The 72,089-nt window shown below is 38.9% G+C and overlaps 2 protein-coding genes and 1 non-coding gene across 4 annotated transcripts in view; 1 reads left to right on the forward strand and 2 right to left on the reverse strand.

Moving 5' to 3' along the window:
- Positions 1 to 36,847: 36,847 nt before the first annotated feature.
- TRNAQ-CUG (transfer RNA glutamine (anticodon CUG)) lies at positions 36,848 to 36,919 on the reverse strand. Its single transcript has one exon. It is a non-coding gene; the product is annotated as a tRNA-Gln (tRNA).
- A 444-nt stretch (positions 36,920 to 37,363) lies between these two features.
- RAB11A (RAB11A, member RAS oncogene family) lies at positions 37,364 to 55,883 on the forward strand. The gene is made up of 5 exons (XM_020983068.2): positions 37,364 to 37,540; positions 45,467 to 45,662; positions 45,901 to 46,094; positions 47,553 to 47,633; positions 54,040 to 55,883. Exons 1-5 carry the CDS (start codon positions 37,501 to 37,503, stop codon positions 54,177 to 54,179), a joined length of 651 nt encoding a protein of 216 aa, XP_020838727.1. The 5' UTR covers positions 37,364 to 37,500; the 3' UTR covers positions 54,180 to 55,883.
- A 10,546-nt stretch (positions 55,884 to 66,429) lies between these two features.
- MEGF11 (multiple EGF like domains 11) overlaps positions 66,430 to 72,089 on the reverse strand; it is a 298,924-nt gene continuing 293,264 nt past the window's right edge. For both annotated transcript variants that reach the window (XM_020983023.2, XM_020983009.2), the window contains 2 exons: positions 67,681 to 67,887; positions 66,430 to 66,954 (listed from right to left, as the gene is read on the reverse strand). In XM_020983023.2, coding sequence (XP_020838682.1) covers positions 66,794 to 66,954; positions 67,681 to 67,887 — 368 coding nt within the window. In that variant the 3' untranslated portion in view covers positions 66,430 to 66,793. The remainder of the gene's footprint in view (positions 66,955 to 67,680; positions 67,888 to 72,089) is intronic.

The following is a 72,089-nucleotide window of genomic DNA, read 5'->3' on the forward strand; positions in this document are numbered from 1 at the left end:
CATAGTTCCAAATTGTTCTATCAAATGGTTGAATCAGTTCACAACTTCACCAACAGTGCATTAGTGCCTCAGTTTTCCCACACCCCCCTCAAACATTTGTGATTTTCCTTTTTTGTCATATTAGCCAATCTGATAGGTGTGAGGTGGTACCTCCGAGTTGTTCTAATTTGCGTTTCTCTGATTGATAGCAATTTAGAGTATTTTTTCATATGACCCTAGATAGCTCTGAAAACTGCCTGTTCATATCTTTTGACCATTTATCAATTGGAGAATGACTTGCATTTGTGCAAATTTGATTTAGTCCTCTATATATTTGAGAAATGATACTTTATTCTGAGAAACTTGCTATACACTTTTTTCACAGTTATGATTACTGTGTCTTTCCATCCAACCTATTTCTCCCTCTCTCTCTCTCTCTCTCTCTCTGTCTCCCCTTTCATCCTGTCCATCCTCAAAAGTATTTTGGTTCCGACTATCACCTCCCTCAATCTGCCCTCCATTCTATCAGCCCCCTCCTACTTTCCTGTAGGGTAAGATAGATTTCTATACCCATCTGAGTGTGTATGTTATTCCCTCTTTGAGCCAATTCCAATGAGAGTAAGGTTCAAACACTGCTCCCCCCCAACTCCCCCATCTTCCCTTCTACTGTAAAAGTTCTTTTGCACCTCTTTTATGTGAAATAATTTACCCCATTCTACCTCTCCCTTCCCCCTTTTGCCAGTGCATCTTTCTTTCCCTTCATTTTTTAAGATAACATCTTGGGGCAGCTAGGTGGGTATAGTAGATTGAGCACTGGCCCTAAAGTCAGGAGGACCTGAGTTCAAATCCAGCCTCAGACCAAACACTTGACACTTACTAGCTGTGTGACCCTGGGGAAGTCACTTAACCCCAATTATTGGCCTAAAAAAAGAAAGAGAGAGAGAGAGAGAGAGAGAGAGAGAGAGAAAACATCTTATCATATTCGACTTCTACCTCCGTCTATGTGGACTCCTTATAATTGCCCTAATAATAATAAAGTTTTCAGGAGTTACAAGTATCAGCTTCCTAAGTAGGAATATGAACAGTTTAACCTTACTGAATCCCTTATAATTTCTCTTTCCTGTTTACCTTTTTATGGTTCTCTTGAGTCTTGTATTTGAAAGCTGAATTTTCTATTCAGCTCTGATCTTTTCATTAGGAATGCTTGAAAGTCCTCTATTTCATTAAGTTTCCATTTTTTCTTTTCTTCAATGAATTTTTGTACATCTTTTTCCCCAATTCTTCTTTTTAAGGTGTTCTCTTCAGTGGATTTTTTTTTGGCCTCTTATACCATTTGGTCTATTCTGTTTTTAAGGTGTTATTTTCTTCAAGTTTTTTTTTAATGCCTTCTTTACCAAGCTGTTGACTCTTTTTTCATGATTTTCTTGCATCACTCTCATTTCTTTTCCCAATTTTCCCTCTACCTCTCCTATTTGGTTTTAAAAATCCTTTTTGAACTCTTCCAGGAATTCTGGGAGGGGGGGTAAGACTGATTCACATTTTTCTTTGAGGCTTCAGATGTAGCAGTTTTGACTTTGTTGGCTTCTTCTGAGTTTGTGCTTTGGTCTTCCTTGTCACCCTAGTAACTTTCTGTGGTTAGGTTATTTTGTTATTATTGTTTGCTCATTTTTTCAGCCTAGTTCTTGACTTTTATCTTTATGTCAAAGTTGGGCTCTGCTCCCAGGGTGGAGGGGGGCACTCTCTAAAGCTTTAGGTTTTTTTGTGCAGCCGTTTTCAGAGCTAGTTCTAGGAGTCTATATGTTTTCAGTTCTTCCAAGGTGGCATGATCTAAGGAGAGGTGTGTTTGCTACTCTCCAGGCCTGCGCTCTGGTCTGTGAGCCACCAAAAGCACTCTTTCCCATCCTGGAACTATGACTCCATTTCCCTGTAGCAGCAGGAGTAGCTCCTCCTTGCCCTGGGACTACAGTGCAGGACTATGACCTGGATCCATGTATGGGCAATGCAACATAGTCTTGCACCTATTGTCAGCAGAGGGACCCCCACAATCTCCTACCTTACCATCTGTGGGCTGAGAGATCTGGAAGCTGCTGCTGCTTATGCAGTTACCCCCAAGGCCTGATGCTGGCTTGCCTGGGGCATTGCCTGAACTGCCCTCCACTCTCATCCCTGTATGACAGAGCTTTCCTACCAACCTTCTAAGTCGTCTTGGGATGGAAAATTGCTTTTGTTGGTTCTGTGACTCCAGAATTAGTTTTGAGGCATTATTTTAAAGTTGTTTGGAAGAGAATGTGGGAGAACTCAGGCAAGTCCCTGCCTTTTCTCTGCTATCTTGGCTCTGTCACCTATTAAAAATATTATTGCTATTATTCCCTTTTCCCCTGAATCTCTTGCTGGCTCTAAGCCTTTTAGGGTAAACGAAGTGCAGAGCACTCAATTCCATCACAAAAATAGTATTTGCATTTTCTTCTAGATCTTCATATCTCAAACAACCATATATATATGCGGTTTTGATTACTTATACTTCACAAGATATCTTGAGGTTTAAGGGGCTAGATATTTTTCTCCTCTCTATATATTCTTCTTTTTCTATACACACACACACACACACACACACACACACACACAGACATTTTGTGTGTGTGTGCCTTTAATTGCTCGATTGCAAATTTTAAAAGCATGTGCATTAAAGGCTTGATCTGAGAAGAAAAATGGAAAAAGAACAGCTACATCGAGCAACCACAAAGCCAATAATCAAGAATGGAAAATCTTCCCTTTTCATGGTCAGCAGCAGCAGCTATTTTTCCTAGACAATGCCAGACCAACATCAACCCTGAGACAAGGCACTGTTTTGTTTCATTGTTGGACAGTCTTGATCCTCAATAATTACTGGTTGATGACCATGAACAGTACAATAAAAACAATAGTATTAGGTAACTCTACCAATCTCATTGTATTAATGTAGGCGTCTCTCATGACCTCTGCCTCCTATGAAGTGAATGACATTTTGGATTTGAGCCAGTCTCCCACAATTCAGGAAATTTAACTCAATAGACATTGATTCAGAGCTTATATGTGCAAAGCACTGTGTTAAGCCTGGGGCCATCACCAGTTGTCCTGACCTGTGTCTTGCCACTAGACTATGATGACTCTGGAGGAGAGAGTGAAGCTGATAACTTTGTATAGCCCTGCCTCACTTAAATCCAATTCACCTGCAAGTCAATACATCCTCCTCCTTCCCACAAACAACAATCTGTGAGTAATAGCTGCCTCTTGGGGACCCAACTGGTCTGTTCCAGTTGGGCAATGCTGCTATTCCATCCTCCCCCCCTCTACATGGGGAGTCATATCTGTACATGTAGTTTTGATCACTTATACTTCACAAGATATCTTGGGGTTTAGGGGCTAGATATTTTTCTTCTCTGTGCATTTACTCTATCATTTTTTCCCCATTAAACTGAGACAATTAACTCTTTTTTCATGTGTAGTTTTCATTCACAGTTTCTAGAAATATAGCTCTAACAAATCAGGCTTTGGTAAAGCTCATTGGGATTCAAATGGAGCTACTTGACTATGCCTTTCAACCCAAATCACTCTGGCTCTCACTGATTGGCCAATAATAGGTCCCAGCCCAAGCCTCACTTGCTCATTGTTTAGGCTTTGATGGCTCAAAGTGAATGTAAATAATAATTGTTTCTGTCCAGGTCAGAAACTCTGAGAGTGTTCCCCTCCCAGACTGATTCTTTTGGGAAGTCAAACCAGACCAGAGGTGGGGAACCTGTGGCCTTGAGGCCACATGTGGCCCTCTAGGTCCTCAAGTGAGACCCTTTGACTGAATCCAAACTCCACAGAACAAATGCCCTTAATAAAAGAATTTGTTCTGTAAAACTTGGACTAAGAACTAGACTGTCTTGCCTCAGTTTTCACCTAGCCTCTAATTACTGAATGGGTGTTGCCTCAGACAAACTGAGACCTGGGAAAGACCTTAGCTTAAAAAGGCCAGGGTCTCCACTGCATCCAGGACCATCATCAGTCATCCGGACCTATGTCTTGCCGCTGGACTCCAATGACTCTGGAGGAGAGAGTGAGACTATTGACTTGCACAGCCCTGCTTCATTTAAATCCAATTCATTTGCAAATCAAGACATCACCCTCCTGATGTCATTGGTCCTATTTGAGAATGAAGGACAAACAACAACAACGACAACAACAACCAACCACCACCTTTAGGCTCTGAGGTAGGCATTGAGGTCAGACATGAGTTCTGGTTTTGTGGAGTTTGTAGTCCAATTGCAAGGAAATGACGCATCCATATATAACAATAATATACACTGTTATCTGTACCTAAGAGAAGTACAAAGAGGTCTAAGGCGTGGGTGTGGCGGAGATTGTTACCAGTCTGGGAGTTTCAGCAAGAGCTGACTGGATGAAATGGCTTTTTAATTGGGTTTTAAAAGATGGAGAATTCAGGAGAATAAAATAGGGGAGGAGGGCTTTCCAGATCTAGAGAAAAATGTGAACAAAGGCACAGAAGCAGAAAAGTATGGGATGTTTATGGAGCTCAGTGAGTGGTCCTGTTTGGCTGGAGCATAGACTAGCACTAGAGTACAGTACAGTATATGGGCAGCTAGGCGCCATAGTGGATAATGCCAGACACAGAGTCAGGAAGACATCTTCCTGAGTTCAAACCTCACCTCGGACACTTACTAGCTGTGTGATCCTGGGCAAGTCACTTAATGTTGTTTGCCTCAGTTTTCTCAATTGTAAAATGAGCCAGAGAAGGAAATGGTAAACCACTCTAGTATTTTTGCTAAGAAAACCCTGAATGAGGTTGCAAAGAATCTGACACAACTGAAAAACAACTAAACAAAACAATATAGGACAGCAGAGCATTATAGAGCACAGGAGATCTGAAAGAGGAATAGTATAAAACAAAGTTGTAAAGGTAAAATGGCACCAGATTGTGAAAGGCTTCAAATGGCAAGTAACAAATTCTGAACTTATTCACTAGGCAATAGAATGTCAATGAAGGGTTTTTAATCAATAACCAGATCTGTCCTTTGTCTGTTCTCTGGGGATCAATAGCTCCTGAAAGAAAAAGTGCTTTCCAATTCTACTCTGGGAACTCCCTCTTGAAGATCAATGGGTGTGATTTTTCATCTTCAGTGATTTCAGAACCACTCACATCTTAGGCAAAAAGATGATAAACTGAAAGGAGGCAGTGCAATATAATAGAAAAAACATCACATTTAGAGTCACAGTATTTGTCTTCAAAACCTTTTTCTGCTACTTATTACCTGAGTGATTGTGGGCAAATCTTTGAGGCTCAGTTAGCTCACACATATCATGAAGAGATCAGATGAGATGATTGCTACAGTCCCCTCTTCTAAGGTCCTTCACAAGCTTTGTTATTGTTATTCAATTGTTTTTCAGTTGGGTCTGACCCCATTTGGAGTTTTCTTGACAAAGATACTGGAGTGGTTTGCCATTTCCTTCTCCAGTTCATTTTACAGATGAAGAAACTGAGGCAAACAGGGTTAAGTGACTTACCCAGTGTTGCACAGCTAGTAAGTGAATGAGACAGGATTTGAACTTAGGTACAGCAATACTCTATCCTTTGTGCCGTGTAGTTGTCCCCCACCCCTTCACAAGTTACCCAAATCTTAACTTTTAGAGGACTCAAGGAAACAGAGTGAACAATCATACTCAAATGCCTAGGGGGTTAGCATAATCTATTAATTTTCTTTTTTTATATAATGTGTGATAAAAGTCCTTAAAGTATTCCGTGTGAGTCCTATCACCTCAGTTTTCATGTCAGCTTCCCGAGAAGAAGATTTAGTCTTTTCATTGATATCCATCCACCCCTGTCTCCCTTCACTTTACTAGGTGGGTATTTATGCAACTGGTGCTGTTTAAGTAATTGACAGATAGTAAATATAACTATAATACTCACTCCCATGCAGGCAAGTTAGGTGGTTTTCCTGATGGACAGGCTCATGAGCTGCACTATGTACCTTTCAGAGGATGTGAATTTTGATTGGGAGAAAGCTGGGCTCAACTTTGTGTATCTGTAAAGGACTTACTTCAGTGGGTCGGATAGAGATTTCGACAGAGGACTTCTACTTTGACAGAGACTAGACAAGGCAGGGACTGTTGAATGAAAGACTAGAGTTCCTGGGCCACTTCTCTGTGAGGAAGCTGGCCCCTATTTTGTCCTTGACTTCCTGTGTTTGTACCCCCACAGAGGACATTCCCCATGGTGAGATTTCTCCCTCTGGCCTTGCTTTAGCTGAGACCTTGTCTCATTCCCAGTTGAAGAGCTCTTTTACCTTCATGGATTCTTTGTATAGTCTTATCTGTATAATTTCTCCAATTGGCTGCTTTCTTTGATAAAGAGGTTTGCTAACTATTCATGATGGATTTTTGTGTAACCAACATTTGATGGGAGTGAAACTTGCGAGTATAAGTGAGGGGCTACCCTGCCCCAGTGAAAGCTATCCAGGGCTGGCAGCTTTTATTCTAAACCCAGGCTCATACCCCCAAACTATATGAGTAGTAGCAGATATCACTCTAGCTTGTAGTTGTTTGCACTTCATCTTTGAAGAGGACCAAAGACTAATATCACTAGGGCTTGATATGCCTCTCACAGATAGAAGAAATCACCCAGGCTCAATGATCCTGTATGGCACCTGCTCCTCCCCCCAAGCTAGGCTGCAGGCAGTACAGGCACAGCCTCCTTTCTGCAAAGGTGAGCCAGACTCCATGTATCTACCTATGTCAACTGTATATTTATATATTAGACATCTCCCCAATATATGTCTTATATAATCAAAATGGGAAAAAAATCCAATCTAACTCAACTCAAACCAGAAAACATAAAGTTCAGGCAACATTGTACAGTGGTACCTGCCTCTGGAGTTAAGTCTGATCTCAAGTCCTATCTCTGATACTTACTACTTGTAACTGCCTGTGTTTCTTTGAATAGGTCACTTGACTTTCCTGGGCCTCAATTTCTTTACCTGCAAAATGAGGGGGTGGGACTAGATTATCTCTGAAGACCCTTCCTGTTAACCTGTCTTAGACTCTAAGTTCTCAGAGCATGGCTATAAAACATTTTCCTATAAAAGGTCATGGATACGCATGGGAAAAAAAATCCATTAAGGACCATAAACAAAATTTGTTTTAAGTGTAAAACAAGTTTATTTGAGACAATTTGACTGCTCTTTTTTTTAAATCATTTTTTCTCTCTAATTACATGTAAAAACAATGTTTAACATTTGGTTTTTTTTAAGTTTTGAGTTCCAAATTCTATCTCTTTCTTCCTCCTTTCCCCTCTCCCCCCTCCCTGAGATGGTAAGCAATCTGAAATAGGTTATACATGTTCAATTATGTAAAACATTTCCACATTAGTCATTTCGTACAGGAAGATTCGAACAAAAAAGAAAAAGAAAAGAAAGAAAGAAAGTGAAAATAGTCTGCTTCAATCTGTATTCAGACTCCATAGTTCTCTCTCTGGAACTAGATAGCATTTTTCATCATTAATCCTTTGGAATTGTCTTCATTGTTGTATTACTGAGAAGAGCTAAGTCATTCACGGTTGTCACACACAGTATTGCTGTTACTGTGTACAGTGTTTTCCTGGTTCTGCTCACTTCACTCAGTATCAGTTCATATGAATTTCTCCAGGATTTTCTGAAATCATCCTGCTTGTCATTTCTTATAACACAATAATATTCCATGACAATCATATACTATAACTTGTTCAGCCATTCCCCAATCAATGGATATCTTAGTTTCCAATTCTTTGCCACCACAAAAAAGAGCAGCTATAAATATTTTTGGATAGATAGGTCCTTTTCCATGTTTTATCTCTTTGGGATACAGACCTAGCAGTGGCATTAAGATTTGTAGCCCTTTGGAAATAGCTCTAAATTGCTCTCCAGAATGGCTGTATCAGTTCACAACCCCATCAACAACACATTAGTTTGACTACTCTTTTTTAAAAATTCAAAATAGGAAATATAAAGCTCTATCTAACATAAAATAAAAATATGCTTCAATTCTATGTTATGTCCAATTAAGGAAGAAAAAGGGAGGGGAAAAGGAATGAGAGAAAAAGAAAAAACAGGAAGAAGACATAGAAAAAGAAACATAAGCAGAAATATATAAAACCAAAGAGATAAATGGAGAGACACAGAGACAGAGGCATATAGACATATAGACAACATCACAGAAGTTCTAGTTGAAAAATAACTCAGTGGCCATTTAGTCCAACCCATATCTGAAAAAGAATCCCTACTATGATGAACCCAACAAATGGCCTTTGTTGGAAAACTTTCAGGGGGTGGGGGTGGAGCTCATTCTACTTTGAGGCAGTTTTCATTCTTTTTCCCCCAAGGTAATTAGGGTTAAGTGACTTGCCCAGGGTCACACAGCTAGTAAGTGTCTGAATCCATATTTGAACTTAGGTCTTCCTAGCTCCAAAGTGTTGCTGGATAGAGATCCACTGTGCCACTTAGCTGCCGCAGCTTTCTTTCTTAGGAAATTTTTCTTGATATCAAGCTTAAATTTGCCTCTACATCCTCCACCAGTAGCTCCTAGCTCAGTCCTCTGAGGCCAAGCAGAATAAATCTAATTCATTTTCCACATAACTTTTCAAACACTTAAAGAGAGTTTCTTTTATGTAGGCTAATCATCCCCCATTTCCTTCAACAAATCTAAATATGGCATGATCAGGAAACTTTGCCTTCTCAATTATTCTCCCCTGGACATTCTCTAGCTTATCAATGTCCTTTCTAAAATGTGCCACCTGGAATCAAATGCGATAATCTAGACGTAGTCAGACCAGGCAGAGTAGAGAGGGACTGTTACCTCCTTACTCTCCAGAGTTATGTCTTCCAATGCAGCCCCAGATCACACGAGCTTTTGTGGCTGCCATGTCATATTGGTCATATTGCTGACTCATGTTGAACTTGCAGTCTACTAAAACCCCTTGTCTTTGCTGGATGAACAGCAATCTAACCAGCCTTCCACTTTCTTGAACACTGTTGAAGAGTTTACATTTTATCCCTATTAAATTTAACCTTATTAGATTCAACCCAATTTTAGAGCCTGTTAAGATCCTAACTCTATCATCCAGAGAGTTAGCTATACCTCCTAGCTTTGTGTTAAGACATAAAGTCAAATATAGCTAAATATACACAAAGACTGCCCTTTAAAGAAATACCAAGCAGCAGTAGTAAACAAAAACAGCTATTTGTATTAGAAACACAGAAAAATACATTGCTAGAATGTGTTATTACAAGGTTTTTAAATTTCTACACTAAATTTGGAAACATAAGTGTTCTTGAAATTATTTTTTAATTTTCTTTTTTTTCAAAACAGATGTTTATCGACATCTTTTGTTTTCACATTGTCTAAATTACCTCCTGTATTTCTCTTTTCTCTGTTAGCCCACTTCATAACAAAGACTTTGCTTGTGGTACAGAGAATAGAGAGGTAGGCCTGAAATAAGGAAGACCTGGGTTCAAATTCGGCCCCAGTGATTTAGTAGCTGTATGACTGAACCTCTTTGCCTCAGTTTCCTTGACGGTTAAAATGGGGAAAATAGCACCTATCTTACAGAGTTGTTCTGAGGGTCAAATATTTATCTTAAAAGTGTTTAGCATAGTGCCTGACACATAGTACTACATGAATGCTTATTCCCTTTCTCCTTCCCTCATTCTTTTCAGGGTAAAAAACCCACTCCTTTTTAGCCTTTAAAAAAAGTAAGGAGTATGATAAATCTATTTTCATGGAGCAGTACTGTCCCCTTGTGGCATTTTGGGGCATTACAGCAAGAATTTTGAAGCCATGTTGGGCTTTTGCAACTATGAGCACAAATGACAGACTATCTGAGGTCTTGCTTCAGAGAATAATTAATTTATTCATATAATATAGTAATGAAATGGAAACAAATGAAATTAAGTCCAAGGAATATGGTTGGAAGGCTGTAGAAGGTAAGGATTATGTCTAGTTGACTTGCTATGTGATTGAATATGACGCATTTTTAAGTTAGTATTTCTGATTGTCTGTACATCAGGTTAGCACGGTGACTGACTAGGCTGAAGCCACAGGCACTGGGGATCAGAACCATTTCCTGTCCACTACTTGCCGTCGTGGCTTGCTCTGGGTTCACCTGACTTTTCAATAGGAGAAGTAGATTCAGTAATTCCCAAGCTGGCTCTTTGCCCACACTCCAGCTACTCTGGAGAAAGTTGCTACTTGCAGAGTGACTAATTATAAAACTGGCTTGTGGTCAGAGTCTAAGGGGTCTCCCCTGCAAGGGGAAGGAGATTTCTTAAAAGGTAACCAATGTGCAAGTGTGAATCAGGCATAGAACAAATAGTTTACTGCCACCCGAAACAGAATGATTTGAACATAATCTAATAATTTGTTACTTCTAGAACAACCAACTAGAAGTTTGATACTCAAGCCTCGGGCAGCTAGGTGACACAGTGGATAGACCTCTGGGCCTGGAGTCAGGAAAACTCCTCTTCCAGAGTTCAAATATGGCCTCAGACACTTACTAGTTGTATGACCCTGGGCAAATCACTTAACCCTGTTTGCTTCCATTGCCCCATCTGTAAAATGACCTGGAGAAGGAAATGGCAAACCACTCCAGTATCTTTGCCAAGAAAACCCTAAAAGGGGTCACGAAAAGTCGGACGAGACTGAAAGCACCAGCTTTCTCTTCTTGAAAGTGCGGCACTTATGTCAACAGGTTTTCCAGTTCAGCAACCGATTCAAGTGAATCAACCCAGAAATAAGTCATACACAGGCAGAAGCAGGCAGAAGAAATCTGCACAGTCAAATTTTAATGAGGCCCCCCTGAAGGCAAGCAGAGAATATCTACACGTGCTCAAAGGTGGGGGCCTTTTCCATTAACAACATGTATAGAAACAAAAGAACACAAATGGGTTGAAAACTGGGGATTGGCTCTGGGGGTTCTATGTATATCTGGCTTAACAATGATATTATAAGAATTAGCATTATAATATATAACTTTGTAATTATTTTGATTAATTTATGATAATTAATAATAACCATGATAGTAGGGATGTAATGGAGAGCTGATCAGGTCAGTAAGAGCTGGGTTCAAGTTCCACCTCTGATAAGTCCTGGCTGCAAGACCCCAGGCAAATCACTTAGTCTCCCAGTGTCCCCAGGCAACTGTCTAAGACTGTTGATTGCATGGAAATAATGGTGCAACAAGTTGTGGTACTTGATTGTGATGGAATACTACTGTTCTATAAGAAATGACTCAGGGGATGGTTTCAGAAAAACATGGGAAAGTTTATATGAACTGATGCAAAGTGAAGTGAGCAAAACTAGGAGAATATTGTACACAGTAACAGTAATATTGTTGTTTTTAGCTGTGCCTGGCTCTTCATGACCTAATTTAGGCTTTTCTTGGCAGAGATATTGGAGTGGTTTGCCATTTCCTTCTCCAGCTTATTCTACAGATGAGGAAGTTGAGGCAAACAGGCTTAAGAGACTTACCCAGAGTCACATAACTAGTAAGTATCAGAGGCCGGATTTGAACGCGAAGATAAGTTTTCCTGACTCCAGGCCTGGCACTCTATCCACTGCATCATCTAGCTGCGTAACAGCAATATTGCAATGATGTTCAATTGTGAAAGACTTAACCACTCTAATCAATACAATGATCTATAATGATTCTAAATGACTCACAAAGCAAAATGCTATCTACATCTACAGAGAGGACCGATGAACTCTGAATGCAGATTGAAGCATATTTTTTTTCACTTACTTTACTTTTGCTTTTTTTTCTTTTTGCAACATAACTAATATGCAAATATATTTTGCATGACTTCACATGTCTAATGACTATCATTTTGCTTGCCTTCTCAGTATGTGGGGGAGGAGCTGGAGGGAAGAAGAGAATTGGGAACTCAAAAACTTTTAAAATGAATGTGAAAATAAATAAATTATAATTTTTAAAGCCTATCATTTGCAGAACAATAACTTCAATCCAAAATCAAACTAATGATAGCAATAGGTAACATTTATATACTTTCAGAGCTGCAATCAGCTTTGGCATAAGATTGTCAACAATGACCCTCATCCTTTGGGACATTCATGCCAGAGTGTGTAACAAAGTGCAGAGCTAGTAATAATATATCCTTTGAGATTTGCAAAGCACTTTACACATGCAGTCTTACTTGATCCTCACAATAATCCCCAAAGATAAGTGTTATTATTATGTCACTTTACAGATGAAGAAACTGAGGCAGAAAGAGGTTTAAGTGACTTGCCTGCCACACAGCTAATAAGTGCCTGAGGCCAGATTTGAACTCGGGTATCTTGACTGAAGGCCAGTACTTTATCTACAATGCCATTTAGATACCTAGGGATGAATGGCCAGATGCCATTCTGGAGAGCTTTCAACAGCTCAACTGAGATGGTCCCTTCTCATTGTTTCTTCTTTTGTTTGTTCCTTATGGGGCTGACCACTGGGAAAGACAGCCCACAGCCGGTACAACATTTCTGTGTTCCTCTGTGTGTTCACAATATTAGTCCACAGCCATACACTGCACTGCACTTGGGAATTAGGACAGAGACAACATAAAAGATGGCATCTGAGATATGATAATACAAACCTCAAATCTGCCCTTGAGCCAGACAAGCATTTCCAGTTCCTTTAAACCATCCTCATTTGGCACAAACCCAAAGCTTTTTATTACCTTGATTTTTTTCCTCTCTCCAGCTTAGCAGTGTCCATCCTCAAATGTAGTATCTGGATTTAATCACCATATTTATTCTGTGGTGTGACCAGGACAGAGTATATGGAACATCATCTCCCTAGTCCTAGACACTACGTCTCTTTTAATGTGGCCTAAGACTGCATTAGCTTTTCTGCCTGACATATTATGTTATTGACTAACACTGAACTTGAGGCCCACTATACCTACCAGATCTTTTTCAAGTGAACCACTATCTAGTCATACTTGCCCCATCTTCTACTTGTGAAATTGATTTTTTGAACCACATTCAGCCCAACATTTTAGCCTATTAAGATATTCTTTGATTCTAACAGTGTAATACAACATGTTCACTATCTCCCTGAATCCCTCAGCTTTATGCCTTTTGCACATTTGATAAGTGTGTACGGTGTATTATCTAATCGTTGATAAAAATGCTAAATAGCAAAGGGTCAAGGGCAGATTCCCAAGGTCAGATCACTGGATACCTCCTGCCAAGTTAACAGCAAATTATCAATGACTACTTTTTGGGTCTAGTTCATACAACTGGTTTCAAATCCTCCCAGTGGTACCTTCATATAACCTACGCAGGCAACTAGATGACACAGTGAATAGAGGGATGGACCTGGAGTCTAGAGGACATGAGTTTATATCCAGCCTCAGATACTTACTATTTGTGACCTGGGCAAGTCATTTCATTTCTGCGTATATTAACTGTGGATCACAACGGCACCTACCTTCCAGGGTTGTGAGGGTCAAATGCAATAAAATTTGTAAAGCACTGAGTACAGTACCTGGCATATAGCAGATACCTAATAAATGCTTATTCCCTTCCTCTTGCACAAAAATATTGTGAGGGACACCATCAAATGTTTTGCTAAAATCTAGGCAAACTGTACCTACATTAACTTGATGTATTAATCTAGTAATCTTGTCAAAAAGGACATGAGGTTAGTCTAGGTGTCTTGTCCTTGGGAAAATCATGCTGGTTCTTTGCAATCATTATTTTCTTTTCTAGACATTAACTAGCCTTCCCTTCAATAATACCTGCTAGAATTTCATCAAGAATATCAAATGGCAGAAGGTGAAGCACCAATCCCTTGGGCACTCGACTAGAGACCTCTTTTCAAGTGGACATCAATGCATTAATGATTGCCTTTGGGGTCCAGTCAATCAACCAGTTTTGAATCCCCAACTACAATATTATCAGCTGACTAATATCTCACCATTTCCCCCACAAAAATAACACTTAAATGCTTTGTTGAAATCTAGGTATATTTTTATTTAATATTCCCCTGACATAAGGTTCTAGCAATTCTATCAAAGAAACAAAAAAGGAAATTAAGTTTGCATAGCATGATCTGTTCTTTTTTTATGCTATTCTTATTCGATCTTTTATCAATTATACATGCAAACAAAAAATTTTAACATTCTTTTTTTTTTAAATTTTGAGTTCTATATTATCTCCCCCTCTTCTTTCCTCTCTGCTTGAGAGGGCAAGCAATTTGATATAGGTTATACATGTGCAGTCAGGTAAAACATTTCCATATTAGCCATGTTGCAAAACAAAACACAGATCAAAAAAAAACAACCCAAGAATAATAAAAAGAGTAAAAAAAGTGTGCTTCACTGCAACTCTTAGCGATCACCATATTCCTTTGCAGATGATGTTGTCAAGCTATCTCTTTAGTAATATATTGCAGAATGGTTTGGGGAATGGAAATTGAGCTCACTTGCCTGTGGTTTCAGATTCCATTCTCCAGGGACATTTGGCCTTCTTCATTTCTGCAAGTCCTCCCCCAGAGATCACTGACAGTGGCTCAGCTATCACATTTTCCAGTTCTTTCAGTAACCAAGATGTTGTTCGCTTGAACCAGGGGAGTTGAACGCATCAAGGGCAATTAAGTGCTCTCTTCTCAGCACCTGACTAATTTTGAATAGTAACTCACTATTTAGATAGTTTTGTTCTCTCCTTTCCTATCCAAAGTTCATTCTCCGTTGGCAGAGAAGACAGGAGGAAAACAGGAGTTAAGCAGCCTAGTTTTCTTTCTGTCGTCAGCCAATCAGTCAATGTCAACAAGCATATATTTAGTGCCTACTGTGTGCCATGCAGTGTGATAGTGATAGATGCTGGGGATATAAATGCAAAGAATGAAATGGTTTCTGCTTTCAAGGAATTGTTTTCATTCTAGAGGGGGACAGAACAAGTATGCTTATGAGTAAATACAAAACAACTACACCAACTATTTTCATCATTCCATTTACCTGGAGCAGTTTTCCTGATCCCTTCTTTTATCTTTCTTCTTTTTCTTTTTTTTAACTTAATTTAGTTTAAGATAAATTTCTTTTGTCTTCAACTTTCTTTGCTGACCTTAGCTCATTCTAAACCTGAGTATTTCTGACATTATTCTTATAAGACCAAACCATGAAAATGACAAATGTTGGGAGGACTTTGGGAAAAGAGGACAATTAATGTGTTGTTGGTGGAGTTGTGAATTTGTCCTGCCAGTGACCCTAGTCACTAAACTGTGTATTCCCTTTGACTGAGTGACAAAACTACTACACTCCTCTTCCAAAAAGATTAAAGAGAGAGAGAGAGAGAGAGAGAGAGAGAGAGAGAGAGAGAGAGAGAGAAGAATGACCCATATACTCAAAAATGGGGCAGCTAAGTGGTACAGTGGATAGAGTGCTGAGTGTGGAGTCAGGAAGACTCATCTTCCTGAGTTCAAATCTGGCCTCAGACACTTACTAGCTGTGTGACTCTGGGCAAGTCACCTGCCTCAGTATCCTCATCTGTCAAATGAGCTGGAGATGGAAATGGCAAACCACTCCAGGGTTTTTGCCAAGAAAACCCCAAAAGAGGTCACAAAGAGTTGGATACAAACTAAAAAAAACCAAAAACAACAGCAACGAAAATGTTCAAAAATACGGCAGCTCTTTTTGTGGTGGTAAAGAACTGGAAGCCAAAGTTCAAGGCTGAATACATTCTGGTATATTAATATAATCAGTATTAGTGTATAGAAATGACAAAAGGGACAGTTTCAGAGAAACCTGGGAAGATCTGTAGGCACTGATGCAGAATGAAGTGAATAGAATCATGAGAACAATGTATGCAATAATAACATCGTAAATACAAATGACTTTGAAAGACTGAAGAATACTGATCAACACAATGAGTAACCATGATTCCAGAGTACCAACTGTGAAACATGCTATCCACTTTCTAACAGAGAGGTGATAGAGTCAGGCTACAGAATGAGACAAACATTTTTTAATGTGTCCAATTTGGAAATTTATTTTGTTTGACTTTACATATTTGTTACAAGGATCTTCCCCCCACACACCCCTTTTCTTTTCTTCCTTCCTTCCTTCCTTTCTTTTTTTTTAACATAAATTTACTTATTTTTAGTTTTCAACATTTACTTCCACAACATTTTGAGTTCCAAATTTTCACCCCATCTTGCCCCTCCCCCCACCCCAAGGTGGCATGCATTCTGAATACCCCTTCCCCTAGTCTGCCCTCTCTTCTATTTCCCCCCCCCCTTTTCTTATCCTTTTCCCTTCTATTTTCCTGTAGGGCAGGATAGATTTCTGTACCCCATTTCCTGTATTTCTTATTTCCCAGTAGCATGTGAAAACATTTTTTTAAACATGTGTTTTTAAAACTTTGGTTCCAAATTTTCTCCCTTCCTCCCTCCCCACCACCCTCATTGAAAAGGCAAGCAACTCAATATAGGTTATACATGTGCAGTTATGCAAAACACTTCCATAGTAGACATGTTGTGAAAAACTAACTCTATTTCCCTTAATCCTATCCTGCCCCCCATTTATTCTATTCTTTCTTTTGACCCTGTCCCTCCTCAGAAGTATTTGCTTCTGATTACCCCCTTTCCCAATCTGCCCTCCTCTCTATCATCCCCCTGCTCTCTTGTCCCCTTCCCCCCTATTTTCCTGTAGGGTAAGACAGATTTCCATACCCAATTGAATGTGTATGTTATTCCCTCCTTAAGCCAAATCCTATGAGAATAAGATTCCTCATTCCCTCTCACCTTCCCCTTTTCCCTCCACTGTAAGAACTTTTCTGTTTTTTTTGTGAGATAATTTACCCCATTCTACCTCTCCCTTTCTTCTTCTCCAGTATAATCCTCTCTCATCCCTTAATTTTATTCTCCAGATATGACCCCTTTCTTCAGCTCACCCTGTGCCCTCTATCTATCTACATATACATACATATAATTTTTTCCTCCAACTACCCTAATACTGACAAAGGTCTCATGAGTTATAAATATCATCTTTCCATGCAGGAATGTAAACAGTTCAACCTTAATAAGTCTCTTATGATTTCTCTTTCCTGTTTACCTCTTCATGTTCCACTTGAGTTGTATTTGAAAGTCAAATTTTCTATTCAGCTCTGGTCTTTTCATCAAGAATGCTTGAAAGTCCTCTATTTCACTGAATGACCATTTTTTCCCCAGAAGTATTATACTCAGTTTTGCTAGGTAGGTGATTCTTGTTTGTAAACCTATCTCCTTTGCTATCCAGAATATCAAATTCCATGCCCTGCGGTCCTTTAATGTAGAAGCTGCTAAATCTTGTGTTATCCTGATTGTGTTTCCAGTACTTGAATTGTTTCTTTCTGGCAGCTTGTAATATTTTCTCCTTGACCTGGGAACTCTGGAATTTGGCTACAATATTCCTAGGAGTTTTCCTTTGGGGATCTCTTTCAGGAGGAGATCGTGGATTCTTTCAATTTCTATTTTGCCCTCTGGTTCTAAATATCAGGGCAGTTTTCCTTGATAATTTCTTGAAAGATGATGTCTAGGCTCTTTTTTGATCATGGCTTTCAGATAGTCCAATAATTTTTAAATTCTCTCTCCTGGATCTATTTTCCAGGTCAGTTGTTTTTCCAAGATATTTCACATTGTTTCTATTTTTCATTCTTTTGGATTTGTTTTACAGTGTCTTGATTTCTCATAAAGTCACTAGCTTCCAATTGCTCTATTCTAATTTTAAGGAAGTATTTTCTTCAGTAATCTTTTGGACTTCCTTTTCCATTTGGCCAATTTTCTTTTTAGGGCATTCTTCTCTCATTGGCTTTTTGGACCTCTTTTGCCATTTGGGTTAGGCTATTTTTTAAGGTGTTATTTTCTTCAGTATTTTTTTGGGTCTCCTTTAGCAAGCTGTTGACTTTTTTTCATGATTTTCTTGCATCACTCTCATTTCTCTTCCCAGTTTTTCCTCTACTTCTCTTACTAGCTTCTCATAATCCCTCTTGAGCTCTTCCAAAGCCTGGGACTGATTCATATTTTTCTTGGAGGCTTTGGATGTAGGAGCTTTGACTTTGTTGTCTTCTTCTGGTTGTATGTTTTCATCTTCTTTGTCACCAAAGGAAGATAATATAGTCTGACTCTTTTTGCACTGCTTGCTCATGATCTCAGTCAATTACTTGAGTTTTAAACTCTTTGTTAAGGTAAGAGTCTGTTTCCAATGTGGAGAATGTACTGTCCCAAGCTTTGGGGGTTTGTACAGCTGTTTTCAGAGATACTCATAAGGACCTGTAAATTTTCAGTTCTTCCAAGGTGGTATGATAAGGGGTGAGGTGTTTACTCCTTTCCTGGCCTGTGCTCTGGTCTATTAGCGACCACGAGCACTCCTTTCTGTCCGGAACTGTGAGGAGGGTTTCCTCTTTACTGCCACTACAAGCTCTACCATGCCAGCACTCCTCCTCGCCCCAGGACCACTGCCCAGAACTGTGGCCCACATCCAAACACGGGCAAAGCAAGAGATTCCTGCCTCAGCACTGGCAAAGAGATCCCTGCAATCCCTCTCTGATCAGCTATTGCAATTCTCCCTCAGTCTGTGGGCTGGAAGCTCAGGAAGCAGTCCCTGCCCTTGGCTGTTTGGGGAATGGAGCTGAGACCACCTCACTTCTCTCTCAGCACTGCAGAAACAGACTTTTCCCACTGACCTTCTAAGTTGTCTTTGGCATTCATGGGTTGAGAAGTCTGGAAACCATTACAGCTGCCTGCAATTCAGTCCTCTGAGGCCTGCTCCAGGTTCAGACTGCAGGTTCCTCTACCCACCCAGCGCGATATACCTTTCCAGTCAACCATCCAGGTTGTCTTGGGCTGGAAATGTGTTTCACTCTGTCTTTTTGTGGGTTCTGCTGCTTCAGAATTTGTTTAGAGCCATTTTTTATAGGTATTTGGAGGAGTTTGGGGGAGAGCTCAAGCAAGTCACTGCTTTCACTCTGCCATCTTGGCTGCGCTCTCTTTCTTTCTTTCTTTCTTTCTTTCTTTCTTTCTTTCTTTCTTTCTTTCTTTCTTCTTTCTTTCTTTCTTTCTTTCTTTCTTTCTTTCTTTCTCTCTTTCTCTCTTCTCTCTTTCTCTCTTCTCTCTTTCTCTCTTTCTTTCTTTCTTTCTTTTTCTTTCTTTCTTTCTTTCTTTTTGTAAATAGTACTTTATTTTTCCCAATTACATGTGAAGATAGTTTTTAACGTTCATTTTTTATAAGATTTTGTGTTTCAAATTTTTTCTCCCTCTCATCCCCCCTCCCCAAGACAACAAGCAATCTGACATAGGTTATATCTGTACAATCATGTAAACATATTTCCACATTAGTTAGGTTGTGAAAGAAGAAACAGAACAAAAGGGAAAAGCCACAACCACCCCCTCAAAAAAAGTGAAAATAGTATGCTTCAATATGCATTGAGACTTGATAGCTCTTTCTCTGGATATAAATAGTATTTTCCATCATAAGTCTTTTGGAATTGTCTTAGGTCATTGTGTTGGTGAGAAGAGCTACGTCTATCAAGTTGATCATCACACGATGTTGCTGTTATTACTTACAACGTTCTCCCAGCTCTGCTTGCTCACTTCAGTCAACATGTCCTTTTCTGAGTTTGTGTTTTGATCTTCCCTGTCACCGTAGTAGCTTTCTGTGGTCAGAGCTCTTTTTTGGGGTTTTTGCTCATTATTAAAAGTTGAGCTCTGAGGGGCTGCTAGGTGGCGCAGTGGATAGAGAACCGAACCTGGAGTCAGGAGGACCTGAGTTCAGATCTGGCCTCAGATACATAATATTTCCTAGCTGTGTGACTCTGGGCAAGTCACTTAACCCCAATTGCCTCACACAAAAAATAAATAAAGAAAAAAAAAAGTTGAGCTCTGCTCCTGGAGTACGGGGGCATTGTCCCAAGCTTCTTGCACGGGGAGCCAAGGGCCTGGTCACTGACTTTCTGTACTGAGGCCTCTGGGGCTGGCAGCTTGACCACTGTGCTATGGTGGTCTGACTAAGTCATGCCTGTTGTGCCCTGGGTTCCAGGGCTGGCAGTTTACCTGCTGTGCTGGGGCTGGAAGCCTTACCAATGGCCTGCTGTGCCACTGGCCTGCTGAGCCTAGACCAAGGGGCCATGGGTGCTGATCTGTGTTGTGACTAAGAGCCTCTCCTGTTGGCTTGTCTGGACACCACCTGCACTGGGCTGTGCTCACCTTTTACCCAAGTGAGACAGACCTTTCCTAAAGTCCTCCCAAGTTATCTGGGGCTAGAAAATTGTTTCACTCTGTCTTTTTGTGGGTTCTGCCACTCCAGAATTCTTTTGGAGGCTTGAGTTAATGTTGTTTCCAAGGGAAACTGGGGAGAGCTCAGGCAACTTCCTGGCTTCTCTCTTCCATCTTGGTTCTGCCCTTCTCCCCCTTTTTTTCAACAGGAGAAAGTGAGGGGAAAGAGAAAATAAGTGCTTATTAACTGAATAAAAGTAAAATAAATAAAAGTTACATTAAAAGTAATCTATGAGGCATTGAACTGAAACCATGCTTTTGTATCTATCCTTTATTTACTGGCCTTGCTTTTATATTGCTTGTGTCCTTTATCTCTTTTATTTTGTTTTTGATAATTTTTGTTTTATATCACAATTCTTAATATATCTCTCCATCTTCCCTGCTCAGGAAGCTATCCCTTATACTAAAGAATAAAATAGAAAATGGAAAAAAATCAGTTCAGAAAAAATAATTTATTAATTGAGTTTGAAAGTATATGCCGTATTCCATAATATAGTCCTAGACCTCAACAAAGAAAGGAGGGAGTATGTCCTCATATTTCTTTTTTTGGGGGCCATTCTTGGTGGTTATAATTATACAGCATTATCCATGGCCTATATACAATTAACAAAAGGAGGTTTAATTGATAAGATAGCAAAGCAAGGACCTTCAAAGCAAGGAAAGGACATTCAGCTGAGAACACAGATCTGTTGAGGAAACTGGGGTCAAGTCTCTTTCTTGCCCACAGTGGTCCACTTGTGAAATCTGTGTACTCCTTTAGAGTTCGTCACGGATTTTTGTGCTCAAGTGACTAGTAAGCCTTAGTATCCTAAGACAATTAAGTCTCAAAGGCACTGTCAATATGGATTTTTAAGAAAAAGAAGCAACCCAGATTATCTGATGGGAGCATTGCTAGATTTTTTTCTCCTACTGCAAAGATCTCTTTTTTGAGGCCAAGCTTGAGTGCTATATTTATGGAGCATTCTGTTTTGATTATTTTTGGTTCTTTCTATTTACATTATTGTTGCCATGTGGTATATATTGCTTTCCTGATTCTACTTACCACATTTTGTATCAGGTAGGGGTTTTTTTCCCCCTCCCTCTTCCCTTTCAGTTCATTCCCCCCCATTCTTCTCTCTTACAAATGTCTGAAAAATCCAAGCTGATTAATCAGTTTATTTTGCATCTACATTGGTCTATTTAAATTACTCCCATTTTTCCATATCACTGGAATTATTTCTCTTTGTGTCCTCAAGAATATAAATCTTAAGAGCATCCAATTCATCCTGACCTAACTTACTCCATAAAATTTTAGTTCATGAAGTCCTGCCTATCTTTTCTCTGGGTATATCCTCCCAACACTCAGTGATATCTCTGAGGTCAAATTTGCCTACTCATATTCAGATTTGTATTTACTCAAGTTTGTGCATTTATATATATTCATCTGAGACCACAGGTTTTATTGATGTCTCCTTTCTTGGAATTTGTTTCCTATAAATTTCTGAGTATCTCTCTTTTACTATTCTTCTTTCTACATTGGTGGTGCTTTCTGTGTCATCTGCCATAGTTGATAAAGATAGGGTTTTTTCCCCCCTCCTTCTTCCCTTTCAGTTTAAAGCCCTTCGGATTAGATTTGCAAGACTCCATGTAGATAAATCATAACTAGCTCTTATTGGTTACAGTCCATCCCTGGCCAAGAGCCAGTCAGTTTTCTATTCAAAGCTGGAAAGGCCAGGGAGGGGGAAGCATCAGAGATGACTCTTAATTTTGAAGCCCGGAGGTCAAGCACTTTGAATATCTAGATAATGTTTTTACAACACAAAATGGAGAACTGAAATAAATTATTTAGCTAATTTAGTTGGTTTTTTTTTAAAGATTCACAACCTTAACTATATAGGTCAAGGATTCTTAACTTAAGGTCTGTGAACTTTTTTAAAAAAATCATTTTGAAAACCACACTTTAATATAGTTTTTTTTTTCCCTTAGAGGCAGTTGGTAGTGTAGATAGAGCACTGGCCTTGGAATTAGGAGGACTTGAGTTCAAATCTGCCTTCAGGCACTTACTAGCTATATGACCCTGGGCAGGTCACTTAACCTCTGTTTGCCTTAGTTTCCTCAACTGTAAAATGGGGATAATAATACCACTTGCCTCAAGTGAGATGTTTGTAAAAAGCACATAGCACACTGAGTACCTGGCTCATGTTGTTGTCGTTCAGTTGTGTTTAACTCTTTGTGACTCATTTTGGGGTTTTCTTGGCAAAGATACTGGAGTGGTTTGCCATTTTCTTCTCCAGCTCATTTTACAGAGGAGGAAACTGAGGCAAACAGGTCATACAGCTAGTAAGTGTCTAAGGCCAGATTTGAACTCAGGAGGATGAATCTTCATGACTCCAGGCCTGGCACTCTATCCATTGCACAACCTAGCTGCCTTACCTGGCTCATAGTAAATGCTATATTAATGCTTGTTCCTTTCCTCCTTTGTAATTCTATATATTTTGTTTTGTGCGCTTAAAAACTGTATTCACAGAGGGAGTCCATAGGCTTCACCAGATAGCCAAAGGGGTCCCTCTCACACACATACACACACACACACACACACACACACACACACACACACACACACACAAGGGCTCCCGATTGGCGCAGAAGCAACAATATGGATTTGGAGGATTTGGAGTTGCTTGCTTACATAATCTAAGTAAGACAGTCTTCCATTTAATGTTGTATAGCCTCAGCCTCAGTTGAATGTAACTTTGTCTCACTGTTCTGAGCCATGAATTTTCAGTATGTAAGGAACTAAACTCTCATTCTCATCTCTTCATGTTGTTGGAAAAGATGAATTCTCTCTATTATCTTAAATTAAGCTATCAATTTTGTTCCCAGGTTCTTTTCTTTTTCTCCTATGCTTCCCTTTAGATGCTGTCAGTTTTCTCCAAGATAATGGAACACTTTGGTGCTTAGAAAATCACCTCCTGTACATTTTATAGACTTGATTGGAAAGTTCAGTGAATTATCTTTGCAAAACCATAATGATTCCCTGCTTGTAAGGGAACTGAAAAGTATTGACTGTTGTTCCTCCCTGGGGAGACATTTCTCCTCTCCACCAGACAGGCCTTACAAGGTTTGTTTTTGGGCCCTGCTCAGACAACTCAAACAACAGAACGTTGTTTCCTTCTTTGATCAAGGAAAGTTGAGTCTATAGGTTAGTTCTGTAGGCCAACTTCAGGGCTGGATTTCTCAATTGTTCCACATTATTCCTTGACATATTATCCTCACTGTATCTCACCTCACAGATCTTGGTCATTGGTGACACCTATGGTCTGGAAGAGGGGTGTCAAACTCAAATAGAAATGACAGCCCCTATACTCAGTGTGGTTTTCAAATCAACCTAGAAAACCACATATTATTATCTGTGTTCTACTGGGGCAGTGGATAGAATGCCAGGTCTGGAGCCAGGAAGACTTGAGCTCAAATCAGGCCTCAGCCACTGAACCTGGGCAAGTCATTTAACCCTGTTTGTCTCAGTTTCCTCATCTGTAAAATGAGCTGGAGAAGGAAATGGCAAGCCACTCCAGTATCTTTGCTAAGAAAATCTCAAATGGGGTCAAGAAGAATTGGACATAGCTGAATAGCAATGTTCTGTTTTATTTTTATTTATTGTGTTAAATATTTTCCAATTACATTTTAACCTGGTTTAGGCACTGGGAGCCATGTGTTGGACAATTCTGGACTAGAAATATGTTTAACTAGGGATATCTACAAATAGCAATAATAGTTCAGTTTACCTGTGTAGCAGGTACCTCTGCCCTTCCTTTTTTCATCTCTATAACCATACCCCATTCTATAACTTTACCCCTTTCTATAACCAGCCAGGATCCAAGACTCCAACAGCCCCTGCCTTGACATTTGGGGAAAACCAAAGATTCTTCTCTGCACACCTCCCTCTTCACAGGGTCCCCAGGCCACAACCAAAGAACCTCCATCTTCTTTCCCCTAAATCCCTCATCACCAAGACAATTAGTCAACATCAAAATAAGCCATGAGCCCTAGGGCACAGCTGACTAAGGACTGGAGACTGAGGAACAGGGCACAGAACTCACCAACCACAGACTTGAACATCAAGCAGGACCAGGAACTCATCATTTGCCCTACTTGTGTTTGGGTACTACCAACTTTCAACCTCTTGCTCAGAGGTTGATAATTAAATCAATAACACCATTGCTGATGTGAAGGCCATCATAATCAGCTACCTTGTGGCTCCATTCAGAACCCTCTCCCCAGATAGAACCCCTATGATTGTATGCTGTAGACTGTCTGGGCCAGGGGTGGGGAACCTGCAGCCTTGAGGTTACAGGTGGCCCTCTAGGTCCTCAAGTGTGGCCCTTTGACTGAATCCAAACTTCACAGAACAAATCACCTTAATAAAAGGATTTGTTCTGTAAAACTTGGACTCAGTTAAAAGGCTGCACCCAAGGACCTAGAAGGCCACATGTGGCCTCAAGGCCAAAGGTTTCCCACCCCGCTTTGGGCTGCTCCCTGACTGCAATTCTCTACTCCCTCATACTTATCTACGGCAATCTCATCTCTCCCATGTCCCTGTCTACCTATCTTTCCACTGCACTTTCTGGAACCCCTGTTCTTTGGCTAATGTACTCTCAATCATATTAGATGTATATCCTTTTCTTTTACTATATGAAATAAACTCATATATACTTATATTTAATTTTCTATACATAATTTCTTTCCCTTTCTCCTCCTCCCCATCCCCCAGCCCTCAGTAGAAGTTCCCCAAGGGCAAACACATGGTTTTGTTTCTGTGTCTCTAGTCTGTCACATAATAAGTGCTGAATTAAAACTTCTTGGAGAGCCTAAGGCCTAGGAAATCTTTCATAGAGGGAGACAGTGCAAAATTGTTGAGACACAATGTCTGTAATGAGATTGCCTCCACTCTTTGTAGGTCAGAGAGAGAACCATTTGTTTTCCTGTCCCTAGACTAGAGCCTCAGGGGCAGGAAACTACTCAATAGGCTAGAGGACCACTATCTATGTATTAAGACATCCTCTTTTCATCTCTGGTCTTCTTCTTTTTTTTTTTTCACCTTTGGGTTTGGAGTTTTAGGAGAGGAGACAGAGGGAAGCTGTAAGGGTGAACAGGAACCAGATGGAAAGACACAGATACCACAACCAGTGCCAGCCAAAAGACGCTGAAGCAGAAGGAGTGTTTCTGAGCCTAGAGCAGAGACTGCAACCCCGGGGAAGTCTTGGGGTGGGTGGGTAAAAGGGGGAGGAAATGCAGAATTGCTAAGAATAACAGCTACTATGAAAACTGCTTGGTGACCTGAGGAAGCTTATTTCCCTTTTAGTCCAAGACTGTAAAAGTGGAGTGCCTACCTCTTCTACCCATTCCTTTTCTTTTCTTTAAAAAAAAAAAAAAGGAACTTGACAAACTTAAGTAAGTATGAAAATTTCTATATACAGAGAACAGAAAAAGAGGATTATATACAAAACTATGAATTTCTATTAGGTATAGCACTGTTTCGGAACATATATAAATATATAGAATGTTTATATTTATTTATTTATTTTTAACAATCAAAATATTTTTTAATCAAACCACAAGGAATATATGACATAGCCTCGAAACTCTGAACAGGAAGACTATGTTAATTGCATTCAGTAAGAAGTTGATATAAAGAGAACAAGATCTTTTCCACCACAATGCCTGGTACTAACATGTTGCTCAAAGTTTTAACCAACAGTGATAACTGGAAAATTGGTGCTAGCTGTCTCCTGTACCCTGGGGTAGAAGAAAGCTCTCCCTTGCAACCTACTTAGAAGTTTAAGTTGTCTTCCTACCCTTTCCTATCCTAAGAGGGTTCTCTCAACAAGTTGTTTCTGTTGAAGAGGGCAAATGAGCAGGACCATGGTAAGGTATCATGCCTTTTTCTGCTTTGGGGAAAACTAACTTTCCCCCAAACCAATCATCTAGCATTCCATTAAGCAAGAGGCTTAAATTGTTCTGCAAGCAAAAAGAGGCTTTCTTTGGCCTTAACTCAAGACTGCTTCATGTTAGTCTCAAAAAACACTTTAACTGAAGTGTTGTCCCTGTAGCATCTTCCAGAAGGGCAAGAAAAAGTAACCTCAGCAGCAGTCCTATATATATTTATTTAGAATATATATGTTTTAGATTATATAAAAGTATGTGGTACATACATAATTACATATATAATTTAATATGGTAGTATTTTTCAGGTCCCCTTTTCAACTTCCTTCTTTATTCTTCCACGTATTTAAATTTTTTTCCATTAACGCTTTGTTTTGTCTTCATTTTTTTTAAATCACCATTAACCCTTTTCTCTCCAAATCTTTGCCCCTTCTTACCAAAATAAGAGCCCTCCTTTGTAACAAACATAACCAAGCAAAACAAATTCACACTTTGGTTGTATCAGAGAATATATGTCTTTTTCTGCATCTACAATCTATTACATCTCTGCTAAGACATGGAAAGCAGGCTTCATTATCAGTCTTCTGTAATTGAGAGAGATTGGTCATTGCAATGATCAGAGCTCTTGTCTTTCAAAGTTGTATTCTTTTATAATGCTGTAGCCATATTATTTATTCTGAATATTATGTTATTAAATTTGATTACTTTTGGGTATATGTGCTTATTCTCTTCACTGATAAACTTTTTTTTAAACTAGTATCAAACTGCTTTGATGTGTGTGTGTGTGTGTGTGTGTGTGTGTGTGTGTGTGTTTTGTTTGTTTTATAGTGTAGTTTGAAATCTAGTGCTGCCAGGCCTCCTTCCTTCCTACTTTTTTTTTCATTATTTCCCTTAACATTCTTAACCTTTTGGTCCTCCAAATGAATTTTGTCTAGTGCTATAAAATAATTCCTTGGTAGTTGGATTACTGTGGCACTGTCTGCAAATTAACTTAGATAGTATCACCACATTTATTACATCATCGCAGTCCAGCCCTGAGCAACTGATATCTCTCTTCATTTTTAAGTCTTCTATGTAGAAGACTGGCCAATGAGCTCTGACCCTATGATCATGTGAAGAGTGACATTGGTGCAGGGGGACGTGGATGCAATTCCTCATGTGGAAGAAGGTCTTATTTCCACATTGTTAGTAGACCAGAACCTTTTACAAAATACTGCAAAGTCTCTTCCAGGCATTTTCCATTACGTGTTATCACAGCTCTTCCAGAAGCAGGTTCCCCAAGATCATCATATCAGTAGCACTTTGCACATGTTCTTAGGAACTGGGCCAGTCTCCTGTTATGCTTCTGTAAGGAGTGTTTTGTAGTTATATTCATATACTTCCTGTATGTCTTGGCAAATGGATTCCCAGATATTTTATGTACTCGGTAACAATTTTGAATGGTTTCATCAAGCTTAATATACTATAGAATAAGATTAATAACTAACTACTCAAAAATTTGGTTTAACCATATATGTAGGAAAAACTAAGTGGATGAAAAGTGCCTATTTTCCATGATATGACACGGACTTAGAGGGACAGCCTATATAGCTTGACCATCAGTGTATCTGATCTGTCTCTACCTACTTGTCATCCATTGCTCTTGCCACATGACCTACTCATCTTCTCTGTCAGGCAATTCTTTGATGATATCCTTTACTCCTGTTGCTCATAGTTCCACATTGGTTTTATGTTATAGCCTGCTCATACCCTCTCTAAGCTTCTCCATTGCCCTCTATATTATTCAATTTGAGTTATTTAGAAAGAGTTGTATAACAACACTGGTCAAATGGTAATATTAAAAAGATGGGGAATTGTATTCATGGTAAAGTTGGAGAAGATAGATTGATAGAATAGATGGATAGATAGATAGACAGACAGACAGACAACCAGATCAAATCATCTCGGTTAGATACTGCAAATTGACAAGGTGGGGCCAGAACTAAACAGTAGGAAGAACTAATGGAGTTTGAATGCAGATTGAAGCATACTATTTTCATGTGTGTGTATGTGTTTTCTTTTGGTCTGTTTCTTCTCTCACTACCTAACTAATATGAAATATGTTTTACATGATTGCACATACATAACCTATATCAATTGCTTACCATCTTGGGGGGAGGAGGGAGGGAGGGAAAAATTTGGAACTCAAAAAATGTTTAAAATCAGTGTTAACATTTGTCCACATGTAATAGAAATGTTATTAAAATATTATTAAATAAATATTTAAAATATTATTAAATATATTATTTTAAAATATTATTTTAAAAAAGATGTGTTAGTCACACATGAAAGCGAGTAGTTACCAATATACAGCCTATGTTTTCTTGTATTTTTTCACTGTTAAGAGGACATTATGAGGAAGGCTCCCTGCATGTTTGATGGACTTCCTGTGGGAAACTTAGATGACATGGACAACATTCATACAATATGGGCAGGCATGGGTGGGTAGTGTTCTGCATATATGCTGATGACATCAGAGATCTGTTTGAATATTTGAGGGTGTGCAAGGCACTCTGCTAGACCATGAAGTTACAAAATAAAAAATGAAAAACAGTCCTTGCCCTCAAGAAGTTTATATTCTACTAATAGAATACTTTAGAATAATGGTGTCAAATTTGAAAACAAACTAGGGCCTATGAGCCATATTGACTTGGTTTTAAAATGTAATATTATCTATGTTTTATTGTATTTTTATTTATTTTGTAAACTATTTCCTAATTGCTTTTTAATCTGGTCCTATTGTGGCGTGTATGCTACGCGTTTAAAACCTCTGCTTTAAAAGAACTATGATCTTACCTGTTTCCGTTGATACAAATCACAGCTTTTGAGGCCCCTCCATATTTCATTCATTGTTGTAGAAGAAAAATTCACCATCAGGATGAGAAGCTCTGGTTATGAGCCTCTCCATAATTTTTCCAGTTTGGTTGGGTAGGTAATGCAATTCTTATCCTCATTTTATACACGAGGAACCCAAAACTCAAACAATTGGCCAAAATAACAGGGCTAGAGAAGGTACTTAAATCCAGGTCTTCTGACTTTAAGTCCAGTTAGTTAGCTGCACATACATTGTAGCTCAGCTGCTTCTTGGATCAGTCAGTCAGTCAATAAGGACTTATTAATTACTATATGCCAGGCATTATGATAATCGTGGAAGTACAAAGAAAGGCAAAAGCAGTGTCTATTCTCCAGGAACTCTCAGTCTAATGGGACAGAGAGCATACAAACAGTTATGTACAAACAAGATGCGCGAGTTAAATTGGAATAAATCAGCAGAGGGAAGGCACTAATGTTAAGGGGTATTAGGATAAAGCTTCTAGAAGAAAGTGAAAATTTTGGCTGAAAGTGGAAGGAAGCCAGGGGAGCCAGGAGGTGGAGAGGAGGGAGAGAATTCTAGGTGGGGGAACAGCCAGTAAAACGTCCCAGGTCAGGAGATGGAGAGTTTTGTTAGAGGAACAGCAAGGAGGCCAACGTTGCTGGATCACACAGAGTAAGTTAGGAGCGGAGCCAGGCTGTGTACGGCTTTGAATGTCAGTGATTTTATATTTGATCCTAGAGGTGATAGGGAGTTTATTAAATAGGCAGGTGACATGATCAGACTCATGCTTTAGGAACATCATTTTGGCAGTGGAATAGAGGATGGATTGAAGTGGGAAGAGATTTGAGGCAGGGAGACCCACCATCAGGCTCTTGTAATAGTCCAGGTGTGCAGTGATGAGGTCCTGCAGTGGGGTGGTGGCAGTGACAGAGGAGAGATAAGAGATGATAAATAATTAGATAATAAATAAATGAACATTTGTATAGCACTTCGAGTTTTACAGCGCACTTTACATGTGTCTTATCATTTGATCCTCCCAGCAACCCTCTGAGATAGGGGACGTTAATCTATACTTTATTGTTGTTGAGTTGTCACAGTTGTGTCTGACTCTTCATGACCCCATTTTGGGTTTTCTTGGCAAAGATCCTATAGTAGTTTGCCATTTCCTTCTTCAGCTCATTTTAGAGAGAAAGAAACTGAGGCAAACAGGGTTACATGACTTGCCCAGGGTCACTCAGCTGGTAAGTGTCAGAGTCCAGATTTGAACTCAGGAAAAGGAGTCTTCCTGACTCCAGGCCTGGCTCTCTATCCACTGCTCCACCTACTTGAAAACTGAGGCTAAGAAAGGTTAAATAAATTGCCCAGGGTCAGTCACATAAGTAGCAAACATTTGAGGCAAGATTTGATTTCAGATCTTTCTGACTCTGAGTCTGGCACTCTATCCAATGGATCACCTAATTGTCTAAGATAATAGAACATAATCCATTACTGGTTTCTTACAATGAATTTTTCCAGTTTGGTTGGGTAGGTAGTGCAATTATAATTATCTTCATTTTATGCGCGAGGAAGCTGAGGCTCAGTGAATTAGCCAAAATAACAAGGCTAGTAAGCATAGAGTTGGGACTCAAAACCAGGTCTCCTGACTTCCAATCTACTTGGCGAACTAGCAGCATACTGTACGTGATAATAAACAACACCTGGCTTTATAAAAATCTATAGAATTCTAGCAGACAGACTCTTACTTGAATTAATTAATTAATTAGCCTGCTCCAGAGCATAGTATATAATTTGGTCATCGTGTAGAGATCCGCCATCAAGCCACCAGTCAAGTGGTTTCCTCAGGAGATAGTCAATAATTACATAATTTTCCCAAAGATTGCAGTATTTCTACTGCCCACTAGAGAGCACTCTTACATTATTCCCCTTTCCAGTGCCCTAAACTTGCACAGCTCCTAACTCCTGGTTGTTAGCTTGGAGTTCAAAACAGATACAGATTTATTTGAATATTACAGTAATAGGAAATCTTTCATTTCTGCTGTCTACCTTCCACCTTACATTCTGGAAACCTCCTATTTTTTAATAACCAATTTTTTCATAGACTTGAATTTTTTTTAATGGCCAAATGGTTTAAGACAATAATATAAATAATTGTTTAAAGGAGTGATCCTTGATAGTTTGATTGTCTTGGGCATAGATCTACTCAGAGTCCTAAGAGAAACAATTATTCTGACTCAGAGTTCTGACATGGCAGGTGCTCTTCTGAATGTGACATGCTGTTGAATACTGGAACACATGGAGACAGTAGTGGGCTTCAGTGACTTGTGATATGAAGTACTGAATAATTTGAAAACTGTTAGGAAGAAACAGATACTAGAACTCTTCTATATCACAAAAGTAATTTACTTGATCATAGACAGAAGATGAAAATATGGTTACAAATCATAAGCTAAGGTGGGATTGTTCACAAAGAGGACCCAGAGCCTGAACCTCAAAATATAAGAAGTAAAAGGACTGATTTAAGAACTGCATCAGCTAAGCTTGAAGCTAGAAGTGATGGATACTAGAGTTGCTGTTAAGAAGTTGGTTATGGGGCAGCTAGGTGGCTCAATGGATAGAGCACTGGCCTTAGAGTCAGAAGGACCTGAGTTCAAATCTGCCCTCAGACATTTGACACTTACTAGCTGTGTGATCTTGGGCAAGTCACTTAACCCGGATTGCTTCACCAAAAGAAAAAGAAGAAGTTGGTTAACTGAGCAAGGGAATCAGAAAAGTCATGCAGTGAATTAGTTAGTTAAGCACAGTGTGAATGAACTTGGCTTAGAAGTACAAACATCTGTTCAACACAGAAGTTATGTACATCAAAGAATTTTTATGGACAGTTCCTGAAACAGAAAGGGGAAACTTAAATTTAGAGTTCCAGAGCTGTGAGTTTTTCTTACTGTTTTCTTTGTTAGTTTCCTGTAAGTGCGCATCTACCATCCTCCACAAATACTGAGTGAATTGTGGAGAGAGTATGACCCAGGTCTATGTATAGATTGGGATATGTTTATTAGTCATACATTGGCTTCATATATGGGAACTTGTGATGTTTTTACTTATTTTGTTTTACTGCTGAATAAATGGTTATGTTTAAGATCATCAATGTGAGTGGCTGTGTGTGTAAACAGAAATGTACCTATTGGGGCTGAAAATCTTAAGTGGTCAGTAGGAGTATATTTTCCCCTCAACAAGGATACCTCAAGAAGTATGAATATAATTATGTGGTGGTGGTCTTTGTATGTGAACCTAGATTGCCAAGTTGAGGGCAGCTTAGAATGAGTAAGCCATCCTGACAGAGTGAATAAGTGCGTTTATATGTGCTGTTTGAGAGGCCTGAAACACTGCAAAGTGGGGAGGCACCCTAACTACTATATAGCAAAACAGTTAAGAAACTGTCCATTTAATTCCCCTCCCAGGCGGTAGATGGGAGAAAGAATAAGGGAAGAGGCTGTGAGTTGGTTAATTAACAAGATCTGCTCAGTGAGTAACTGGAGAAAGTAGGGGAAATGCTGGGAAATTGGGATAAGCATCTCTTCAATTTTACCTGTGAGTGGGGATCTCAGAGCAGCTACTTCATGCCTCTACTTATGCTACTGCAAAGTTCCAGTAGGCTTTGCTGTCACACTGTCTAGCTGAGATTGCAATGATAGCACTGGCAGAGGCCACAGGCGCAAATAGTAAGCAACTCTTGTCCCTTCCCTACAAATAGCTCTGAGTTTCAGAATCCTCTGCTCTGGGACAGGCCCTTTGCTCCAAATTGGTAGGGGAGGCAGGGGAGCTGTCACCATTCTATCTAGGTAGAGAAGGCCCATACTTCTCCACCCCTCTCCTAGATCACATCTTGTCTTGTGGAGGGCAGCAGACAGAAGTGCCACTGATGGAATCCTAATAAAGCTACTCCCAGCTCCAATATTCTAACTTCCTTATGGGCCCCACTGAACAGCAGGCCTGTCTTGATTTAACCACACAATCTGACTTTAACCACAGCACAGGCCCCCAGACTCAATAAAGCCACTGCCTCTAGCTAGCTGCCCCTAGCTAGCCACTGCAGATCCAGTTCACATATTTGAACAAGTGTGTCCTTGTACTCAACCACAATCACATCATCCATTTAGCCCCAGACAGGACCACAATATCTAACTATGCATCTTAACCAGACAGGATCACAATAGCTAGCCAATCAAAAAGCAGCACAACCAGGGTATTTGACCACCGAACTATAGAAGGGACTCCTCCCCTCTTACCTATTCCCTTGACAAACCCCTCCTGTCTTTTTAATATTCATCATTTCTGTTACACATGTAATTGCATCTTTACCCTATAAAAATCCTTCTTAACAGCAACTCTAGTATTCTTGCTGGGTTCCTCTTGGAACCTAGCTCACTTCTGAGGAGTGTCAATCCTCTATAAAAGCCTGTACTTGGATGAGAGGTGATCTGACTCTGAATTCTTTGAAGTGGTGCCACCACATCACACCATGAAACTGCAATACTAACAGCTGGAATCCATGTGGATGTTTCTATCATATAGGCTTAACAGACAAGTAGCAGACTCTCAGTGCATGGCCAGAAGCGGACACCTCTCACCCTCGGAGAGCCCTCACGGTACTCTGGAAGCACAGAGAAAGAATATTCAAATATGTTGGTGGGGAGATGGGTGCCCTGATAAAAGAAAGGTACATACACATATATGTATGTATATATGTATGTGTAGATATATACATATACACGTACATATATATAGATATATATCTATATATATATCTATATATATATGCAGAGAGAGAGAGTGTCATAAATGGCAGCTTTGAGGGAGGAGTCTTTCTTGTGCAACTCATATAATCCTCCTGAGCCACCATTTCTTCCTGTGTAAAATGAGAAGGTTAGAACAGATGATTTCAGAGATTCTCTTCTAGTTCAAAACCTATGATTCCACGACGTGACCACTGAGTGGATGTTGTCTCCTTTGCTGACTCATCATCATCCATGTTCCACCCTTACATGTGAATGTATCCAAGGGCTCGGCTTTGAGCTCTCTTCTCTCTGCACCTACCTTCCTTGATGATCTCCCCTACTCCTGTGTATTCATCTACCATTTTTTTTAAAGTGAGGCAATCAGGGTTAAGTGACTCGCCCAGGGTCACACAACTAGTAAGTGTTGTGTCTGAAGCTGTATTGGAACTCAGGTCCTCTTGACTCCAAGGCCAGAGCTCTATTCACTGTGCCTCCTAGCTGCCCCCATCTACCATTTTTATGTCTATGACTGTCAAGTCTATGTATCTACCTACCTATCTGTTCATTTCCAACTAGAACTCCTACAGGGCTCTTAAACCTAACATGGTCAAGGCACAAGGCAGCTAGCTGGTTTATGAAGATGTTGTTGTTATTGTTGTTGTTTGTCCTTTGTTTTTGAGAAAGACCAATGACATCACCAAGGTGATAACAGGATTTAAGTGAGGCAGAGGCTCAGCCTCTCTCTCTCTTCCTGAGTCATGTGAAGTTCAGCGGCAGGACAAAAATCAAGATGACTGGCAATGGCCCAGGATGTACAGTTTTCAGAGGAAGAAATCCAGGATGTCAACAGCCACATAAAAAAAATGCTTGAAATTATTAATGATTAGAAATACAAATGAAAACAACTGAGATTCTACCTACCAGGTTTGCAAAGCTAATAAAAATGCAATATTACAATTATTAGAGAAAAGGTACACTAACTCACTGTTGGTGAGCAGTGAATTGTTTCAGCCATTCTGTAAAGTAATTTGAGCTGGTAATGTGCCAAGAGTGCTATTATACTTGAAGTTGGGAAGGTATGAGTTTGAATCCTGCTTCAGAAACTCATTAACTCTGTGATCCTGTGTAAGTCACTTAACCTGTATCTGCAAGATGTGGATAAGGATGGTGCTTACCCCCAGGGTTGTAGTGAGGAACAAATGAAAGTGCTTTGCCAACCTTAAAGTGCTGTATAAATTCTAGTTTTTATTATGAAAGCAGAATCTCTTATCTTTCCACTCAAACTGTCTTTTCCTCCAAACTTGCTTAATTCTGTAGATAGAACCACCATCCTGCCAGTCATACAGATTTGAAACTTCAAAGTCAGTCAGTCAACAAACATTTATTAACCACTTACCTACTATGTGCCAGGCACTATGCAAAGTGCTGGAAATATGAAGAAAGGACAAAACACTGTCCCTGGGGACTCACATCTTAAAAGGGGGGGCAACATGTAAATAACTATAAGAATGCACACATGCACACAGATATGTAACACTATAATGCTTATATGTATACCTATACATATACTTATATAACATTATAACTACTTCTATATATAACTATATATGTATGTGATTTTATACACACACATATATGTATGTGTCTATTTATTTAGATACACATATACCTGCCACATACAGAGTGGATAGAAGACAATATCTAAAAGGAACTGGGAAAGTCCTGCAGAAGTTAGGATTTGAGCTGAATCTTAAAGAAAGTCTAGGAAGTAGGGGGCTGAGTGGAGGAACACTCAGTACAAAGACACTGAATCCTCAGTTATCTTCCAATCTTAACTCACCTCTCCTTATTTGATTTTCTGCTCCTTATCTCTTATATCTTTTCTCATGTCTTGTGTCTGTCCCCTTGCACTTACCACCTTAGTTCAGGTCCTTATCACCTCTCTTCTAGATTAATTAATGAATTAATCTCCATTTGGTCCCACTACCTCCAGCCTTTCTTTCCAACTCATGTTCCAGGAACTGTCCAATGACTATTTCTAAAGCACAGGACTGACAGTATCACTACCCGCAAGAGGAAGCTTCATTACTCATATTGCCTATGGGATAAACTCAGAGAAATCTCTAGTCTTCGGGACTCTCCTACATTAGCTCATGACCTCACCCGTGGTGAAATTTGGAATTTACTTTGTATGTTTCATGTGTCTATATGTCTATATGGTATATTTTGAATTTTGTGTGTGTGTTCATGTTGCTTCCCTCTAGTAGAATGTAAGCTCTTTCGGGACCAGAACAATTTATAAAATGACTAAAACATTGTAAAGACAGGCACCTTTGAAGTACTTAAGAACTCCTTTCAATGGCAGGACCAACCACGAGGACAATGATGAAATGTTTCACACTTTACAGAGGTGATGGATTTGAGGTGCAGAAAGAGATAATACATTTTCCCACGTGGACAATGTGTGGATTTATTATTTGTGCTTATTTGTTACAAAAGAGGTTTTGTTTTTATTTTTGATAATTTTTTTAATGGGGGGACTTCATTAGCAAAAGTTGGGGCATGAGGTGGGGAAATGATAGTGATGCCAAAAAAGGGAAAAAATGATGGTCAATAAAGCATTAAAAATGCAAAGAGAACAGGAAACTCAGAGGGAAACACAATCGGGACAGATTCAGAAGTAACATGCTGAATTTATTCCTCAAATTGTGGTTTCACGTACAACCCTTTTTTTCCTGTTTTTCTTTTTATATGGAAATGCTCATATTGATGTTTGTCAAGTTCCTAATCACAACACATTTTAAAAAATTATTTTTTAAAAGAATATGAAGTCTTTGAGAACGCCTTACTTTCTTCCCAGCTCTGCACCTAACAGCACCTACTAAGTGCTGGATTAGGAACTTAATCACTGGTGAACGAATGAGAATATTTGTGGTGGGGTAGAATTACAGAAGAAAGCTGTCTTTAAGGGACCGAAACAGCTTTGGAAAAAAATTAACCTGCAGGTTCCACCGAGATTTGAACTCGGATCGCTGGATTCAGAGTCCAGAGTGCTAACCATTACACCATGGAACCGCCACACACCAGCCGCCGCTCAAGGCTCTCTTATCTTTATCTAGCCCCGCCCCCACCAAGAAACCCATCCCCCGCCCGCCCTTCTCAAAGAGGTCTGCCGGAATCCTAGAGCTCCCGGCTGTCAGAGGGGCGAACGGGAGGGTTCGCGTGCTTTGCAGGAGTGACCTGCCTCAGTTTCACTTCAGTGCTTTCGGGATGGTGGGTAAGTGGAGCATGCCTCCTCACGGCCCGGTGCGCTCGCGCTCGAGCTCGCGGCCGCCCTGGCTAGACTACGAATGGAGCTGGCGAGCGTGCGTGCGAGCGAACCCAGGCCGGCGCGAGCTGGGGGAGGTGGGGGGGGGGCTTGGGGAATGAGTAGGACCCCGAGTTGGTGGAGGGTAAAGCCCGCTCCCCGGAAGGACTTCTCAGGAGGGAGAGTGGGCGGGGCGGGCCGGCGGAAGTGGCGCAGCGGCAGGGAGGGGCGCGTTACCCTCGTCCGGCTCCAGAGTCTCTGCGGCGGCTCCGGCTCCAGCTCCCGGTGAAGTGACGCCCCTTCCCCCGCCCGGCTGCCGCTCCGGCTCCTCTGCCCCCCGTGACGCGCCATGGGCACCCGAGACGACGAGTACGACTATCTCTTTAAAGGTGAGGTCGCGGTCTCGGCGCTCCCCCACCTCCGGCCGGCTCCCCCCGGGGGCCGAGGCCGGGACCAGGGCCGGATTAGTCCCACCCGCTTCCTGAGAGGTGGCCCCGAGCCTCGGCCCTCCAGGCCGCCGCCAAATCCTCCTCCTCCTCCTCTCCTCCTCTTCCCACCGTCAGCGCCCAGCTACCCCCTTTTGGTGCGACCCCTCGTCGTCCCCCTCCTTCCCCAGCCCATCCTCCACCCGGCCCGGGCTTCCGCTCCTCTCTCCGGGCCTAGCTCTTTCCCTTCCTAACCCAGCTGCCTTTCCTTCTTCATTCGACTCCTCCCACTACACCTGGGAACCGAGGGCACCTTTCTCGGCTTACCCCGGCCTAGCTTGTGTCCTCTTCGCTTCCGTCTCCCTCCCCCAGTTAAAATAGATCCTGAGGTTGGCGGGGCTTTTAAGGGGAGGAGTGTTTTGTATCCCCAGTGCTTATTTATCCCAGTGCTTGGCACATAGTAGGTGCTCGCAGATTTGGAGGCAAAAGGAATCATGCTTTCCTCCCTTTTACCCCCCACCCCTCCCCCAAAAAGAAGAGAAAAGCAAACCACCACGCTCGTCGCAGTGACCCAGGAGGCTTGCATGACTTCATGCCTAACCCCTTTGCTCCTTGACCGCTCCCTTTCTTCGGGCAGGGCAGGGCAGGGCTGGGCAGGGAAGGGTGGCCCTCTGACTCTGCTTGTGGGAAGGGGTTGCTGATGGGTGAGGGTTGTTCACCTTGCCAGACCTGAAGGCCCAGTTGCTGAGCAGGAAAGATTGTGTGCAGCACACACATAGGCCTGTTTTATCGCTGGTTGTTTCCTGCTGCAACATTGGGAGGACCCAACCTTACTGTGTTGAAAGGGTCCTAGTATCTCCCTCAGGTATTCCCTTAAAAAGAAAAAAAAACGGTGTGTACGAATTTGGCCATATATGATATCTCTTTTTACAGTGGATAAGTGCTTAGTTCTCTTAGGCAAAATACTGGAGGGGTTAGAAAACTACTGAATGTGGCTTTGCCCAGAAAGAGAATCCTTATAGTTCTTGATAAACAAAGATGAAGGGTACTGCTTTCAGCCTGAGAGATTGTAGTCTGTCTAATGAATGATTTTACAGCCTCTGTGGGTTGTATATTTCTTCACTTGAGTTAGGAGGGCAGCCAGCAGTAAAGTGCTGAACCAAGATTATTACTAAGGAGGGAGAAACCATTGATATTAAAGCTTTACTGTTGAGGGTGGAGTTTAAAAGGGGTGTTGGGGCAGGTTGACTATTTCTAGCTTTGCCATTGGTTAGCACCTATTCTTAGATTTGGTGCTTAATGCTGCAGGAAACATTACTCTTTGCAAATCTTCCAGTAGTTATCTGCTAATGAACTCATTTCCTCTTTTTGCTTGGGAGTCCTTTCCCAGTAAATTGTCCATCTTCAGGTTTTGGACACCTTGTTTGCATATCTTTTCCCACATTTTAAAGAATGTGTTTATAGAGCTACTGCAAATGGTGAATTTTAGAAATCTCAAATGGAGAGTGTGATGTGTATTTTCAGAAGACAGTTCATTGAAAAAGTATTTAAAACGAGCCTCATGAGACATTAGTTCTTTAAGGGGAGATTTTAATTTAAGTAAAGTGAAACAGCAATGGGTACCTAAATTTAGGATGAGTACTTTGTAGTAATAGACTTTCCAGAACATAAAACAGAAATTTGATTTTAATGTTCTAAAAACCCTTTCTTTTTCCATCTGAAAAACTGCTCATCTTTCCTGCTTTCAAAACAATATCTGTCTTCTTTAGGTTTTTGGACACAAAAATTAGGAAGGGAAGCTTATGTCTTTCCTTTTGGTTTTATGGTATCAGATTCAAAGAAGTAAACATTTAATTTTTTTTAAAGTTATTTTTAAATGGGTTTAAGAAAGTTAAGCAAAAGAGTTTGGGACTTAAACCATTGAAGTTGTGGCTTCCTTAGTACTGGTTTATTTTTTAACCTAAACTTTTAGACTTGTAAAGCTTTATTATACACATCAGGATATTTAAATACTCATATAGTTTTATGATATATTTTACAAGTTAATTTGTTAATTTTAATAATTTCATGAAACAAATAGAGAAGTCTAGATGTTGGTTAAGGAAGGGAATTCCAAAATTCCTGCTGAGAAAAGCATTTCTACTTGTATTCAGATTTTAGGTTGCTGCAATGCATTTAGCTTTGGGGATTATTTAGCAAATCTGGGAACTGTGGAATTACCATATTAAAGTGCGGAAGAACCATGACTGTCTTGTGTCCTAGTATGAGTATGAGTTACATCACCCCCATGAGGTGTGGCCATCTCTAGGTAGAAGGTAGATCTTTTCCAGCTGACTAAATGGTTTTGAGGAGTAGCTCAAAGCTTGCACCCCTATCCAGTTACAAAAAGTAGAGTCTTTGAAATTAGTTTTAATATTATATTAGGATGGAGATGTCTAAAAGGGAGTATTGACAGGAAGATCACATGAAATTTTTAGGGGATGAACTTTGTTCACTCCCACCCTGGAAGACTGCTTATGAATAACTACTGTCGAGTATGGAGGTGCAATTAAAAGTATGGTAGGAGGCTCCCAGGGGAAAGAAGACTTTTGTGTGTAGGGAATCTAAGATTGTGACTGGGGAGGGTTGTTTCAAAGGAGATTGGTAGAACTGAAGGGCAGGGTCAAGCTGAAGAAATGACTTAACTATGTTGAAGCCTTAGTGGATTTGACCTTGGCGTTCTTTTGTGTGATTAAATGTTTGTTCAAGTAGTATTTGAGCACCTAATATGTACTAGGCACTGGAGTAGATAACAAAGAAAAAAAGTAAAGATCTCACCATGTTACTCCTTGCTCAAGAAACTTCAGTGGCTCCACATTACCTTTAGGATTAAATACAAACTACTTTGACATTTAAAGACCTTCACAATTTGGCTCTAGCATATCTTTCTAGGCTGTTTACACAGTCTCCATTATGCACTTGGAGGTGCTTCTGCTATCTATTTACCCTTCCTCTCACATACTATTTCCTGCCTTTGTGCCTTTTTTTTTTAATGTTGGAGGTGTTGGGGGCAGGGAGGTAGGAGTATGTGTATGTGAGACATAATGTGCCCATATACTTGGAATGCTCTCTTTTCTTTCAGTGACTCTTGGTATCCTGAGCTTCTCTTAAGGTTCCCTTTTAAGCTCAGGTGCAACCTCCTTTAGATCGTCCCTGATTTTCCCAAATTATTACATACTGTCCTCACCTCATTATTTAGTTATATCCTGTGTTTACTTATCTGTGAACTTCTATCCTTTTTCCTCACCACAGTAGAATGTAAAATCATAAGGATGTTATTTCACACTTTTGCATTCATATCCTTATTGCCTAGCAATCAGTCAATAAACATTTCTTAAGCACCTACTATGTGCCAGGCACTGTACTAAGTACTAGGAATATAAATAAGAAAAATAAAGACAGTATCTTCCCTTAAGGAACTTATTATCTAACAGAGGAAGACTACACAAAAGTAAAATGAAAAAGATTGGGGGGCAAAGGTGAAGTCCAAAGGAGTGTAGCAAGATGGGATATGAAGAGGTTGCTGGCTTGGTCAATGCTAGGACAGCATCTGCCACATAGTAGGCCCTAAAAAATGCTTGTTGATTTCTTGAAAAGAAGATCACTTTCTTTGCTCTCCAGGAAACTGCAAGTCTCATTTTAGATACAAGGCCAATTAGTCACATTTTCCTAGAAATGTTTCTAAGTGGGTATTCCATTGATTAGAAATAGATGAACCAGCAAATTTACTTCTCCTTGTCTCTCACTAGTAATTAACTCTCAGATGATTGTCAGTAGAAACTCCTTGTAGGAACTTTGGCTTGTGTTTTAGTTTTTCTTTTTCAGCTTTACATTGAGTAAGATACAGTGTTAAATCTGGAAAAATTATGAAGACTTCAGACAGGCATATACTATTCTCTTTAAAAATGTGTTTTGTTGCTGATATACTTGTATATGTGTGCGCATTGGAAATGTCTTTTTTAGAAAGACTAGTGATATTGAGACTTTTTAGGAGTTATTCTTTGGATATTTGCTGTGTTAAATAGCCTAACACTTAGAATCTGTAGTAAAATAATATGGTTGGATTTATTATTTAAGGACTATTTTTAAAAAGTAGATGGCATAGTAGATAGAGCTTACTACCTTTGGGACCCTGGGTAAGTCACTTAACCACTGTCTGCTTCAGTTTCCTCATCTTTGAATGAGAATAATAGTGGCACCTAGTTAGACTGGGTTGTTGTGAGGATCAAATGAAATAATAATGATAAAGCACTTAGCACAGTGCCTGGAGTAAGTGCTATAAAGATGTTAGCTATTATTATTAAATAATATGAATGTTGGTGTTTATATGGTTTTTGTAGTGTCTCTAATATTTAATATATTTTACAAAGTTAAGTATTACTTAGGAATTGATGTTGATAATTCACTAGCTTAATTTATTTGGCCAAGTGGTAGTAGTTCTGGGTTTGTATTATTAGATTTTTGAATTGCTAATGATGTTTAAAATTTTTTTATCTACAGCAGTACCATTCATATGGCTTGCAACACTCAAATGAATTTCTTTTTTACTTGAAATGTTTTAAAATAGAAAATAGAGGATAGGCACTTGAAATCCTTTCCCAAGAGATAAAGAGTATGAACATTAGCCTTGCATAGTTTTGACTTTAACATTTTTAAGATAGAAAATACTTACTGTCATTTTTCATGAAATAAAATGTTTTCTGTGGTAAGAAATTAGATAAATTTAAGCATCTAGGAGGAAAAATAACTTAGTTTCTTCCTGTCAGAGCCAGCTAGTTTACTCTATAAAGTTAAACCTTTTAAACCTAATATTAATAATAACTGCACTTATAGAATGCAAAGTGCTATATGTGTTATCTCATTAAATATTTAAGTTTATTTTGATGAACTTAAGTAAAGTTCTACTCATTTTGTCTAAGGGTGGTTTTTATTAATTTTGCTCCTATCTTCCAATAGACTGAGCCCCCTCAAGAAAATCTCAGATGAAATATGCAGTAGTATTAGTAACTGAATGGAATTCAGTTGTTGTTGAATTTTGAGCTTTCTGTGTTGAATTTTGAGCCAGTCTCCCACTATGTTCTTAGCAACACTATGCCAATAAAACCATTATCTTCTAGATGTCTTTTAGAATCTTTTGTTCTCCCAAAGTAGGGCCAACTGGAGATAGCCATCATATTCTGTAGTTTTTTATATTTTAGGTAGTGTTGAGTGTAAAAAGTTAAATTTGCTACTGTGAATATCTAACTTATGATTTAATTTAATCAATCTGTGGTCATATGTTTACTATAAATTGTGTATTTAATATACTGTTTTCAGGTAAGCATGTTAAAATTTAAAAGTGCTAAAATTAATTTCATAGACTAGTTAGTTTGATATAAAAAATTTTAAGCAATTTAATTTTAATTTCCAACTAAATATGTTTATTTTAGCATCAGTCTGTTCTTAGGTTGTAAAACTAGATCAATATCAGTCTGAACCTGAAATTGGGAATGAAGCAATCATAACTTTCAGCATTCTAACAGACAGATGTTTGGCCTTTTTTTTTTTAACCAGAATGCTAAACTGATTTAAAAAAAAAAACAACAAGCCACCTACTTAAAGCCATTGTATATTTTTTGTGGGGTTGGTTTCTTAGATTTTACATATGGTGTATTATATCATGATTGACTCTTTTAAGATGATACCTTTCAAATGGGTATGGTGTGTCTTTGAACTAAATAACTAATTCTCCAAGGGCTGGAACATCAGAGTGTCTTGTGAAAGGGAAGAGTAATAAAACATGGGGTTTTCATTTACTCTTCCTGCTCCACCCTTATGTTAGATGTTTATGCCTCCGCCAGGTAGTGAGAACAGAAATGAAGATTTCCTGAATATTCTTCTAAATGTAGCAGAAAATTGGACTTGACCTATTTGTAAGCATAATGATGGATTTGATTTCACATCCAAAAGGTAGACTTTGGTAGCTGGCATACTTATGTAGTAGGTAGAACTCTGGACTTGTCTGGAAGATAGCTCAGTCTTTAATATCTTTGTGATCCTGGGCAAATCACTTAACAGTTAGTTCCCCTGGGCCTCAGTTTCCTCAACTGTAAAATGAAGGGGTTGGCCTTTAGGGTGCTTTCTAGATCTAAATCTATCATCCTGTTTAACATTTAACATATCTCCTTTGTCATAGTCTCTTAAGACATCTATGGATTAATTATGTTAACATTTAAAAACAACTATACTTTGTGCTGCATGCAGTCATTGCAGTCCTGGAGGGTTTCTTGCTGAATCAGCTGACAGAGGAAGCCAGAAAGATATGCTTTTGATAAAGTAACTCCCTCCAAGACTGTCTAGAGGCCAGCTTGTATCCGATCTTGTGGCAAGGAAGGAATGCATAATGGACTGTCTTTGCTCTCTGGCCAGAGTACAGTGAGCTCTTCAACCCTCTATTTCTCCATCCCCTTCCCCCCATATCCCATATCCTTTTTATAAGGCACTCCCTTGTTTGTTACTGTTAACTTTGCTTTGTTAATTTTTCTGGACCTGGTTTATAGAACCACTAGTTAGTTTGGAAGGTTGGGAACTACTATTTAATATCAGGAATGTTTGCTGTCTTAAGATAATAAAACTTTTTCCCCTTTGTTTGCAAAAAATAATTCAACCCTTTCTGTTGTCTACAAGGTAAGTAAGACCTGGCAGAGGCAGTTAATATAATCAAGCTACATTAAAATAAATTCTGAAACTCATCTTATTCTTTAAAAGGAAAATGCTTTTAAACTCCCTTTCCTCACTTTTGAAATATTAAATGCATGTGTAAATTTTGTTCTTTTGGTTTAAAAGTAATCACTTTTACTCGTCAGTGAATTTTCATGATAAAATAATTTATCTTGTTAGACAAAGCTCAGCCTAGCTAAGCTTGGAGAAGCATGTTGGCAGCATAGTAATGACTTTTCAGCCTCAGTAACTTGCAAACTCTCTTAAATTATAGAGAAGTCTTTATTGTTATAGGGCAGCGCCCACATTTAGAATCTAGTATCATCAAAGTATCTTGCTGTGCTTTATAAACATTGTGCTGAGCTGTGAGGATTGTACATTCTAAATATCAAGAAGTTATAAGTGTAACCATAAGCCCCGCTTAGGTATGATTGCTTTGACGCATAGCAAGTCCAAATTATTAGGCAGTACCCTAAAGGTCTCACTTTAGTGTCCTTAGCAGTCTTTTCTGTCTGTGGCTTCTTGCCTGCATGATCAATAAAAGTATTAAAGGGCCATTTTAGTTCGTGTGCTCTGGATGGTGAGATTTTTTGTTTCCTTTGACAGTGAAAGGCTAAATGCCTTTCATCTGGCTTGGGGTGTGAGTCCTGAGAATATACCCAGATTTCAGTGAAATTGAGTGGGGCATTCTGCACCTACCATCCCTAATCCTTTATTGTCTTGCTGTTTGTCTCTTCCAACTCTGTATTTGGTGTACTGCACAGTCTTATCTTCAAGTTACTGTCATATAAGATAGTATTTTTGGTATTAACTTTCATAGCGGCTAATACATTAGCTGTTGTCAATTCAGTAGACTTAGAGTTTAAATTGTACGTAGAGAAGGTGTCTTAGTGATGCATGAACTAATTAAATATTTATGTAATAATCAATATTTGGGAAGACATTGTTAAAAAAAAAATGAAATTAATCTTACCAGTGCAGTAGCAGGAGCAAGCTACATGTTCTACTGAATTCTTTTGGGGAAAATCAAACAGAAGCGGTGTCTCTTATTTATTGTTAGTTAAGCTAAATTTTCCTTCCCTAGAAGAAAAGTATAGTATTGTTTTCCTCTTAACTACCTAGCATTGCCTCTTTTTTTTTTCCACTTTTCAGTTGTCCTCATTGGAGACTCTGGTGTAGGAAAGAGTAATCTTCTGTCTCGTTTCACTCGAAATGAGTTTAATCTGGAAAGCAAGAGTACCATTGGTGTGGAGTTTGCAACAAGAAGCATCCAAGTTGATGGGAAAACAATAAAGGCACAAATATGGGACACAGCAGGACAAGAGCGATATCGGGCTATAACATCAGCGTAAGTCAAGGAGATCGAAGTTCTATGAAGCAGTTTGCAGCAATTGAATTAGTTTGGGTGACAGTGTGGCATTGTGAGATATGCAAGTGTCCATAACTTTATTCTAGGAAGAATTTAACTATCATTTAAGGATTTTGAAATTTAGTTGTAAGAATATGTTTTATTGTGATTGGACCCTACCCTACCTGCCTTTCACTTTAAAGTTGGTCTTTTAATAGAAATTTTTTCTGTTTTTCAGTTATTATCGTGGAGCAGTAGGTGCCTTGCTGGTTTATGATATTGCTAAACATCTTACATATGAAAATGTAGAACGATGGCTGAAAGAACTGAGAGATCATGCAGATAGTAACATTGTTATTATGCTTGTGGGGAACAAGAGTGATTTACGTCATCTCAGAGCAGTCCCTACAGATGAAGCAAGAGCCTTTGCAGGTAATGAGTGACCCAACTTGTATGATAAGACTCTTGCCTGAGATGGTTCTTTGTTTTGTGCTATTGGGAAGAGTACTTGATTTTAAAATGATATTTTAAGAATGTTTTTTCATCCTTCTAATGGTGAAATAGGTGTCCATGCAAATTTGTGGTGACATGGGATATAGGGGCTCCAGGTTTCTTACACAGCTTGGTGTATAGCTTATAGTCCTTATTTGTTGTAAAGACTTAACCCCATCGCCCCTGTGCTTACTATACACTGCTGCAGCAGTGTCTCACTGTCCTTGATAACTCCAACAGGGAAGACTCGCGCCCTCCTATGCTTTGGTATAGTTGTAATGTCTTGTGCCTACTGGCCTAGACTATACGTACTCAGCTCCAAAAGGTGTGACCCAGAAAAAACCAGTCAGAAGTGATAGCTGTGTCACTTCTCTTTATGGGCTGTGCTACCTGTGTTTCCATAGGTAAAAGTGTGAATGGAGCTCTTGCTCTTTTCCTGGTAGCTACATGAAAAAATAGGCATGATCTCTATTCAGAAATATTCTGTGCTTTACTGTCATTTTCAGTTCATCTTTTTAAAGTCCTTATACACCTAAAAGCATATCAAACCCTTGTGGGTGTTGCCGAGTGAGTGAGTGAGTGAGTGGTAAGAGTCTGAGCACTCTTGACCAGTGAGTCACTGTGTTAGGATACTAGAGTCACCTTGCATTTGGTGTTTTAGTATTTAGTCTATCTTTAATCTCCCAAGTTCTTCCTCCTTAAAGACCTTGTGGACAACCAAATGTAACACCCTCATTTTACATATGAGAAAACAGATATAAAGTTGGTATGCCTTGCTCAGTCACAGAATGAGTTAGTGGCAGAAAACAATGGCTTGAACCCAAGTCTCCTAACTCCTAGTCTAGTATTCTTTATATTGTGGCATGTTGCTTTCTTGTAATATTTGCTTGACTTATTATTGAGTGTATTAAATGAAATTTTCTATTTTTAGTGGATTGAATAAGAATCTTGTTTCGAATGATATATGCACATGGAATATGTAATTTATTGCTCAGCTCAAAAACACTTAAATACCTGCTATGTAGAAATCATTGTGCTGTTTTAAAAGTGTGGTTACAGCTTAGTGGGAGAGAAGGATGTAAAAGGACCAAAACTGATACATGTATAAATAACTGTGTTTTGGGTTGAATAGTTTTCCTACCTTTAGTGATGCTTTGGATGTATCCTCTTGATGTATTATTTTCAACAAGGCTGTGCATGAACTCTTGGGTAAGGGGGATGGGTAGGAATACATGAATCTAGTAAAATAAATTGAGGCATTATGATCCAGAAAATTCTATTGCTTCCACTCTTAGAGGTATGTTTTTGTTAAAAATCGTTTCATTATTTGTATTAAGACCTGGTCTAGTTGTTAATAATGACTTCAAAGGGTTTTTTGGTCTGTTTGTATTCCCTCAGAAAAGAATGGCTTGTCATTTATTGAGACATCTGCTTTAGACTCTACAAATGTAGAAGCTGCTTTCCAGACAATCCTGACAGGTAAGGCTTGTATTTTGAATTCATACCAATTGGAATTGAAGATCGGATAACATGTTGTGTTTAAATAAATGAGCCTGGAAATTGAAAATAAATATCCTGCCCATCTGAGGGTACTGCACAGTGAATATAATTTGAAAACTTTCAATGTTGTAATAACAGTACAGGGCACAGAATTAGTCACAGTTCTAGCTCATTGAATTTTGCCATCTAAAATTACCTGACCTCTAGTCAAGTAATATTTTGGAAACATTGTGTTCACTTCTCTTTTTTTCCTGTTCTCTTCACTGTGGTAGCAAGCGCAAAGTTATCCTTGAATGTACTTTCACTAGGTAAATACCAGTACCCAGGCAAGGAAAAGATACAATGCCTCTTTGAAGCAGTGGGTCTGTTTAGCTCGAAAATATTTTAGTAGATCTTTGAGCATGTCTGTTTTTCATTTCTTTAAGTTAAAATGAGAAAAATCTTCAACAGTGTTTTCTCTTGGCATGTAAAAAACAAGGTGTTTCATGCTAGGTAAAATCAGGCAGGCATATTAGTATCCAGAAAAGGCTGGAATAGTAGTGGACAAGGATCAGAGTTTTAAGCTCTTAGCTATTTTGGAATGTGGATATGCAGACCAAGGCAGCCTCAGAGATGTAAGATTTTTAACATTTTGTAGCTTATTTGCATTTGGTTAAAATTTTATTGGAGCTTAAATATGGCAAGAGACTGATTCCCTCCTGGCCACAGACCCCCAAACTGCTCTCTGTCTCTGTAGCTAATATTAGATCCTAATGTATGGGTATTTAAAAACTTACTGTCTTTTGTACCATTGTACAAAATGAAATAGTTGAAAATGTTGGGAAAAGTAACTTTGTAAAGAAACTTACGCATTACGGATAATTTACAAGTTTTCACATTCTGTTTCAAAAAGAAAGAGGCTAGGAAGAATTAGGTCAGGGGCTTGTCAGATGCTCTTGAAATGGCTTTTAAGTGAAGCATCTTTTTTTGGGCCTGTTCTCTGAATTGTCCTTTTATATAGACTGTGGTTCAAGCAAGAAGTGATTAAGTCTACAGCACGACCACAAATCCTACACTTTTCATAACCACCTGTGTTACTCTAGAGCTGTCATGATGGGGAAGGACACTGTCAAAAAGTTAGTAATCTTTTATTCTGCATCTGCTGTGTGCCAGGCACAGTACTAAGTGGTAGAGATACAAAGAAAGGCAAAAAAAAAGTTCCTACTGTCAAGGAGCTTATAGTCTAATGGAGGAGACAACATACAAACAACTATGCACAGACAAGATAAATAGAGAATAAATTGGAGATAATCAACAGAAGGAAGACACTAGCATTTGAAGGAGATTAGGAAAGTCTTTTTGTAGGAAGTGGGATGTTAGCCAGGACTTGAAGGAGGCTGGGAGGGAGAGAATTGCAAGCATGGGGGAGAGCCAGTAAACATGCCCAGAGCTGGGAGATGGAGTGTCTTGTTTGAGTAATAGCAAGGAGGTCAGTATCAGTGGATCACACAGAAAAAATTGGAGTGAGTAAGGTATTAAGCAGGCTGGAATTGTACCAAGGGGACCAGGGTAAGAAGGACTTTGAATGGTAATCAAAGGATTTTATATTTTATCCTGGAAGTGATATGGAGCCATTGGAGCTTATTGAGTAAGGGGTTGACCTGGTCATGTTTGAGCTTTAGGAAGATCACTTTAGAAGCTTAGTGGAAGATGGACTGAAGTGAGGAGAGACTTAAGAAAGGGAGACCAGACATCAGGCTATTGCAATAGTTGTGGTGTGAGGTGAGTCAGCAATATACAAGAGATGTTCCAAGTAAAAAACAATAGGACTTGGATGAAAAACTAATCAGCCTGGATTCTGGTCCTAGCTCTACCATTAACTTTATGGTAAGTCATTGAAACTCTTAAGATTAGAGAATTTTGAAGGTATCTTCTACCTGTGACATTCTGTTTCTGTAAATGAATTAGAGTCATCAGGGAACATACATTCAAAGCCTCACTTAGGAGACCAGCCACTATTGTGGATAGCATTTTGTGTCAAAATTAAATTTAGGCTGCTTTAGGTCTATAAGAGAAAAGTTAGTTGTTTTGAATTTCATTTACATTAAAGCTTTGCATACTACAACTTCATGCTTCTCAACTATATAGAACTGTTTTTTGTTTTGTTTTGTTTTTTTGACTCTTGGGCCATACCAAAACAGGTAATGGGCTGGATTTGGCTTGAGGGCTCCAGTTTACTCACCCCTCATAGATTAATTTTGCTCCCAACCTTGTTAACTTTCACCTATGGCTATAACAGAGTTGAAGATGTATGCCTGTAGGTGTGCCTGTGTCTTCCTCCCTGCTTAAAATGACTATATTTTCATGCCAGTGAAGTCAAGCTCTGACAGTATGTGCTAGATTTTTTTCTCCCTACTGTTGAACCAATTGGATGGTTTGCTTCATAAGTAGACATTACACAATGCAAGGCATTGCTCCTCTTAGGCTTCATCTTTTTTCCACTTTAAAAATTAAAGCTATATGCAAAGAATACTTGCAAGTTTCTTCTGTAGTTGGTGAAGAATTAGATTTGGGGGATGCCAAGTAGAGAGTTTAATCAACATTATTATTCCCTAAATCAGTTGATATTTTTATTTATAAAATGTCATTGGCAGAGACAGGAAGCTTGTGGGCATCAAAGCACACTCCTCTTAGAGAAGCATTTGAACTCAAGGGTGAATAAAAGTTATTTCACTGCTACCCAAATTCTTCCAATTTTTTTCAGGGGCCTGATTTTCAGAGGAGGAAAGTTTTGTTTCATTTAACTTTTGTTATGATGACTCTTAAGGGTGAAAGGAGAGTATTCTATGCTATGCCTTTAGGGTTTCTAGAAGGAATTATTAACATCTGGTGGAAACTTAAAATGTTATCATACTTACATTTATAATAGCCCTTTAAGGTTTACAAAGAGCTATCTTTACAACATGCTGAAGTATGTAGTAACATTCATTATCCTCATTTACTGATGAAAAAATAGGTTCAGGGGGCAGCTAGGTGGCACAGTGGATAGAGTACCAGGCCCTGGAGTCAGGAGGACCTGAGTTCAAATGTGGCCTCAGACACATAACACTTAATAGCTGTGTGACCCTGGGCAAGTCACTTAACCCCATTGTCTAGCGCTCCCCCCCCCCCCAACAGGTTCAGCATTCAGACAGCCAGTTAGTGTATGAACCAGAATTCAACTTGGCTGTATCATAAGTCCTCTACTTTCCCCACTGCACATTTTGTTGCTTGTTTAACACATAACCAGCTGGGATATGCTCTTTGTCCTAGAAGTTCATGTTTTGAAGGGAGGCACCAACGGATTAGAAACTGACTTTATAATGTTGAATTATTTATTTGAAGACTTTAATTTGATGCCTGACTTGATGATTTCTGTGTTATATGTCAACCCATAGCACTTTTCAGTTATGCTTTTTAGCTTACAGTTCCTTATTTTATTAATCCGTAGCAACTTAAACAAAACTCTGATTTTTGTGTGGGTGTGGGTGGGGCACAGGGTGGTAAGATGTACTACAAAAATAACTGGTTCTATTTTGTAGAAAGGCTGTTTCCATATTGCCCTTTGGACTGAATTTGATGCTTGCAAAAGTGAGCAACTTCATAACAATAGTATGAGCCCTATATCCTGCAGACAGGACTTGGTTAAACCTTTCACAGGGTGCCAAGTCACCATAATACTGATTCGTATGCTAAATTCTAGAGAAGTTTAAACCTCTGAGCCAAATTGACCATCAGCTAAAGTTTAGAGTAGTTTCTTTTTAGCAACATAATCTGTCAGCACTTGTTTAGGATACTTTCAAAGTATTTTTGGTAACAATGTGGTCTTGGGATATCTAGTCCTTTAGGGGTGGGCTAGATTTAATGGATGCAGAATAAAACTACTAAATGTTACATATTATTGTTAGTAGTATATTTTACCTTTCATTTTCAAAAATTTGGAATATTTTTATCCATGTCATTTCTTTGAAGAAAAAAGCAGTTAAACTGATAAAGTAGAACCTTTTACCCATAGGAAACTAGCAAAACACCCTTTATATTTGTAACATTAAATGCTGTGAGAATTTCCCCTGTGGTGGAACGACTTAGAAACATTTCATCTTTACCAAAGTGAACATTCAGCACAGCCTTTGACATTGGTGAAATTTTGACATTGGTGAAATTTAGAGCTATATCTATATGGTGGTGGCAAAATTTGTGTCTCTGCTTTTTTAAAAATGATGCTTGCTTGGGTTAGGGAAAACATTGGAAACTATACTTATAGTCCTGTTCTACATAATCACCTTTTAACTTCCTCATAATCCTTCTGAAGGTATGTACTTATTACTGCCTTTTGTCACAAAGTAGAAATGTGCATATATTACATTTTTGTATTTAATTGTAAGTTGGTTATATTTAAAATTCATTTAGGTCTTCCCATTCCAAGGTCAGGGCTTTTTCCACTACAGCAAGGCTGCCTCTCTAACCAGTATAAGAGTTATGTAATCTATTTGGTTCTAAAATTAGATATATAAATCATTGCCCTTAAGGAAGGAAAACTTACTCATTTTACCTGGTTCCCCGAGTTCCTAGTTTTTCTTTTTAAAATATTCTTTCTCTACTCAAAGACCAGCTGGGAGATAGCTGCTTCCTTTTCCCCCCTCTCTTATCAAAGTTTTTCCTTTCTTAATCTCTGGTGACTGGGTATATGTCTTAAATGAATTAAGCAACTTTTTTGTGCCATTTCTAATTTTGAAAAAAAATTCTCTTCTCCATCTCAGTACCTTGGTAAAACTCTTCTTTTTATTTGTCTTTTATTGGTAATTCTTTAATTCCTGGACAGTTTTTTTTTCTGAGGTCTGAGAAGAATAGTGACTTGAAACAAAACTGTGATCCAACTGCAAAAAAGACTGGTAGTTGGGTAATGCTGTATAATGCCACTCAACTTTCCTACTTTGTAATCACATCTTTTAATTATTTATCTTCACTTGCTCTCAGAAGTTTGTTTTGGCCTTATTTCCATGTTTCTGTATGTTACATATATATAATATATTTGAGATATAAAAATTATCAATTTTCTTTGCTTTTTTTCCTTTATTAATCCTGGATTGACTCTTGGCTCTGCCACAAAGTCATTTAGCTTCTGTGGCTTCAGTTTCTTCCTCTGTAAAATGGTGTAATGGAGGAGGCTGAAAATCTAGTTCTGAATCTGTGATTCTGTAACTTCTGCTCCCTAAAATTTTCTTAACTGCTTTATAAAATTAATGAGCCAAAGGAATTTGGGCTTAGGGAAAAGAAATCCAGTTTATGATTAAAAAAAAATGAATGACTAATATATTGTTTTACTAGTAAGCTGCTACTTTGATTCTAAAGCTGTTGGTTGCTCTTCTCTTTGCCCTTGAAAAACTAGATTAGTTATTCCATTCTTCACCATCCCCATTAAAATTTTCTTTTAGCTTTTACAAAGTTATTTACTTTGAAGATACAGCGGAAAACAAACCATCTCAATTTAAAAAAAAAAGTATACATATGCTCACTTCTGCTAGTTTGGTTTTTTTTTTCAGTTATTTACTTGCGAAGTAGCTCAGTTTTGGGGTGACTTTTTCTAATTTTTTTGTTTTATCGAGACCCGTGATTTTGTCAGGGTAGGGACCCAGTAAGAAAATTCCCTCTACCAATGATGTTTGTCCTCTGCTGTGCAGTTTACCCTCTTGGAAAATTATCACTGAGGTTAAAATGACTTGCCATTCCACTGTAGCATGACTTGACCCCAGGTCTTCCTCAGTGCTGATGCTTGTTTTCTAAATACTATTCTACCCTGTCTCACAATATTGGTTTTTTATAAAAGCTTGTATATAATTTTCTAAGATTCATATAAAATTTATGACTTCCTAAGTCATTCGGTGGGCCAAGGTGCTAAACACTTTAAATGTTTTCTACTACATCAGACTGCCTTAAAAAAAATCAACAGCATATTTGTAAAATTGGGTTACATATTTCGTTCCAGATGTATCTATGGTGAGTCTGATAAAGGTGGTTTATACCTCTCCTTTACTGAAGCAGTGATATTCTTAGGCTTTTTTTGTTGGCCAAGGTTTTTGAATTTTCTTGTGGTGATATCTTTAGTGTAAGCTTTCAGTTCATCTGTTGATCTTTAAAACTATTAGATATTTCATTAATCTCTTGTGAGTTCTTTTTCTGAAATAAAGAAGGAACTTTTTTCCTTCATGCTCTAAGGGAAACTGTAATACAACGTTGGCTACTTGAAGAGGAAAACGATTGTTTGGCCATTGGAATAGAAAGCTACCCCTAACACAAGCCTGTGTAATAGCAGCTGTTGATAGATTTTATTAATACACAATTCTAAATACTTCTTCTTTTTATGCAGAGATATATCGCATTGTTTCTCAGAAGCAAATGTCAGACAGACGTGAAAATGACATGTCTCCAAGCAACAATGTGGTTCCTATTCATGTCCCTCCAACCACTGAAAACAAGCCAAAGGTGCAGTGTTGTCAGAACATATAAGGCTCTTTGCTTCTCCCCTAGAAGGCTGTGTATAGTCCATTCCCCAGGTCCTAGATTTAAATATATTTGTAATTCTTGTGGTCACTTTTTTGTGTTTCATTACTACTTCTGAATTTCCTTGTCTTTTTTTTTTATTTCAAATTTATAAAATCACCTACTTGTCCCAAATGACTGCAGCTTCTTTTCATGCAAAGCCCTCACTAGCCTTAGTTTAATAAAATGGATGTTTGGATTCCTTAATTATTGTTTATTTTTCATCAGGGTGGTCTGTTGCAATAGTAAATACTCAAACTTAAGTGCTTGAAGCTCAGACCTTTTGGTCCTGATCAAATTAAAGAATACTTTAGTATTCAGTTGAACATTTTGCCACAGAGCAATTTATAAAAAGTGTATTCTCCCTTCAGTGCAATCTCTCCAAATCTAGAAATTGTGCTATAATATAAATAGCAGAATTGTAAGAGCCTCATAAGTATCCATCATTTGGAAAGACAGTTTCTAAAATGCCTTAATAGGTCTGTGTGATGTAATAGTTTTTTTTTTTAAATCAGTTTATGGGGGAGAAGAGGGAAAAAACCCACACCAAACTTTTCCTGATTCAAGGATTTGCTTTGCAAAATGCAAACGACTATTGTTTTATTTTATTTTATTTTTTTTGCAGTTGAGGTAGCTATATGATTGGGTGTGGGGAAGAGGGTAGGGGTTGGTCATCATGTTAAGTGATGAGCATGGCAGGCTGTAGACTGGCGGAATTCCATTTGAGGTGCCTCCTCTGCAGCAAGACCAGGCAGCTAGAGCTATCTAAATGATTTAATTTCACAGTGGCAGATCATGCAGCATTTTATTGCTTAGGCAATAAATAACCTGTACAATGCTAGAAATACCAAATTTTGAAGTGTGTGGTTTTTTTCCTTCATCACCCCCGTTAAGTAAAATGTGGCCTAGTTGTTCCCCCCCAATAAATCCACTACCAGGTATGGTTTGATTATTTTTGAAATGCTGTTTTACTTGGTTGAGTTTTTCAGCATGTCATGAAGCTTCACAAGTTAAACTTGTCTTTGGTTCTACTGTCTTGAAGATATGGCCAAAGGTCAGGTTCTGTTAATATGGTACCCAATTAAAATCCAATTAAAGGCACATATTTTAGTGCACAAGCTAAAAGGACATCCTGAGTTTAAACAGAACATACTTAGGAGCTATACAGTTCTGAAGTGTTTCTTTTCCACTACATTTTTCAAAAGCAGTTGTGTTACTAATATCTAAAGCCTACACTAATACTTTATTGTTTTTTCCCCCCTTTGAGAACAGTAAGCGCTTAATCTAAAGTAATTTAAAAAGCTGTGTCGGCCACAGTGAGGCTAAGGGTGATAGGAGAGGCCCAAAGGGTATTTGGGCATTGAAAGAGTAAGCCTGAAACATATGTGGGCCTACACAGTTTAATATATTTCATGGCCAGTCTTTTATCTTTTGCGGTGCTCATGAAGTGTGGGGCACACGGAAGGCATTGCTGTAGTCAGTGACTTTGGTTTCCTTTTGTAGCCATTTTATTCGTTTAGTGTATTGGTTCTTAAGATGCTGTTGATCTATTTGTAAATTGTTACTTTGTATTTTATGCATGTACTGTAATTTGATTTTTTTTAGGTATTGATTTAAAATATATTCATATTCTAATAAACAGTTACAGGGGGACTATTCCCTATGTTGTCAGATTATATTTTTCCTTTGAGTGATTGGCTGTACCCATAGAATATATCCTAACTATTGAGGATTCAGGGTCCTGTATTAGGATAGTAAGTGTGGAGTTATAGAGTAGTGATACATGAAACCAGAATTATGTGTACTCAGTTCTTCTTGAAAATAAGCATTAGATAAATTTTCTTGACAGTGGTTATCATATTTCTGATGGTTTTAGGGAAATTCCTTTGTAGGTATATACACAATAATGTTCCCAGGTCCATGAAAGAATTTCCTTTCTTACTTTATTTTGCCCAAAATTGAACAGTTTCTTGAGTAACAAGGTAGAATGGAGCGTGTTAGGTGTTTGTGAAATTGCCTTTTTTTTTTTTAAACTGGGCAAAGGTTTTTTTGTGGCTCAAGCCTAGTTGGGGCTAATCACTTTGGGCTTTTTCAAGCAAGTATTATACTTCTGAATTACTTCTGAATCACTAGCCTGGTGCATATTACAGTGCCTGACACATAGTAGGCATTTAGTAAATGTTGATTGATTAAGCACATTCATTTAGGCTCACTAAAGAAATAGTAGGTTACTGAATATTTATGGCTCTTCAGGATCATGCAGCAGTTTTTGAATAGTAATGCTGTCTGACTGCTGTTCTGATCTTGAATAGTTTACTTATTACAGACTCATAAGAAATAAATAATGGTAACTTGGTTTAGATTTCTACATCATTGCAGCAGAGTTAATTTTGCCTTTCACTTCTCCACTATAATATAGGTATTATATTTAAAAATCCAAGTCAGCTTTTCATAGGAAGAAAATGGCAAACTGTTGGGCTAGGTTAGAGGTCTTATTGAAATATTTATCCAAAACAATGTGGGCTTAGTAGGCTTGATAGAAGCAAGACTCTTGGTTGACCTGGGATACTTGGTTGTAGATTTTTTGTTTGTTTGTTTTGGATAAAATAACTTTAAATTTCTATCCACAGTAACTTACATGTGCAATGACAAACGTAGTCAGCTTTTTTAATTATTGGTCTCTTCGGCCAAAGTTAATCAATTTACACTATGGGATTTTTTTTTTTAAGAGTAAGGTGAGTTGGCAGTTAAGGCAGTCTGATCATGTCTAGGATTAGTCATTGTGGCCCAGAGAATTGAGGATTGGGTGGGAACCCAGGAACTTCTAACTGCTTTAGCTCAGCCCTGTCATGTCCTAATTTGTTAAGCTCACAGTTAGATGAGGTTGGAAGTGGGGTGAAGAAGTAGAAATTCATTATTGAGGTCTGCTTGAACAAAAACAAATTACTTAGATAATGTCTTGATAAATATTGTGATATAAGGATTAAAGTCTCCTGAGAATTTTGTCCAATACAGATACCTGAACTCTATAGCTACATAAACTTAAGAGTCTTCTTCACTTAACCCTTCCCTCTTCACCACTCTGTAATCTCTTCCGTGCCTCCCAATATGTTGGATGGCTGCTTCTGACACACTGGGGTTTTTGTTTTGTTTTGGTTTTGCTTATATAAGCATGGACATCTGTCTTTATCTACTTGTTTTGAAAGAATTGGAATAGAGTTAAAACTCCCTAGTGTATTAGAAAAATTCATTGTGACAGATCACTTTTAAAAAGTAGATGGGTGTAATATAGTAGCAACTAGAGGTAGAAGTATCAAATGGTCACGTTTATTTTTTATTACTGCTAGTGTAAGGTAGTATTGACTTTTCTGTCTTGCTGTTGGGCCAGCAAAGAGTTGTAAATTAGGATCTTTGCTTTCCTCCGATAGTTAAATTGGAGGATTTTTAACAAGGCAGAGCAACATGTTCTTATCTCATATTTTTTGGATTAAAAAGAGAGAAGGAAAGAGAACCATGACTACTCAAGAATCCAAATGGATGAAAAATGCCTTTTGTCACAGATATCTTTGCATGGGCAGTCCACTAAGAGAGAAAGTAAGTATGTGTGTGTGTGCACGCGCACATGCGTGCATTTGGGTAAATCAGCACTACAGCTGGATGTTTTGCTGGGCTCAGATTGGTTAGGAGGAAGAGTACTTTTTAGATGGCATTTAGGACATCACATAGTACAGATCTGAACAACTTGGCAGTAGGTAGGGGCCAAAATTAAAACAGGCTAAACTTCTTCAGACTGCAGACTTTCCGAGTAAAGATATAATTAATGATTAAACTATTTTGCAAATAAACTATGTTTTAAAAAGGGGGAAATTTCAGTTAATATCAATTTATTACACTTATTACTGAAGATTTTTATTTATCATGAAATTGCTTCTCTTAGACTAGAGACAAACTGATGATGTTTGGTTGCCCTGAGTCACGTGACAAACGAGAGAGTATGCGGTAGCAACCCACTCACCAAGTTCCATGATGGACACAGTAGTGACTAGTGGAAGGTGGGTTAAGCAGGGCATGGACAAAGCACTCATCACATCTTTATTTTCTTTTACGTCCTCTACATTTTTTGTGGGCTGCCTGAAATCCTTTGGTGGGCCACAAGCAGCCCACAGGCCATATGTTGTGCAGGCCTGGCATAGTGCATTCCATGATCCCAAAGGTGTTGCTCCCTGCCACAAACACAGATTTTTAACACCACTTTTCTCCTAGTAATTCTGTGAATTGTGGAACACTACAGTTTTGGCAGAGTCAAAATCGCAGGCAACCCAAAGAGCAAAATAGAAATAAGTGATGAGTGTAAGTGGGCTGCAGCATGTATCCAATAATGGCCTATATTCAAGCAATGGCATAAAGAATATTATCCAAGAAAATATATATGTTTGGGAGATGAAGGCTCTGTGGGTCCTTCACAGAGACCTAATTGGAGAAGAGGGACACAAGTCACACAAGATGAGAAAGAATGGGTGGATTGCCATCTTCACAGAGAGAGTATAACCTTATTAGTAAGATTGGGGATCAGTTGAAGTTTCTTTAGCAAATTTTGTTACAGGCAGATTTTGTAAATCATGCTAAGCTTAAAATTTTAATGACTTTGTTTCCACCACATTGACCTCATTTCTTTAAAATGGAAAGATGGCTGTATTAAAGAGTTAGAAGATTTTGTTTTGGGTTATATATGTGATCATGAACAAATTGCTTCATTTCTTTGAAGCCTTACTTTTTTAAATCTGTAAAATGGGGTTTATAATGATTAGATCACCTCCCTCACTGGGTTCAGTTCAGTTCAGTAAACATTTAAGTATTTAGTGATATTAAAGATACTGTTCGTATCTAAAAGCAAAAAGTCACCCAGTAGATTGTAAACTCCTTAAAGATAGGGTGTGTGTTTCTGTGTGTGAATTCAAAATAATTTCAAAGAGAGAATGCTTATATTTCAGGGAAGGGCTAATATAGGAAATGGCACTTGAGCTGTTCTTTGAAAGATGTCTGGTATTATTCACTGGGAGTGTATAGGAGGCCAATTGTGCAAAAGGAAAGGGGTGGCAAATGGACTGTTCTCTTTGTGGTGAATAGTTAGCAGGCCAGTTTGACTAGGATGGAGAGTGTGTCCAAGGGAACAATATGAAATAAAACAGGAAAGAATATATGATCTAGACTTGGGGAAGGCTTTATTCTAGAGGTAATAGGGAGCCAGGGTTTTGTTGGTGGTGTTGGTTTTGGAGGGGAGAGAAAGGCAGTGCAAGAAATGTGACATGGTCAGAACTGTGTTTTAATAGAATAAATTTGGGTCAGCTAGGTGGCCCAGTGGATAGAGCACTGGCCTTGGAGTCAGGATGACCTGATTCCTGGCCTCAGACTCTTACTAGCTGTGTGAGTCTAGCTGGGCAAGTCACTTAATCCTGATTGCTTTGTGTCCACCCCCCTGCCTTCTCTCCCCCGTTTCCTCCCCCAAAGAAAAAAATCAATTTGGCAGCTATGAAAGATGGAGTAAGAGTCTGGAATCAGGAAGACTCAAAGTAGCAAGTTTTTACAATAGTACAGGTAAGAGGTGATAAAGGCCTGAATTAGAGTAGAGGCTGTGTGAGTACAGAAAAGGAGAGCCATGCGAGCAATGTTTTAGGGATGGAATCAGTTAGTTGACAATTGATTGGATGTGAGGAATAAAAATGGGGAAAAAGTTGAAGTTGACTCCAAGGATGTAAACCTGGGTGACTGAATAAGATGATTACTCCCATCCCACCCAACAGAAATGGGAAAGTTTGGAGGAGGAAAGGAAAGGAGAAGGGCATATGAATTTAGAGCTGGTGCATAGAGGTAATTGATGGGAGCTAATGAGAGCACCAAGGGAGCATATAGTGAAGAAAGCCCTGGACAAAGTTTTCTGGGATATTGTCACAATGGGAGGGAGAATGGTGATCCAGGCAGCTAGGTAGGTACATAGACTGTAGGAAGACTTGAGTTCTAATCCTGCCTCAGGCTTTTTAGTAGCTGTATGACCTTAGGCAAGTCTTTACTTAACCCTGCCATACCTCAGTTTTCTTATTTGTAAAATGTAACCTCCCATGGTTTATTGCAAGGATCGAAACAGATATGTGTAAGGTGCTTCGTAAACCTTAAAGTGGCAGCTAAGTGGTACTGTGGATAGAGTGCTGTGGCTAGAGTCAGCAAGACTTATCTTCCCGACTTCAAATCTGGCTTCAGACACTTACTAGCCGTGTGACCCTGGGCAAGTCACTTAACCCTGTTTGCCTCAGTTTCCTCATCTGTAAAATGACCTGGAGAAGGAATGGCAAACTACTCTAGTAACTTTGCTAAGAAAACCCCAGAAGGGGCATGAAGAGTCAGACACAACTGAAAAACGACTGAACAACAACAAATTATATATATGTAACAATTCATGATTGCTATGAATAACAGTAAAAGAAATAACATGGTATATAGCTGATGACTGAACAACAGCAAACCTTAAAGTGCTCTATAAATGCTGACTTAGCTTTAAAGGAAAGTAATGCGCATTTGGACAGTTAGGAGAATCAAGAAGTCAACGGGATTGTTGCAAGGAGGACATTTTTGAAGCTTAAGGAGTAATCTAAGTATGTGTGTTATTATTTTTATCTATAAAATAAGGGGACCAGGCTTGAAGATCTTTAAGGTGCCTTTTGGTTGTGTGATTCAGTGGATGGTCTCTGTCTTTATAAGCCAAATTATATTCTAACCCAGACTCAAATTTGTCAGATTACATTTTCCCTTGAGTGATTTGGTTGTAGCCATGGAATATTTTTCTCCTAACAATTAAGGATACAGTGAAATAGACCCTGTGTTGCATAATAAGTATGGGATTAGGGGCACTAGCGTAAGAAACCAATGTTTTCAGAAGCTCAGGTGCTAGTTACAGGATTGGTTGCATTATTTACAAGATGCTTTTGTTTTATTAAAATGTTTGCTTCCTTTCTCTGCTAACTCTTTTAAGTAAGAACATTTCATAGCATTTGTAGCAAGACTGTCATTGCAATAAGAAGTGTCCAAGACCCTTGTGTATTATACTACTATGGAAACTGCTTTGGGAACTGTAAGTTGGAAAATGTTTGTTCTCTGCATTCTGGTTTTTAAAATTGTTGGCATATGTTCTTAAAAAGTAAGTATAACTCTATGCAAGCATTTTTTAAGATAAGAATTTCCATATTTTTAGCGCTTATTACATTCTTGCTTTTGGAGTCTAGGATCCAATAGGCTCATAGCACAGGAGATACAATCGCCAGCAGATATTCAGATGTATACAAATATGTGTATTAAACATATGTTGCATTATCGTTTGGATATTCAGGTAATATCCAGACTTAGTGAAGGGTATAAATGATACTTGCATCAGTAATCTTAGGTGGAGACTTGGTCTTTAATACTTGAAGTATAATTCACAGAGCACTGGGCCTGGAATCAGGAAGAACTGAGTTCAAGCCTAATTTCAGACACTAGCTGTGTTATCTAAGCAAGTCATTTAACTTCTGTTTGCCTCAGTTTCCAAAACATGGGAATAACAACACCTATCTTGTAGGGTTGTGAGGATTACATGAGATAATTGTAAAGTGCTCAGTATAGTGCCTGGCATATGTTAGGTGTTTTAAAATGCTTATTCACTTCCCTCCCCTCCACCCCTATAATGGACCAAGCAGAGGGTCTGTCATATACTTGATACATATACTAAATTTGACACGATGGCCGGTGGTAGTTGGTGTGGTCACCAGTGAGGCCAGCGTTGAAACTTGGTGACTGGTATACTTCCCTTCTCAGTATTGAATTTGACTCTGAGAACTCAACCTTACCTCACCCCATACAACCAGTTTCCCTTTTCTCATATTTCTCCAATGAGTTAGTGGACTATGACTAGCATTCCTCCCTGCTTTAGTGACCTGCAGTTAACATAGTTGTTCCTTTTCCCCTTCCCCCAAACACATACTAAAAGGAAAGCATTAGCTACCTTGAACATGCTTTTTAAAGGTTGCTAACATTCATGCTAGACCCTTTAGAGAAGAGTGCAGTTTACGGTCTCTGCCTTCCACAAGCAGAAATGACCAAAAATACAATTAGAAATCAGTCATAGTCCTAGCATATAATATGTGCTTATTAATTGAAAGAAAACAATGTTGGGGTCATTACTTGGCAGTTTTGTAAGAGATATGACATATTTGACCTCGAAATTGGTGGGGTGCTGTATTGCATGTAGCAATACACAAAAAGTTTTTAACAAATGAACCATTTCTCCTAGAAGACTGTTTCGCATGATTTTTGCCTATATAAAAACTTTGAGGTTAGAGTGTACTACAGTATGATTTGACTCCTCCCAACAAAGAATGGTCACTTAATACTCTTGAGTCTAGAGCAGGCCTGCCCAACGTACTGCCCTCAGGCTGCTTTGATAGGCTGCAAACAACCTACAGGCTATATGTTGTACAGGGCTAGTCTAGAGCTTTCTCTAGATACCTTATTCTAGCATTCTGGTCTACTTTCATTTGGATGGTAGTCTAGTTGAATATCATTGTATGATTTTAATTAGGGAAAAAAACCAACCAATCACTTTTTTTTTTAAGCTAGGCAATGGGGTTAAAGTGACTTGCCCAGGGTCACACAGCTAGTAAGTGTTATGTGTCTGAGGCCGGATTTGAACTCAGGTCCTCCTGACTCCAGGGCTGGCACTCTATCCACTGTGCCACCTAGTTGTCCCCAACAGCCAGTCACTTTTGAGAATGATTGTTGCCACATAAAAGTGCTTACTTATTTCTTCCCTACAGTGTAGTAGTATTTTTCTTTTGTAGTAAATAATTTTGGCTTGATCAAATAGGTCACTAACTGATGTAATTGCTGATGTTCATCCAGCTTCTGGTTTAAGAATATCCCATGCAGCAGTCCCCAGTGATGAGTGTATGTAGTAATATTCAGCCATCTTGTTTTGGTAATGAACTTATGCACTAAAATTCTTGGTAAATCTTCTTTTTGCACCATAATTCTTCATTACATTTGTCTTTCTCTCAAATATTAAACCCTTGCTGTTGAGAATTATCTGTTAGCAAGATCCCTCAAGTTACTCTTTGTTTCTGATGAATATTAATCTTTTAGCAATGGTATAAAGTGATCTTTTTCTTTTTTACTTAGACACTGTATTAAACTGGAATTACTTCTTAAATATCATTTAAGTCTTACACACTGAAGTCAAAGGACTTTGGTGTGATTTTTAAGCAGATTACATACAAAAGCTTTGAAAGTACAGGGGATAAATCTTAAAACTTGTATCACTTGACTGAATTCAGTGAGCTCTGATTCAGTGTCTGCATTTTTATTACAGAACTATTCCTGTAGCTTCTTTACTAATGAGAATTTTGTTTTAAAAGGTAGTGAAGCAGCTATATCCCTAACTGGCCATGCTGCTTGTTAACTTTGGCCGGAGGAAAACTATTTATCACATTTATGTAAATGAAGTGGTCCCAGCATTTCCCTTTATTGCATTCCATAGAAGTACCTTTGTCCTTTTTTTTTTTTCAGCTGAAGACAAGCCGCAATGGTTATCTTTGTTTGCTCATCCTTATGAATGCAGTGAGACTAGTAAGGCCCTTGTGTGTGATATTGATGTGCATGTAAGATTTTTCAAGAATGAGGAAAATATGCTGAACCCTTTTTTCACCTTCTCAAAGAAAAGAACTTCTTTGCATTCTTTAGATATTCCTTTTTCATTTTTAAGGTATATTGGCTTATGATGACAAATTCTTACATAGGGTTTGGATTAATCCTGTCTTTACCCCTATAAAGTAGAATCTGGAAATATAATCAGTTTACAATGCAATTTAAGAATTCTTATGATCTGTAAATCAAAGTAATTTGAGAAACGCAGGTTGAGAGAAATTCATTTTATTTTGTACAAGGTACAGTACCTTTGCACAGTGAACAAACATATTACAAATCTGCCTTGTTTTTAAAAAAGTATTGCCATTTCATAGTCTAGTTTCTAACCTAATGCTAATCATGCAATGTGTGTGTGTGTGTGTGTTTTCTTTTTTATCTCTATGCACATCACTTCATTTGGTTGAAAATTCAGCTTCTGGAACAATTGAATGGATCTCTCTAGGTTTCCAGTTAAATATACAGATAAAGCATGTACCTGTTTAAGCTGGCAGCTGAATTTGCTTGTGCTAATGCTAGACAGAATTACCTAACAATAGCTCTGTATGGTTGAAATGCCTTTTTGTAGTCAACTCTCAATTATCTTTGGGAAGTTACTTACTTCAGGTCAATGGTGCTCCTTTACCTTTTCTTTTCCTCCTCCTGGGTGCCTGGATTCTGGCTTTTGGCCAGTTCATGAATACCTCTATTGGACAGTGACTAGGGAAAGGGAGAAGGGACGATATTTGACATTTTGAAGCCTGTTGCTCGCTGCAAACCAGCAGTATAACTACAGAGGTTAAAAATGATTTTGCAAATGGTGGCTAAGTTTTGCCTTACCTATCTTTTCACTCATCCATGTTTTGTTGATCTTCAGCATAAAGATAATTGAATATTGGCTGCCCTGAAATTGAGGTAAATCTTTTTATATATATATATGTACATATATTTGTGTAAAAGTTACCTGCATCTACAAAATAAATCTTGAATTATATTTTATAAGGCTTTTCTGGAACATAAAATTGCTATTGCTGATCACCCATTTGCTCCCATGCATACATGCAGCATTCATGTAAATATTATGATCATCCCATGATGGGAAAATCTACTTCCACTTAAGCCTATGTATGGAAACGTTTTTTTCTTTCTCTGGTTAATGCTTTAACTATTAATTTTTTATACAGCAGATTATCATTTGCATTAAGGGCTTTGAAATGCTCTTACTTCCATATAGAAACATTTCTGTCTTCACTAGTCATTTCGTTACTCCTTTGTGGACTCCATGGAAGTGCTCCTTGGTGAATGGATCAATGTTGGAGCATGATGAGGTAACAGTTATGGCATGGGTTGGTGTTTTTTTTTTGTTTTTTTTTTTTTCAGCTTGCCATTGACTCAAAGTTCTCTTGTGAATGTTATTGTAAGGGTTGAAGTGTTGACTTTGTCTCTGACTTACTTGATAGAACCTCAGCTTACCTGCTAAAAGTCCTATCATGCTATTAGTAGAGTAGAGATTGAGAGCTCCACCTCCACCTTAACACCAAGACTTAGATCACGTTGAAACAATAATTTTGGTCATCATTGCCTTGGAACAATTGGTTCTAAAGTAGAAAATTTTCTTCCTAGTTTCTGAAACTGATTTTTACTATGGTTCTGTTTATGCTACAACAACTGATCAAAGTTCATTCTTCCGTTGATCGTTCTAATTGGTTCCATTAAAAAAAATTCCCAAACATCTTTCTAATTCCACATCTGCCTAATAACTGTACACATTTAGACTCAGTACTATATCAAGTTCAAAATTTACAAAGAATTGCTTGAAAGCAGGTATTCTTAGTCTTATATGTCAAGGTTTATCACCTTTTAAAAAAAATTGGACCTAATAGCTATTTTGTAGGTACCCTTCATTCTGTTCCACAAATGACTATTTAAAACCTCATCTGAAAGCTAGTTTTTAGGTGCGATGACTGAGGTGTTGTACAAAGATAGTCCTAGATCAAAGGAGATCTTAATGAACCTGTGACTAACACTGCCAAAATTTTGTGTGTGATGGTAGGTGGCAAAACTAGCCTGAAGCCATTACTCTAGACACAGAAAAAAGCTGTTGCTCTGGAAATATTTATATTTCTATAAAAATCACAACTATATAGCCATCTTTAAGCCAAAAAAGGGGGAAATTAAACTGTTAAACTATTAAAAGATTTACACTTAAGTTGACATACATAATTCTTCTTGAGACAACCAGGCCATGACTTGGAGCCATTGGGATTTGATGAAACCAGAATATAGTCATAGCTACTTGAAGCACTGATAATATGATGGCACGAGGCATCTCTCTGTACCTCTGTACTAAAGAAGAACATAAAACAACTTACTACAAAGAAAAACAGCATACAAAGAAATGGGTATAGTAATGACATGGCCCAAATATACAGATATCATATTGATTGGTTGCTTTTAAAGTAGTTCCCCTTCCACATGCACCCCTTTTCCTCTGCCACCCTCACTTCCCCTTTACCTTCTCCCCAGTATTTTTTTGAACCCCAAATGTTCCACTAGCTCTCCACTCATGTCTCAACTTGTCTATGCAGCTGGTGTTGGCTCATCTTGTAAAGTGTTGTTACAACACAGTCCAGAAAGTTGAGTGTTATTTTGGGGGTGGACCATATAAAGAGCTTCATTGGACAATTATTCCAGTCTCTTTGGAAGTTATTCATTATTCCTAGGTGGAGAGTGTAAAAAACGATCTTAACGTCATGCAGCAGGAGTTGTTGTGTACCAGTGTTCCTTGTTTACCATTATTTCAAGTCAAAGGATTGTCTTCTTTCAGTGAGTCAGAGAGTGTGTCCAGCACAGCACATCGCAAGCGTGTTTATCCCTTTTTAAGATTGTTTGTCCTGAGAGGGTCCATGGGCAGGGCTCTGTCTTATTGGGAGGAGGTCATAATGACCAGGAATATGGCTGTTCCTAGGTAGGTCGTATGGATTCTGGATATAGCTGGCGCTATGACCGCGGCCTTCTTGGACCACACTGACTGTGGGTTCTAAGGATATAGTGAAAAATGAGTTCAGAGAACAGATTAGCTTTGATTGCCTCTTGGGGGAAGAGGAAGGATTATTTTAACATAGGCTAGGGGAGGGAAATGGAGGCTTCCAAATTCATGTCAAAAGGCAGTCATGTTAGCTATTCTGTAAACCAAGTATTGATTAGAAATGAGACTGTGTTATTATGTTGGTACTCTGTCTAAAGTGTGCTGTAAGAATGCTGAGCTCTAATCACAACCCAAAGATTTAACATATTGAAGATGGGGCTTTTGTCAGTCCTCCCAGGTTGATGGAACCACAACCTGAGGTCATTAGATGTGAAACTAAGGACTGATTAATTTTTCAGGTGAAGGTGAAACCTTAATATGACTGTATGGATCATTTACAAATCCTTATTCAGATTTAAAAGGGAAAAATATCTGGCCACTAGGATGAGTAATGAATTTGAGTTGAGATCTTCCATAAATGGCTGGTAGAATACATTTCCCCAACTATACATACTTACTATGTTGCATCCTAATCATAGTGTTTTTTAGATTAGTGTTGGTATGGAAATTTGGCCCAGGAGAGAAGGTGCAGTCCTGGGAGGTACAGTTCGACCTGGAATACTTAAAAGCAGTATTAAGTTTTCTTATTCCCTCCCCTCCAGAAGAGGGGGATAGTTAGGGGACCTTATCTCTATTTCAGTTTATATACTGCATTTTAGAGTTATTTAAGACACCTACCAACTTCATATATATTTTTATTAGATGCCGACAAGGACGGCATGTCTGTGTATGGAGAATCCCTGTGAGCAGGTGACTTCATTTCTACATAGCTGCTCTCTGTGGGCTTGCAGGTGAGGAGGGGTGGATCCTTGATGGTGGCATAGGGGTTTTCACTGCTGTTGAGAGAGCACGTACTCGAGCTGCTTACAGATTCTTTTGTGTAATCTGCAGAACAGGAAGGAGTTCTCTTAGGACTTGTGTTATCATTGAAAAATAACACGAGTAAGAAAACATGCTGAAAGCTTAAAAACCACCCTGTCATCTTAGAAAATGATTCAGCATAGGAGATGAAAATGGAGTTGTTAGGGAAAACCTGTTTGGGGAAAATTACATTAAGTAAGATCATTGTCCATAAGTCACAGCTAGGATAGGTTTGGGATTTTATTTTCCCAAGTAGACATTGTTGTCATCCTACACCCCCCTCCCCAATCCTTTGCCCTCCCAGTCTATAAATTCCTAGAGGGAAGAGTCTAGTACCTGCATATAACATCAAAGCTAGTGAGTGACCTTATGTAATGCCTGTGTGATACTAAAGAGAAGAAAAGCCATAGGATCATAGATTTAGAGCTGGAAAGGACCCTGTGGGTTATCTAGTACAGCTCTTCCTTTTACAGATGAGGAAGCTGAGGCTCAAAGTGAGCAGGAGACATGCCTGCAGTAACACAGGTAGTAAACTTCAGAGGCAGGATTTGAACCCACATTCTGACAGTGCTTTTTCCATTCTACCACATAGTGGGTCCTTGTTTTTTGTTTTGTTTTGGGTTTTTTTTGTTGTTGTTTTGGTGAGGTAAAAAGGTTAAGTGACTTGCCCAGGGTCACACAGCTAGGAAGTGTCAAGTGTCTGAGGCTGGATTTGAGCTCTCATCCTTCTGACTCCAGGGGCGGTGCTGTATCCACTGTGCCACCTAGTCGTCCTGATCATCCTTGGTTTTATTCTAAGTAAATTCCATCCCATGTGGGGAAGAAGAATATTCAGCTTTTTCACATTCTTGGAGCGGTCCTGTTGTTTTGTGAAATGGGGAAGTAGGGGGCTGACTGCTCCATAGGATGTGAAAATAAAAGAGCTCTGGACTACGATTCACACTGGGCTCTGCCTGTTTACCTACCTGTGTGATCTCAAGCAAATCACTTGACTTCTTTTGGCCTCAGTTTCCCCATCTATAGAATGAGGGGGTTGAACTAGATTCAAGAGTTCTTAACCTAGAGTCCATGAGCTTTTATTTCTTTGGATAACTATTTCATTATAATTGGTTTCCTTTTTTAATCCTACGTTAGACATTTAAAAACATTAAGCTTCACCAGACTGTCCAAGGAAGTCCATGACACAGTAATCATTAAGAACCCCTGAGCTAGACAATAACTTAAGGTTCCTTCTATTTTTAAGCTTCTGTTGTCTTACAGTTTTATGTTGCTGTGCCCATAGCTATACAGATAGCTATACACATAACTTTTTCTCTAGCTCAGGAGTACATTTAGTGGAGACTGAGCTCATTGGCAGTCCCAAGTATCTAGTTGGCTCCTTATGGTTATATAAATGTTTGGGTATCAACCAACCTGTGCCTTGGACTTTTTGGATTTTTCCCTCCGTGGGCTGGAGGGGGAGGCCACATTGTGGATAGCTAGTAGCTCAAACAGTGGTAGCCTGAGCAAGATGGTCCTACTCACCAGAGCTGCTACTAAGTAGCCTTCCCACTTTCCCTTAAAAATACTCTGTTGAAGGCTTCCCATGGGATTCACAAATTAGGTCCTCTCCTAGTTCTATAAGCTCTAGTCTAGGTATCTCTGATGATGGGTATACTTGGCAGAGGGGGGAATTGGTTAGCCCACAATTCAACTGAGACCACAGATATGTGGTGCATTGTTATTTACTTCATTGACTTGACTTGCTTCCATTAGAAGATGCCAAAGAAAGGTAGAGCATTCTCTCCTGGAACATTTCCTTATGTCTATTTTATCTTTTTGGGTGCTTTTTAGCTATGTATATCCCAAAATTTCAGGGATCCAAGAGTGACATAGATAGTCAGACAAGTCTCTGTTTTCTGAACATAATCCCTTCTCTTTCCTCCTTAAGAATTGAAGAACAAAACAAAAAACCTCAAGCTGTGGCTAAGACTTAAGGAGGGAAGCCAGCTGCCCTTTTTTTTATACTCTCACTTGTCCTAGGAAAATGTAAAAGATTAATGAGATAATGCTATGTTGAATCATATGATCTATGAAGATGGATCAGCCTTGAAATTCTTGCCTAATGAATGTCACCTCCCCAGTGCAAACCAAAACTGATTCATTTTAATTTCATTTCCTCCTGTGAGAAGAGATAGGGCTTTTTGTTTGCTTGATTTTTTTTTTTTGAAAAAGAAGAATGGGACATGAAATGGCTTCAGTTATCCAAAGTGTGGATAATTTTATTCTGCTCCAACCAGCCTGGGATGGGTCTGTTCGTGGACAAGGTAGTTACTGTTATTCATTATACTAGGAAGTTGTATTTCTAGGTCTCTGCAATCAGAAACAAAAAGGCAGCTGTAACAGTTGCCCAGTCCCTTGAGCCTACATCCTTTTTATCCCACCATCCTGCCTGTAGAAACAGGCCATCAGAAAAGTGTAAGGACTGAAAGAGGTATACTAGACTATCTGAGAACCTCCCACTGTGAGTCTAGAGCTGTACCAGGCCTGGGGAGGAGGCAGGGCAAGAAAAAAGTAGGAAGCTGCCCCTTTTCCCCTGCTGAGTCACCCGCCTGTCCATCTACCTGATTAAATAAATAGCTGTTTTAAAATACTTCCTCAAGTTTCCCCAGGTCCCCATCTCAAGGCATTTTGCCAGGAAAGAGGTTAGAGAGGAACTTGAGCACAATGCTGTGGGGACTCACTCTCGCTTGTGATTAGTATCAGTGTTGACAGCCTAGCCCTGTGCTGGGGGTGAGGAATGGGTTATGAATACTTGTGTTTGCATAGTGCCTGCTTATTAAAGAAGGCTTATAATCCAAACACTTGGGATAGATGAGGCCCAGGTGCCCCTCCCCATTTCAAAAAGCTGGGGAAACCAGGCACCAGATAGGTTAGTGGTGGAGTTGGGGACCAAAATTCATATCTGTGCTCCTAAACTACTGCTGTTATAAATTGATCATATGCATTCTCTCCATGTATGGCATCCATTTCTGACAAGGGGAAGAAAGGCAGAAGAGGGAATTGGGCTAACCCTGGAATTGATGAGTATCTTCACAGGCTGGCAGTCTTCCCTGATTACCTGAGAGCCCTGGAGTCATACCTGTCGCACATTTTGAGGAAGAATTTGGATAGGATGGGGTGAGGGACATGCTGGTAGAACTTGGGGGAAAAGTAGGCCCGTATAGCGAGGTTCCTGCACAAAATGAGAAGAGCTTTGCGTGAAGAAAATGATGAGAATTTATGCCAAAAGGAGGGGAAGTGAGATCTTGGAATCAAACAAAGATAAAGAAGATGATAGAGAAGCAGGGTCAAGGATTTCAGCTGTAGCATGTTGAAAGAATTGAAAGACAGAGAAGCCAGTGGCCAGGGTAATAATAGACTGTAGCAAAGTCACTGGTAGGGGGTGGGGAATAAAGAAGGATGTTGAGTGTTTGGAGCATAAAAACAGAAGTTGAGATGGAATTACCAGTTATGTTGGTAGCTCAGAATACCCAAGAAATGTAAGAGTGGAGAATACTAAGAGAGAGTAACAGATGGACTGTGATGCTGTGGGGATATTTATATGGGAAAATAGAAACTGTCAGAGACAGAGAATGTTGCCTGTTTTTGAGGGGAAACCTCCCCAAAACTTTTGGTTTAACAAGATTGTTAGTTGTGTTTTTTCCACAGTCTGTGATTAGTGTAAGTGTTTGGGTTTTGGTTCACTCTTCATCTTACATCTCTAATAGTTCTGTAAGGTCTGGGACTCTGGAATTTTCTATTTTCCTTACCCCCACTCCAATTTTTTTCTAGAGCATTCCTGCACTTATGTCTTCATTTTCAAACCCTAGTTTCTCCATTTTCTATATGGATGCTTTTGTCTCTCCTCTTAAAGGCTGAATATATATCCATGGTAATGAAACCAAATTCTGTAGCTGCTAGAATGTATTATCATCATGTAAAAAACATTACTACTTAGACCATAGGATTATTACATAGATAACAGTTTCAAGGCCTTCTAACCTCTTAATGATTATCACCCTCATGGAAAAAGGAAGACTGAAACCATCTGTCTTTTAGGCAGAAGAAACACTGCTTTTCTCAGCTCTGTTTATGTTGAAGTTTGGTTTTTTTGGAGTGTGGCTTATTAGTGGTTACCTATTCTCAAATGTTCTCCAGTGTGAAGTCTGGGGAATTCTGATAAGAGCACAGCAAAAGTTTTATAT

This window comes from Phascolarctos cinereus, unplaced genomic scaffold (genome assembly GCF_003287225.1).
Source record: "Phascolarctos cinereus isolate Bilbo 61053 unplaced genomic scaffold, phaCin_HiC Scaffold_3;HRSCAF=262, whole genome shotgun sequence".
NCBI lineage: Eukaryota > Metazoa > Chordata > Mammalia > Diprotodontia > Phascolarctidae > Phascolarctos > Phascolarctos cinereus.

Excerpts from the sequence above, each read along its gene's own strand:
- RAB11A (XM_020983068.2), top strand. The coding sequence starts at position 37,501 with ATGGGCACCCGAGACGACGAGTACGACTATCTCTTTAAAG. Across the intron at positions 45,663-45,900 it reads TATCGGGCTATAACATCAGC|TTATTATCGTGGAGCAGTAG; the intron begins GTAAGTCAAGGA and ends TCTGTTTTTCAG. Across the intron at positions 47,634-54,039 it reads TTTCCAGACAATCCTGACAG|AGATATATCGCATTGTTTCT; the intron begins GTAAGGCTTGTA and ends CTTTTTATGCAG.